Source organism: Sciurus vulgaris, assembly GCF_902686455.1.
Source record: "Sciurus vulgaris genome assembly, chromosome: 15".
Classification (NCBI taxonomy): Eukaryota; Metazoa; Chordata; class Mammalia; order Rodentia; family Sciuridae; genus Sciurus; species Sciurus vulgaris.
Window position 1 is genome coordinate 18,081,585 of NC_136476.1, and position 72,089 is coordinate 18,153,673.

Below are 72,089 nucleotides of genomic sequence, written 5' to 3' on the forward strand. Positions count from 1 at the left end.
AGCCATTTGGCTCTCGCGGAGAATTTTGGGGACCCTGCCTCAATGGCCTAAGGTAACTTTGCAAACCAATCTGCACAGTTTGCTCCAAGGTTTAGAAACTCGGTTACTCAAGCCGAGGTAAACCCATATACCTATCTCCAGGGGCCGCCACACCAGCGGGCACCACGCCCCGGCCTCCGGCTGGCTGACCCGGAAGTACTCGGCGGCGGCGACGCGCCCAAACTGGCGCGCGCGCGCCCGCGCGCGCAGCCCGCGGAACTCTCGCCGGCGGCTCTACTCTCCCGGAGGCGCGCTCGAGCCGCCGCGGCCGCAGCCAACATGGCCGAGACGAGCGAGGAGGTGGCGGTGCTGGTGCAGCGGGTGGTGAAGGACATCACCAACGCCTTCAGGAGGAACCCGCATATGTGAGTCGCGCCCCTCTGCGTCGTCTGGGCCGGTGGGCGGGAGCGGGACCACGCCTCGAGCCGACCTCGGGCGGCGGGCGGACGGCGGGTTCTGGCCCACGCGCCCTTCCGAGGAGGCTGAGCGAGGTCGGGCGGACTGGGGTGGTCCTGTCTACCTCGCGGGGCCGGCTTTCTGTTTATCCGGACGCGCTGAGGGACAAGTCTCTAGAAGTGACCTCGGAAAATCAAAAAGGAACGACTCTGTTTCACTCTCCCTCCCCATCCATTCCCAGGAGTTCTCGGGACTCGAATGACTTCACCTTTAGGTTCTTAGCCTACAGGCGTTTAAGGTACACACAGCAGTGTGGGTGTCTGTGTTTTGTAGACAACTCTTTTTCGGCTACATCTCGGCTGTTTTTAAGAGGGGTTATCGATCCCCTTAACGGGCCCAAACCCCCTCAGTTTTCTAAGTATAGGTAGTTCGAGGCTGCTTTTGACTTCGGCCTTGCTTGTCACAAGATCATAAAGTGATTCCAGTGAAACATTGTGTTTTGAAGGTTAACAGCTTTTTCAAGAGTGAGCCTGTAGGCATAATGTGGTCTGGGATAAAGCTATCAGACCTCGACACTTTTTAGCATAAGCAGATTCATAGTTGCAAGGGAGCATAATAACTAGTATTTATCCCAGCACTGCTGCCCTTTTAACAGGACACTATAGGACTGACAAGTTATCTCTTCCTGCTTCCTTTCCATTTTGCTTCCAGCACTCTGAAGATACCACAAGATTGTACTCTTTCTGACACTTTATTTACCTAGTGAAGAGGAAGCTATTAAAAGAGTTGTCTACATCTCTTATACAAGAGTGAGAGAGAAACGAGTGTAGTTCCTTTCCCTTTCCTCCTCATCCCCAGGGAAAGAAACAAGGAATGCAGTTTTGCATTATTTTCACTTTAATTGTTCATGGAGTTTATTTTAAATATTTTATCCTTTAAACTGGGGCACATGAATTCTTCTTTTTAAGCATTCCAGCCCCTTCAGCTTTTCTGCCTAAAAGAAGTACCAAACCTATATTTTAACAAAGTGTTCTTTTCCTCCAAGGTAATGCTTTGAAAAGAATTAGAAGCCCTCAGATGTCTTGCTCTCTTGTGGCACACAATTGGAGACCTGCAACTGTGCCTCATTAAAAACAAAACACTGCTGGCCTCAAAACACACCTGCCACCTCTGACAGGATTCCCTTCCTTTCCCTTATGACTGTTGCCTTTTTCAAAATCAGTGTTTGGAATGACTTCCTGGCAGTAACCATAGTGGTTGCTGGGCTTTCTAAAGAATGCTTTGATGCCTTGTTGCATGTTAGCCTTTCAATCCTTATTTGAAACTGGGAGCTTCAGTACAAATAAGAGACATCCTCAAAAACAAGTTGGACAAATGAAGATCCGATTTTTTCATCACTGGTGTTATTTTTCTAGAAGAAATTGTAACAGAGGTTAGAAGTTTAACAAAATACAGTAATCACCTTAGTTTCTCTTTGAGGTAGACTAAATGTATCATTTTATATTTGAAGAAACTGAGAGTTTCTGATTGAGTGTTAATGGGTTTGGCAGGTTGACACAATGCAGTTTGGAACCTGTCCCAGTTCTTCTGGATCATATTTATCAGAACTCATAAAGGACTTAAGCCCTTTAAGTCCTAAAAATATGAACCTTCCCTTCATATTTTTTTGTTAAACGCCATTAACATATCCTGTATCAATGTGTAACTTAAAATTAATAAGCATTGAGGTCATTCAAGATTTAAGTTAGAGATAGGTTGGGTGTTTGAAATAATTTGAAATAATGATATATAATAGATTCAAGACATATAAATAGTTTCATTAGCTTAATATTAGCAGCTGTATTTTAGTACATATTTCTTACAGTAAAAATAACTTCAATAATATGCATCTTTTAAAATGTCTTATAATTTGGGCTTTTTAAAATTACAGGCTCCTGTTTCTGTAATTTAGCCATTTTACTCCCACAATAAAAGAGTTGTATATCTAGTTTTAAAAGGAACATTGTTTACCTTTAACATTAGTATCTGATTTACAATATTACAATATTATAAAAGTTTTATTCTTTTTGTTTTCCTTTTTTCTCCAAACACAGTGTACATTATAATTTTATTTGCCAACATCTACTCCTTTGAATATATTGACTTTTGCTTACATAGAAATAGCTAACTGGAAACCGTTGAAGATACAGTGAGATGTGGAGTTGTTACCCTCTCACCCTCAGTTTCCTCTTGATCTTGTAGGACTAATGAAAACACAAGAAAATCATCTCATACATTCGTATTTGGTTACCATTAGGTAGATACTAGACTTAACCTGAATCTCTGTGCTCTTTGCTGAAAATATAGTGACCAAATGAACAATGACTTTATAAACTGGAAAATACCTTGCAAATTTTGTTTATATTCATGGGTTGACTTAGAGAATTCTAGTGTATTTTCTATAACTGAAGACTTGATCCAGGGATAGCTATTATTCCAACATAAAGACCCTATGTTAATGTGGAAAACAACTACTTACAGTGTAATTAGGGTCACATTAAAGTTATGAATAATGTATTTTTACTTTTTTTTGACTATTTTGAGGTGCTGTAGGTACCATCTTCACTGTATGGAACAGGAAGAAGTATAAAATACAGTTCTTGTACTGAAGGCACTCAGAAATTTCTGATGATGGAAACGTTCTGTATTTGTGCCATACTAGCTGTACGTAACTTGTCAAACACTTGAAATATGCTTAATGTGAATGAGTAATCAAATTTTAAATTTTATTTACTTTTAGTTGATTTATGTATAATGGCCTCATAAGCCCAGTGACTACTGTATTGCATTGTACAGATCCAGATGAAGGCCTAAGATCTACATGCTTGAACAATAAAGTAACCCTGCAAAACAGTTAATGGTAAAGGCTATATTAACAAAACTGTGAGCACATACTATGAGTCTTTCAGAAGTAGAGGGGAGACTGGGTACCTCTGGGCTCTTAGGGGAGGTGGGTTTTAAGTTGAACTTTGAAATCTGTTTAGGATTTAAAGTCTTAAGAGGCAAAGATATCCCCTGGGAGCAGGGAAATAACCAACAGTAGCAAAATGTGTTAAGAAGCTACTGTAGGCACAGATCATGGAAGTCTTGACTAAATCTGGCCAAATTTATTTCATTCCATTCATATGTTCTCCAAAGGAGCACCTGTTTGACAGACAAAATGCTAGTTTCTGGATATAGCAGATTAGGAGTTGGGTGTACATGGTCAGCAGACCCTTGGATCCCTGTCTTCCAATTGAACTTAAAACAAATTAGTACACAGATTTCTGAAAAGAGGCAGAAAGGGTAATTATGAAGTGTATTTTGAAATAATAACAGGGAGGCTTTATTTAGATTAGAAGGTCAAGATTGTGCTTTCTGAGGAAATAGCATTTAATTGAGATGTGAGGGATAAAGGATAGTTGGTTTAGGGAAAATATAACTTCCTAAGCAGGTTCCAGAGAAAATTTGTGAGTAAGGAAATAGAGCAGGTACTTTTAAATTGTCTGCCAGTTAAGTTGGAGAATAGGAAACCAAAGGATCTAAAATCTTGTTTTGAATTTTATATAATTGTTTAAGCAGTAACAGCACTGTAAATGTTTGGGCTTAGGGTTTGAGAGTCATTTACTGAATGAATAAACTTAAACAAGACTGTTTTCTTATCTGTAAACATTTAAACATGGGAATAAATTTTTTGCTGTATAAAATTATTGCACAGAATAAATGAAATCGTGTAAATATATAAACTTCGTGTATAATAAACAATACACAATAGTCATTTGTGTAGCTTTTTTCTAGGACTGTAATGTAATTTCAGTGATATGCAAAGTTGGTAGTCTTTAAAATTAATGAGAAAGCCTATGAGGTCTCTCAAGTATCTTAATCACTAGTAAAGTTTCAGTTATCAATTGGCAAGACTCAATTAGATATTTTACTATGATTTCAGTCTTTCTGGAAAGAACTCCACTTTAATAAAAAAAAATAAATGAAACCAAAGTAATTACTAGATTAAAAAGATATGTGCCATTTCCTGAGTACTTGATGTGTTTTCTGTTTAATTTGCAACATTACAGGGTTCAGTTTTAGTATTTGGACACTGTCCATCCTTTCTAAGAGGGAAGCTGGTCAGTCAATACTATAGAGAATACTATGTGAATTTATTCTAGTTGACTGATGCATCTGAAAAGTATAGACAAGAGAAGCAAAGTGTGGAACAAAGTCAGTATGTGAATCTTGAGCTTCATCAGGAAGCCAGTGGATTCCTTACAAGCTCTTTTGTGAGAAAATAACCAGAAATGTATTTGATATTTATAGCATGTTCATTACAGCCATTAAAAATATAACTCAAATATGTAGGAAAATTTTTAATGTGAATTGCTAAATTTTATTTTAAAAGAATTATATTCAGTATTCCCCTTTTTGTAAAATCCTTAGGGGAAAAACAAAGAAAAGGAAGAATACCCCAAATTAATAGTGGTAGAGAGATGACAGATTGCTTTTATTTTTTTTGTTGTTGTTGTTTACCCTGAGTTTTCCACCTTTTCCTTGAATATGAAATTAGAAGTTAAGCTTCCAGAACTGTAGAAGGAATTAGTCTAAATACTGTTACGCTTTTCACTCTGTTACCAAGAGTGTTGATGAAGTATTGGGAGGCCCAGATTCTTAACTTAGCAGCTAGCCTTAGGTAATCCCTTTAACCCCACTGAACTTCAGTTTCCTCATCTGATAAAATGAGACTAGAGGAATGAGGTCCTTTGCAATTTTAAAATGATTCTGGAATCCTGTTCTAAATTGTCTGAAAAAAAGTGGACTATGACCTAAGGGACTAGGTACAGAAGTCTGCAATCAAACTGTTATTTGGAAACTTACTGACCTGCCTTGATAAAGTAAAAGTGTTTTTTTAGGAAACATCAAAATCACTGTATCTAAGCGTCAGATAATTTGACAAAGGCTTAATATTCTTTTTCTCAACTTCCTATTATCTGTTAACCAAGGAACTTCACTAGCTAACCTCAGGCTCTTAAATGAATTAATAAATTTCATTTTTGCCTAAAACTTTGTAGTTTACCACATTCTTCACATTTCATTACTTTGTTCTCATAATAGGGAAGGTATTATTTTCCCTGTTTTTCAGATGAGGATCCTAATGGGAAATGACAGCAAAATCACACTGGCTGTCAGTGGTAGAGTGGAGACCAGTTACCGTCCTGGACTTTCCATCAAGTGCTTTTGTTCTGTACACCTTACTACCTCTCTTTTCATGTGTTTGTGTTGTTTTTCCCCTAAAACTTTACATTTGTTATGACCGTTTTCAGTCCCACATACAAATTGCTGCTGAGTTTGTCATAAAATTTGGAAGCTGAATGAGAGCTAACTCATTTCCTTTACTAGAGGTATAATGCAGTTTTACCTTTTTACAAATGAAGAAACTGAGGTCTGAGAGGCAAAAGTAACATTTGACTTGTGCTGTTTTCATTACACTATGTTAGAAGACAATCATGGGTAATATTCCTTTGGAGAGTCAAGAAGTAATAACATTTGTGAATTATTTATGTGAATATTATCACTGAAGTGCAGTGATAATCAACCTTTCATTAAGCAATTATTGAGCACCTGCTATCTCCAAGGCATTTTTGTGTTTTGAAAGTATTTCTTGAAAGAACAGTAGCCAAAGCAATGTGTTTTTTAATTGTGCAGATGGCTTTGTCCTATTAATTTAGGTAGTTGGGCAATTTAATTTTGGTTCAACTAGTGAGCAAGACAGGTTTTTACATTGTGAATTTAAGTTAAAAACCAAAATCCTCTCCCCAAACAGACTATCCCAGAAGCCAGGATTCTTTTATTGTTACTATATCATAGTTTTGGCTCCTGCAGTTTTTTGAAGTGTTTTAAGTAGTTATTAGATATCAGAGAACAGAATTTTCTGAATAGTTAAGATTGGGAGATTATTTTTTCTTTTATTAATTTTAGCTTGTTTTTTAATATTTTACTTTATATGGTAAATCCTAAATACCATCAATTGTCATATATTACTTCAGTATACAAGATGTGGCTCGTTGTTCTAATAATGAATTAGATACATTTCAGTTTAATATCAAGTATAAATGCAAAAATATATTTTGAAATGCTGGACATTAACCCCAGATACCTTCTCAATGTTGCTCCTGTTCTTCCTACATAACTTTATTTATGACAGAGTGGTAACATTTTATTACAGATACAGACACAACTTTTCCAAAAACTTATCTCTTCAAGTCTGGGACCACTTTTTTTTAATTCATTTTTGCATTTTCAGAACCTAATAAGTACCCAGTACGCTGTAGGTACTCGGAAAACATACATGATAGTATTGACATGGCATATCAGAACATCTTTGAATCTCCTGAACTTGTAAGTCAGTATAAAAATTCTTAGGCCCCAGAAACTTCTCAAGAGTTAAATTAGTTAGAATTATAGTGACTTGCATCCCCTAGGGTACTCTTGTTTATTGATATATCCCTGTGTCACTAATAAAGTGATCAGTAGAAAGTAGGTTACCTCTGAGCTCTCCAGTTTAGAGTTTCCAGGAGGGATTTTTTTTTTTTTTTTTTTTTTTAGATCCACAGTCTTTTACCAATTTGTGATGATGACCTAAAAAAACAGGATTTTTCTTTAAACCTGCAGTTTTGAATGGGTTTGCCCCCTATTGTAGTCTGTCAAACAGCTGTGTTCTTGACAAGGGAATGCCAGGGACATAGGCCATATACAAACTCTGAAAACCAGTTTTTCATTCTATTTTTCAAAGACACATTTAAAAAATATAGAGACACAAAATATTATATATTTCAACTATTGTTACAAGAGTTCTCATTATTCATTAAAGGACATTCTATCTGAGAAAGGATGCTTCCTATAGGCAAAAAAATGTTTAGCAAAACATTTTTTGTTTTTTGATTTACTATGTTGTTAAGTTAAATGCCCTACATATTGCTTCTTAAATCTCTGCCTGCAATGTAACTTTTCACTTAAGTTGTGAATGGAGGGATATTGATGCTACCACAAATCAAAATGATCCAATTCTGAAATGTATTTTGTGTTTTGACTTTTACCACAGTATTTTTGTTTTGTTTTCAGAAGAGTATTAAGAGGGGAAAAAAATGGCCAAATAGCTTACTTACAACATTAACTTTGATCATCTGTGTTTGTTTCATATACATTTATTAGCAGGCAGGCTAAAACCTTTTTTACATTTTTAAAACAGGAGTATTACAAGTAACTAGATAACTTAAACTATAAAAATAAAATCCTTCCTCAATACCTTTCTTTCTCCAAAAATTTCTTGATACCCTTCCAAGAAAAATTTTAGCATCTATATATTTTTAAAGAAATTATACAAAAGCCTTTGTGCTGTACATTATGTTCAGCATTTAAAAAATTTTTCATTTAGTATACCTTGGCAAACTTTTCACATCAGTATATGCAGATTTACCTTATTATTTCTTTAACAACTTTCTTACGTGGATGAGCTGTTCTTACTTCACCAGTCTTATTTTTATAAACATTTAGATTGTTTACTGTTTTGCTTACAATGTTTCAGTGAAAATCCTATCTGTATATTTTGGAACAGGGTAACTTTTGAGCAGTCGGGTCAAAGGGAATGGGATAATTTTGAAAAACATTTTCAAATTGCCATCTAAAAGTATCAGTTTTTGCTCCTGTCAACAGAATAGTGGAGTGTACTGATTTTTCCATACTCTTGCCATTGTCTACAAACTGGGTTTTTGTTTTGTTTTGTTTTGTTTTGTTTTGCTTTTGGTAATGTTTTGTTTTGCTTTTTATTTCTACTAGTCCAGTAGGTAAGCTAAATAATATTTTTAAAGAAAGGGAAATATTTAAGTACTCTGTAGAATCAGAAAATTTTTGAAAACACCAAAACCATCTTTATTTCTTTTTTGTTTTACATATTAAGAGATGAAATTGGCCTGATCCCATGCCCTGAAGCAAGGTATAACCGGAGTCCCATAGTCCTGGTTGAAAACAAACTTGGTGTGGAGAGCTGGTGCGTCAAGTTCCTTTTACCATACGTCCACAATAAGCTTCTTTTGTACAGAACAAGAAAGCAGTGGTTGAACAAAGATGGTGAGTATCAATCATATGTCTTCCTCTGGTTTTGAGAAGCAGCTTCGAACATAGTGGAAGAAGTCCTCATTTGATTGTTGATGTTCCTGGATTCCAGTTTCGTTTCTTCCCTTCACTGCCTGGGCAGGTGTGCAGCCTCTCTGTGAAGTGAGGAATTTGGACTAGATCATGTTTTCAGATTTTGCAACCACAGTGATTATACGGCAATGCCTCAAGCAGAATTCCAGACCACCTGCTGCAACCAGAGCAATTTTTATTTATCTGTTAATATATTGAGGTCATTTTAAAGATTTTATTTGAAGATAGCATCTTACGCCTTTTAAATAAAAATTTAACTGTTACTGAAGAGGACTGTTACCCTATTTCTGTTACCTTTGATTTCTGATCCTTTAGCATTTTATGGGCAATAGAAATTGGTTTTGTAGCACTACAAATGAGATAACAGAGGTATGATGGTCATAGTTACACTCTGAACCACCCCAGTGATTTATGAATGTACTGTTGCACTGTGAATCCCAATTGAGCTGTGGCCTTCTGAGTCCTGCTTTTGTGCTGAAATGGAGGGGTGGGGGAGAGCATCCAATCTCTGAAACAGTTCTTTACTGTAATAGATAATTCCTAATTACTCTCCTTTTTTTTCTTAGTGTTTCCCCAAATTATCCTCTGTGTGCACAAATTCTGTTTATCTCTTTAGGCTCACCTTAGGTCTTACTTTGGGGCAGAGTAGTCACCCAAGACCAAGTCCTGAACTGTTTTGTAAAGCTTCTTTCTCTTCCTACATATAGCAGTATGTTCAGAAGTGCTTAGTGTGTCTGTGGGCTGATTTTGAATGAGAACTTTGTTTCCTTGAGAATTTTAATTACCAGTTTGGTAGCCATTACCAAAGGCCTACTCATACCAGAAGCTGTTCTAAGTACTGTAGAGGATAAAAGATGAATAATACATGGTCCCTTTATTTCAGAAGTTTACAGTTGAGTGACAGTCTTTTTGGGGGTGTGAGTTGGAGAAGAATGTTGTCAAAGGTATCACGTACTGATTTTTCTGAATTCATCTCAGCACTGGCCTTAACATAGTGTCATAATCAGTTAGCTCTTTTCCTGGTTTAGACCATAAAAAGAGTCTGCTTTGAAGGTTTAGTAAGAACTAGTTTCTATTTTCTGTTTGATTGTTTCACTTGATGTTTTAGTCAGCTTTTTTGTTGCCACCAAAAGAACTGATGAGAACAATATTAGAGGAGGAAGAGTTTATTTGGTGCTCACAGGTTCAGAGGTCTCAGCCCATAGATGGCAGACTCCATTGCTCTGTGCCTGAGGTGAGACAAAACATCATGGTGGAAGGTGTGCATGGAGGAAAGCAGCTCAGGACATGACAGTCAGAAAGCAAAGAGAGAGCTGTTTTCATTCACCGTGGACAAAATATAAATGCCAAAAGCATGCCCCCGCTGGCCCACCTCTGCCACTTCCTACCTGACTACAGTTACCACCAGTTAATTCTTATCAGTGGATTAATGTCCTGATTACAATAAGTCTCTCATTACCCAATTATTTCACCTCTAAATTTTCTTACATTGTCTAACATATGAGCTTTTCTGGGACACTTCCTATCTAAACCATTAGTCCTTTGATAACATATTTCTTAATTAGGAGACTGTGCCTGAACTTAGGCATAAAGTTTGAGGTATAAGTTTAGACATAAATATGAGAGTATCTTTTGATAGACCCTCTGTAGTTCTGTTTCATCACCCTGTCATAGGTTTCAGTAACATTGAGGTAGAAGCTATCATATGAATCCTTCATGTTATTTTTGCCAAACAAAACTGCATTGTTTGTATTCTGGTATACAGAAATATACAATTGAGCCAGTACATAATTGACTTTGCAGGTGGGGGATGCTGATGGGGTAGAGTAGAGGGATTCTTCTGTAGAGAAGAAACAACAAGAGTTTTAAAAAGCCAAAGGCTATGTTCATTTCAGAGCATTAGCTTTTGCCCATTTAAGTATGCTAGCTACATAAAAACCTACCTCCTTCCTGTGGCCATCCACATCCTTCATTTCTGTTTCTTGTCCTTCTGGACTCAGTATTGCAGGCTTTATCTCCTTATCACATGCTTTTCATATTGGTAGACCCAGGAGGACCTTGAAGATTAGATGGTCAAGCTCACTCACTCAAATATCTGGTGTCTTAACTTTAAGTTCTGTTGTGACTGTATATGCATGGAAATAGGTTGTGAGTTTATCCCTATTCTGTATCTTCATGGAAGCAGTTTTCAATTTCACTCTTTTGGAGGGAGGTGATTTAATGTGGTATCACATATAACTCAGTTTGTATATTGTATTATTAGTAAAAATAAGTAAATTTCTGATTCGACAAAAAGATATCTGAAAACATTAATATGAATATTTCTACTATTCTTATGAACTGAAGCAATTAGAGCATTGAGGTAAATCTTGCTAAGAAATAAAATGTCAAAATTGTTAAGAAAAGTTATTTCATGAAAACGGCATTCCTTTAAAACCATTTTTTAAGAAAGTACTATACGTGTAAGAAGAGTGAAGTAAAGAAAACTAACAACTTATGGAAGAGTTTCAGAATATCAGTGTCTGTATGATTGGCCAGGCCAGAATCCTAGGCATCCTTATAAGAATGTATTCTATAACTCAAGGTGACCTTTACTCCCAAGATAGATTTTTTTCCTTCTTGGCCAAACTGAATTCATGTTCTTCTTAATATATCAAAGTTCCTTAGGTATTTGGAAAACATCCTTTGCAGTAAGTTTGAGATTGATAGTTTTTTAAAGTCTATAATAGTAATAGCCTTATTTGCTTTGGGAGAGCAATGATACTATAAATCAGATTTTTTAGAAATCCATGACAAATACAAATCTAGAAAGATGACCACAACATTAGGAGCCCTGACTGGGCAGAGCTTTCTTCTGCACTCTTTCTCTGTTCTAGTGTGCCCTCATGTCATCTTTTTTCACTCTTCCATTTCTCACACCACCCCCCATCTCAGTTCAAAACTGAGCTTTCTCTTTAAAAGCCATTTTCTGCTTCTCATTTCTTTTGCTAAGTAGATTATTTCTGGACAAATGTTTTACCTCATAACTGGTCTACCCCATTTTTAGGCTCTTCTATAATCCATGCCCTTCATGCTACTAACTAATCACTTAAAATAACACTCCCAATAACATTTCTTAAAAACCATTTGAGAGATTCTTTTTTGAACTGTATTTCTGCTCATCTTATTTCATGATGCCTTCAGAGTCATTGTAGACTTTAAACTCTTCAGTGTGGTATTCAAGGCTTTTCACAGTCCATTCCTAGGCTACCTCAACAGACTTGATATTCAACATCAAAGGTGGTAAATTCTGAGCCCCTAGGCTAAATCTTGTCTACAGATAGGTTACACTTTGGCTTGTGTAAAGTTTTAAAATGGTTCTTAATTAGTACATAAATGTGTAAAATCAGGATGGAAATTGGGATTTCTGTCTTCACTTGTGAAATCAGAAAGCTTGACTGTACAAGTTTCTGCACAGCAACAATTGGTCAGGACCTCTCTTTTTCTTAACTGAGCAAGTCTTCTGGTTTAGCATAGCCTTTTCACACCCCTCAGGCACTGAATTTTGCTTTGCTGCTGTTTTGATATTCATTCAAACCCTTCAGGCGTTTACCTTTGTAGCCGTTTGATATACGTGCCAGCCACAGCCTACAGTTCTTGATTCTCTGATGCAGTTATGTAGTACTACCTTTTCTGCCTTTGTGGAGGCCAGCTTCATGTTTTAATGGTGTGGGTGTGGTTCCCAGCATATACACAGAATTAACCATGTGAAGCCTTTTTTTTTTTATAGTTTCAGGAAGCAGTAATTCTTTGCACTCTTATGGGAGTACTTTATTCAGATACTTGAATAATAGGAACACTTGGTATGCTATATTCTAGTTGATTATTTGAGCAATATTTTTCCCTGCTGGATAGTAAATTTGTTAGGAACAGAGAATATGGCTTCTCTTTGTTTACTTAGCACCTTTACTTGTCAAATGAATAATAAGAGTTTGATAAGCAAGAGTTCTAAACTGAGTCTGGCTGTCAGTTCATTGACTGTGCACTCTCATAAACATAGTTTTATTTACCTTAAATCTCTCTTCCTGAGTAAACTGAATATACTTGACGAAGAGATTTAACCAATCCAAGTTGACTTTGGACTTATTTCTAGATACATATAAACCTTTCTCTATTAGAGAGAGTTTTCAAACCTAGTGATCATTATGATGTGCTCCTGGCCTTGAACCATTTCTAGAATTGCAATGCAACAAATAAATCATATGAATTTTCCCTGACTTCTGTAGTATCCTTATGTCCTTCCCCTGTGACAGCTGGAATTTAGGTACTTTTTTATGTATAATATGTCGTGACTCATTTTTTTCCCCATGATATGATCATGAGTTGGTCATATATTGGAGTGTGTGTAAGGAACATGTATTTGCTCGTATATGTTCTGGCATTTGGAGAGAGGCCTCTTTAATTTCAAGAGATGATAGTACTTTTCAGTACTTCTTACCTTTGGATAAACCTATACAGGAAACAGTATATAATTGGTGAAATTTAGAAAGTGAATTAACTGTTGGTTACACATGGGTGTCTTTAAATCTTTGGTTCATCCTTTGTACAGAGGGCAAAATATTTGCTAATAGTTTGCTAACCTGGAAAGAGCATCTGTATGTAGGAAGACAGACAGACCTGGATTAAAATTCAGTTCATCAAACTAATTAAAATTGAAAACCAGAAATAAATCAAAATTGCAGACAATAAGAATCATTTCTCAAAAATAACATTGAATGCAAATGGCCTAAACTCATCAATCAAAAGACACAGACTGGCAGAATGGATTAAAAAATAAGGCCCAATAGTATGCTGTCTCCAGGAGATTCACCTCATAGGTAAAGACATCCACTGAGTGAAGGTAAAAGGATGGGGGGAAAAATGCATTAAAATGGATCTCATAAACAAGCAGGGATTTCTATCCTCATATCAAGCCAAAGTTAGTCAGAAGGGACAAAAATAGGTCATTTCATACTGCTTAAGGAAATTACATATCAGCAAGATGTCACAGTCGTAAATATTTATGTCCCAAACAGTGGAGCATCCACCTACATCAGACAAACCCTTCTCAATCTCAAGAATTAAATAGACCCCAACACAATAATACTGGGTGACTTTGACACACAACTCTCACCACTGGATAGATCCTCCAAATAAAAACTAAATAAAGAAACTATAGAACTGAAAAATATAATTAATAATTTAGACTTAATAGATATATATAGAATATTTCATCCATCAATGACTGAGTACTCTTTTTCTTAGCAGTGCACAAGTCCTTCCCTAAAATAGACCATATAATAGATCCCAAATCAATTCTTAGCAAATACAAAAAAAAAAGATACCTTGCATTCTGTCCAATCATAGTGGAATAAAATTAGAAATCAATGATAAAGTAAGAAACAGAAGCTACTTAAATAATATGCTAACTAATAGACTAAATAATATGCTATCGAATGATCAGTGGATAGCAGAAGAAATTAGGGATGAAGTAAAAAAAATATTTAGAGGTAAAAGAGAATAGTGATAACATATCAAAATCTCTGGGACACTCTGCAGGCAGTTCTGAGAGGCAAATTCATTGCAGTGAGCTCGTTCATTAAAAGGACAGGAAGGCAGCAAATAGATAACCTAACATTACATCTCAAAGCCCTAGAAAAGGAAAAACAATCCAGCCCCAAAAGCAGTAGACAACAGGAAATAATTAAAAACAGAGCCAAATAAAATGATATTGAAACAAACAAACAAACAAAAAATTCAAAAAATCAACAAAAGGTTGGGTCTTTGAAAAAATAAATAAAATTTATAAACTCCTAGCCAAGCTAACAAAGAGAAAGAGAAAACTCAATTTATGAAAATTCATGATGAGAAAGTAAATATCATGATGGCATTACAATAATCAGAAACTATTTTGAAAATTTATACTCTAGTAGAAAATCTTGAAGACATCAACAAATTTCTAGAGACATATGACCTACCCAAATTAAATCAGAAGGACATGGAAATTTTAAATAGGTAAATTCTAAGCACTGAAATAGAAGACTCCATCAAAAGCCTACCAAGAAAGAAATGCCCAGGACCAGATGGATTCTCAGCTGAGTTCTACCAGACCTTCAAAGAAGAACTAACACCAGTACTCCTCATTTTATTCCATGAAATGGAAAAGGAGAGAACCCTTCCAAACTCATTCTGGGAAACTAGTATCACCTGATAGCAAAACTAGACAAAGACACATCAAGGAAAGCAAACTTCAGACCATATCCCTCATGAACATAGATGGAGAAATTTTTAATAAAATACTGGCAAATTACATACAAAAGCATATTAAAAAGAGTGCACCATGATCAGTGGGGTTTATCCCAGAGATGCAAGGTTAGTTCAACATGTGGAAATTAATAAACATAATACATCACATCAGTAGACTTAAAGACAAGAATAACATGATCATCTCAAAAGACGCAGAAAAAGCATTTGACAAAATACAGCATCCATTCATGCTCAAAACATGAAAAACTACGGATAGTAGGAACATACTTCAACATTATAGAAGCTTCATATGTTAAACCCAAGGCCAACATCATTGGAGAAAAATTGAAAGCATTCCCTCTAAAAACTGGAACAAGACAAGGATGTCCTCTTTCACCACTTCTCTTCAACATAGTCCTGGAAACTCTAGCCAGAGTAGTTAAGCAGAAGAAAGAAATTAAAGGAATGTGAATAGGAAAAGAACTCAAACTATCCCTATTTGCTGATGACATGATTTTATATTTAGAAGCCCCCAAAACTACCAGAAAACTTTTAGAACTCATAAATGTATTCAGCAAAGTAGCAGGATAAAAAATTAACACCCATTAATCAATTGCATTCCTATATACCAATAATGATTCAGCTGAAATAGAAATTAGAAAAACTATCCCATTCACAAAACTTCAAAGAAAAAAAAAGTATTCGGGAATTAGTCTAATAGGAGGTGAAAGACCTCTACAGTGAAAATGATAGAACATTAAAGAAATTGAAGAGGACCTTAGAAGATAGAATTATCGCCTACGTTGTTTGATAGGCAGAATCAATATTGTCAAAATGGCCATACTACCAAAAATGCCATACAGATTTAATCCAGTTCCTGTTAAGGTTCCGATGACATTCTTCATAGAAATAGAAAAAGCAGTCATGAAATTCATTTGGAAAATAAGAGACCTAGAATAGCTGAAGCAATCCTCAACAAGAAAAGTGAAGCAGGACACATCACAATACTAGACCTTAAATTATACTGCAGAGCTATAGAAACACAAACGGCATGGTATCAGCACCAAAACAGACATGAAGACCAGTGGTTCAGAATAGAAGATACAGATAAACCCACATAAATACAGTTATTTTATGCTAAACAAAGACACCATCAGCCATACATTGGAGAAAAGATAGCCCCTTCCAACAAATGGTGCTGGGAAAACTGGAAATCCATAGGGTAGCAAAATGAAATTAAACCCTTATCTCTCACCCTGCACACAACTCAACTCTTAAGTGGATCAAGGACGTAGGGATTAGACCAGAGACCTTGCACCTACTAGAAGAAAAAGTAGTCCTAAATCTGCATCTTGTTGACTTAGGAACCGAATTCCTTACGTGACCCCTAAAGTAAAGAAGTAAAATCAAGAATCAATAAATGGGATAGTGTCAAACTAAAAACTTCTTCATAGTAAAGGAAACAAGAACATGAAGAGAGAGCATACAGAATGGGAGAACATCTTCACCACCTGCACCTCAGATTGTTAATCTCCAGGATATATAAAGAACTATAAAAAATTAACACCAGAAAAAAAAACCCAATCATTAAATGGACAAAGGAACTAAACAGCCACTTCACAGAAGAAATATAAATGGTCAACAAATATATGAAAAAATGTTCAACATCTCTAGCAAGTAGAGAAATGCAAATTAAAACCACACTGAGATTTCATTTTACTTCAGTCAGAATGGCAATTATCAAGAATCCAAGTAATAAATGTTGGTGAGGATATCGGGGTAGCAGGGAAGGGTACACTCATACATTGTTGGTGTGACTGTGGATTTGTTCATCCACTCTGGAAAGCAGTGTGGAGATTTCTCAGAAAACTTGGAATGGACCCACCATGTGACCCAGTCATTCCACTCCTGGATTTATAACCAAAGGACTTAAAATCAGCGTACTACAGTGACAGCCACATCAATGTTTATAGAAGCTCAGTTCACAGTAGCTAGGCTATGGAACCAACCTAGGTGTCCTTCAGCAGATGAATGGATAAAAAAAAATATGGTGTACATACCGAATGGAATATTACTTGACAATTATGAAGAATGAAATGGATTTGCCAGTAAATGAATGGAACTGGAGAATATCATGCTAAGTGAAATAAGCCAGTCCCCGCAAACCAAAGGCTGAATGTTCTCTCTGATATGTGGTTGCTAATGCAAAATGGTGATGGGCTGGGGGAATACAAATCCATTGGATTAGACAAAGGGGAATGAAGGGAAGGGAGTGGGGATGGCAAAACAGTAGATTGAATTGGACATGACTTTCCTATGTTCATTTATGATACATGACCAGTGAAACTCCCCATCATGTACAGCCACATAGTGGGATCCCAATTAGAATAAGTTGTACTCCATGTATATATGATATGTCAAATACACTCTGTCAGGTTTATCTAAAAAGAACAAATAAACATAAAGAATAAAAGTTCAATTTATCAGCACCCTGAAGTCCTCAGGCAAGTGACTTAAACTTCCTATTTCCGCACCAAAAGCAGGGAATACTAATCAAGACCTCAGAGGGTTTCTGTGAGGATCTGTCTCTAATGATACCCAATATTTCTAAACTAGTTACTTTTCTTTGATTAGCCCTTTCCTGCTTCTGACATTCTACTTCACCCCCACTGCTTGCATTTCAGCTTGAGTCATGAATCAGGAAGAGTTGGCAGTATGTCAAAGAGGAAGGCCCCATGGTTCCATGTGTTACTGAGCCCACTAATGGTTGGTCAGGGCTGTTGAATGTTATAAGTCCTGAGATTCTTCGAAGTTGGAAAGAATTCCTCTACTCCATGGTCATTACTCATCCCACTTAAGAAATTCTTTTCCTTCCTCTGAAGATATCCAGGCCCAGTATGACCTGTGGAACTGGGCTAGAAGATACACCTTTGTAACAGGATTTTTCATTCTGTGTGCTTAGTATGTGTCACATACTGTCCTGACACTCCATGGTTTTAATCATTTAATACCCCTCTGAGGTATTACTGTTACTAACTTCAGTTTATAAATCTGAACAGTAAGGCAGAGTAAGTGACATGCCCAGGATTTCCCAGTAAGTGATAGAGCTAGGCTGTGAACTCAAAACTTGCTCTTGCTCTCCTAAGGAGAAGGAAACCTTCTAGTAAACAAAATGTTACTTTGATCAACCACAAATTGAAAAGTGGAGGCTTGAGTATTTACTGTATTTATTTGTTGGTTTTTGCCTTGTACTACTGTAACAGAGATCTCTTTCTAATGAAGGATGAACTTGTCTTCACTTGTAGCAGTTGGGGGAAGAGAGTTGTTAGAAGTACAGATAGCAACTACCATTAGTCAGACATTTTCTTAAGGAAGAAAGTACAAGGGATGAAGTACCAGTGTACCTAACTAGTATAATGGCTTTTTAAAGAACTGTAGCCATCAAAGAAATTCTAGAGACTCCCATTGTGCACAAACCTTTCACTCAATTACTAAGTATTACCTAACTACTCAATTACTAAGTATTTGTTTTTGTTGTTATTATTGTCACTTATTTTACAAGTTTAGAAATTTACAGATTCGCTATAGGAACAACTGACTCATCTGATTTCTTTGGTTAATGTCAAAAATATTTATTTCTTGGTTGGTAAGTAACAGTGGTATTTAGTTGAACAAATACTTATTGAGCAGTCATTTCTCCAAACTGGAGAAATGGAATAAGTCACATTTTATTAAATGCTGTGCAGTATTTAGTATCCCCATTTCATAGGTAAGGAAACTGAGGTTTTAAAAGGAATTTTGTAGGTAGTAAGCAGAGCGACTTGGATGTAAACCCAGGTGTTTGTCCCTTTTTTTTTTTTTTTTTTTTTTTTTGGTTCTGGGGATTGAACCCAGGGGCCCTTAACCAGTAAGCATCCCCAGCACCACCACCCCCCTTTTTTAAATTTAAATTTAGAGATGGTCTCACTGAGTTGCTTAAGGCCTCCCTAAGTTGCTAGGCTGCCTTTGAACTCATAATCCTCCTGCCTCAGCCTTTGGAACCACTGGGATTACAGGTATGCACCCCTGCACCCCACAGGTGTTGTCTTTAAGTCCTGTGCTCTTTCCACTCCTCAATTCTGTGGACAAACATGGAATTTCTTTCAGGCAGAGGCTATATCTTAATCTTCTTGACCCAGCTCAGTATCTAGCTTGTTGTATATGCTTCCAGAATTTTTGAGTAAATGAGTAATTTGAAGAATTAATTACTGAATTGAAGTTTGATTAAGAGAATAATATTTATATAAGTAACAAAGTAAGATTCATACAAAACAGATGAAAGATTTCTTTCTAGCTTGGTAGGACAGGAAAGCCTTTATGGGAAAGATACACTTATGTGCTCTGGAGATATAAAAGATTTATTATTCTAAATATTTGAACATAGGAGGCCATTTCTGGTGGAATGAATAGCAAGCAGGTAAATCTGAGTTATGTCCAGAGAATAGAAGGTCAGGTGATTAGAGGTATGGTCTGAGAATGATGGGGTTTGGTTTCAGGTGGAGCATAGCATGTTGAAGGGAGGTTGTGGAAGGCCAGGCAGAAAAGAAATTGGGACCAGTTTACAGAGGCTTCATTTTTCTAGCACATATCTCCAGCACCCTGTGGCATAGTCATGCTCTGCTACCTATAGTCTCTTTGAGAGCCGACTGTACGTAAAGTTCCTGCTTCTTCATGCATGCCATACATTTCCATGGTCTGCCGTGCCTTTGCAACCATATCCATTTAGTCTCCCATAGGTCCTCCACTAAGTATTAATTTTATCTTTTGGTATGCTTGGTATGGTAAATGCTTCTACTTCACAATTATTTCATTTTGCCTTATAATTATTTATATGTTCTCTCCAACTAGAGGGTAACTTTATCAGGGGTAAAATGAGATTTTATTTACAATTATATTCATTCTTTCAGTTATAAGGGCCCAATTTAATCTTTGCCTTTTGTCAGTACTTGTAGTATTTGTGCAATTAAATGACTGGTGGCATAGAGCAGTAAATTAAAAGTGTATTTTCCTTGGTAAATATTAAAATAATGCCTAAAACTAAAAGAATGAAGAACTTAACTTAGATATTCTTTATAAGCATACATGTTTGTGCATGTAATAACTTGTAGTGGGAATAACACAGGTCAAAAATAAATGTGTTAATCCTCCTGTCTGTTGCTTATTTATTAAACATTACAGTATGTTCGATAGTGATGAAATCACAAATTCAAAATAAATGTTTTTTTATTAAGATGGTATGAAAATACATTAATTGATTTTGTTAACTAAAATATATTTAATTGATGGTAGGATGCATTTATATGTTTGTTCTTAGATTTAAAAAATTTCTTTTACTTAAACTCTGAAAATATCCCAGTTACTTAATGTAGACAGACATTTCAATTGCAATGTAATTAATTTGTTAAAAGCAATCAGTTATTAATCTTGTCACATACTAATTGAATGTCTGTGGGCAAATTGCTTAAACTTTGAATATCTTATTTTCCCTGTCTATAGAGCTGAATAAGTATATTTTGTACCATGATTATGAGAATTCAGTGAAAGAATGTGAATAATTGTTGGGGGCTGTGCCATGTGGTCTGTGCGGGGATGGCGCCTGGTGGCCAGCCGGAGGTTGCTTTGATCACTTTGGCGGTGAGGAGGTTGATTAACATAAGCACGCCCAGGTGATTTGTCATTGGCCGTATTCAATTAAGTCCATGCACACAACACGTGCACAGATGTTCCCGAGTGCTCCTGCTCGTGCCTGCTCGCTTTAACCTTTGCCATGATAGGGCAGCTGGCTCCTCGCCTGATCTCAACTGGCGTGATCCCGCCCTCCACCTCCTGGAGGGAATATAAGCAGGCAGTAGGCGGAAGGCAAAAAGCAGCAGCAAGCAGAAAAGCAGCAGTAAGCAGCAGCAGCTAGCAGAAAGAAGCAGAAGCGGCAGTCAGCAGCAGCAGCAAGCAGTAGAAAGCGGCAGACAGGCAGAAGGCAGATCGCAGAGCGGAGAACTGAGAACACACCTTTAGGTTGCAGATCACAGATCACAGTACGCAGGACACATCACTAAAGCACCTTAGGTAGACAGCACCTTTAGTTCACAGGATGCAGGATGTACCTTTTAGAAAGAAGCAGAAAAACTAAGAAGAAGTAGCATCTCTGAAAGTGTAGACTCTCTCTTGGGCAAAGCCTCTCTCTCTCTCCTCTCACAGATCTTTCTCTCTTATGCAAAGCCTTTCTCTCTCCTCTCAAAGCCTCTCTTCTCTATAAGCTAGGGAACAAACAAGCAAGAAAGCAGCCCACTAAAAGAAAGAAATAGAAGTAGCTCAGTTTCCAGTCCACCACTGATAAATACCCACGCAATTGTTGCTGCGGGCGGCAACAAATAATATGTCAGGTACACAGTAATGGTAAATAAATTATAACAATTATTTTTATTATTTAGTTTTATTTAGTTTGGTAGTGTTACCTGATTTAGAGTTTTTTCTCTACATTGATAATCTGAATTCTAGAATTCATTTTTGTATAAATTTTACTCATTTTGTTTTATTTTAAAAATAGGCTTATGGAGCTTATTAGAATATGTTGAAATTTTGTCAAGACCATGATTGGTAAATAGGTTATGCATATGAGTAGGCTATTCTTGGTGAACTATAAGTAACAAACAAATGAAAAAAATGTTCATATGAATAAATGTAAAAGTGTAAAATTAAAAACAAAAGTCCAGTTTTTAAAATTTATCACACTGACTTTTAAAAACAATTATATAGGTCAGAATTGGAGGAACATAAATACATTTATGTTATTGTTGGCAGTATATATAGATACAGGCTATTTGGAGGATAATTTGGAAATACATAGTAGGACCCATACTTGTTTTTTATATTTTGACATGGTGGTTCTACTTCAGGAAACACATCATAAGAAAAGAATCTATAAGATACAAAGTCTGTTTAAAAATGTTTATAGTAATTTTATCATTGCTATAGCTATGTAAAAATAAGCATGAGAAGGGAAAATTTTCTCAGATTTTAAATGAATTATGTTAAATGGGTTGTATTATGAGTGTTTCATTTCCTTTTGAAAAGTTGCACATAGATATTTGATATTTATGGAATTAAATGAAAGTGATATAGAACTGTTTCTTTTCCTTGGTAACCATTAAATTAGTGCCAAAACTACTGAAAGACTGAAGAGGTAAATTATTCTTTATTGGCATATTGTAAAATTGTTCACAGTCAACTTTTAGAAAAGTTTTACTCAAGTTGAAAAAAGTCTTGAGGATAATCTTCAGTTTAGAGTGAGGTGTCTGTCTTTAAAATTAATACTACCTGAGATATATGCTATTATATGACAGAAAGGGAGAGAACCTTAAAATAAAGAAGCCAAAATGTAAAGGGTGAGACTATTTGTTTTTAACATGACTTCTTTTTATTTTAGAATTGATAGACGTCACGTGTACTCTGCTGCTTTTAAACCCAGACTTTACCACAGCGTGGAATGTGAGGTATGTGATTTTCATGAGTGATAAGATAAAATTTGTTCATATTTCTGAAGTCTTAGAAGCCCTGTGAATTGTTAGTTGTTTGAAAAATGGCATGTAAACCATATGTCCAGGGCATCCTATATATTTCTTCTACCCCTTCTCATAATATCTTGACAGCAATTCTAACACAAACTGTGCCCCTTACTGCATTTGTGTCTGTTTTCTGTAAACTTTTGTATGAAATATAAATGGCCATGTTGGGTTACAGTATGTTGTTTGATTTGATATGTGCTTTTACTTTCCTTACTTTCTAGGGGTTATAGGCAACTAGCATAATTGATCTTGTGTATAAGAAGCTCTGCAGTACAGTAGAAAGTACATAGAATGAGGATTCAAAGTCTTTCAGTTTTGGTTTTATCACTGACATTGAGGGGCAAATCATTCAAAATCTCTGACACTCAATAGTTTGATGTCACATTTTATTTACCTATTATGTTCTTGGATTCAGATTATTGCAGCTTTCAAACACAAAATACTTGATAGAAATATCACAATTCAGATCAAGATATATTTCAAATTTTCCCATAGAAAACAGCCAGAGATTATAATTCTTTATCTTTAAGGATGATGTCTTAAACTTTAATTTTCTGTATTTTAAGGAATCACAATTTGAGTTAGTGTTTTATAATACCTACTGAATTTTATATGTGTAATGGATTTCTAGGAAGTTATATGTCTTCTTATAGTGTCCTTTGAATAATTAATAATTAGGTATTTAAAAAGTACAAAAACATAGAATAAGAAATGACTGTACATTTTTATGATTTTAGACATCTGATTCTCTTTTCAAAAGCAGTATAGTGGTAAAGGAATAGACTAATGTTTATTGAGAAGCTACTCTATGCTAGGGACTGTCCTGTGACTTTATATGGTATGTTTCAAACAATACTTTACAACATTTGTTCATTCATCAGATATTTATAATTAACTGTTATGTACTAGGTTTTAGATCCTGGGAATAGAACCATGAATAAAACAAACAAAAATTCCTATTCTTGTGGAATTTTTAATAGGGGAAGAAAAGCAATAATGACATTCATAGGTGAAATACATAGCAGATCATGTGGTAGTAATTCCTATGGAGAAAAAGTAGGTAGGAAAAGAATATAGGGAAGGCCAGAAACAACAGGAGGAGTTGCATTGCAGTTTTAAATAGGTAATATTCGAGTAGTCCCTTGATTAATGGGGTAAAAAGCCTTTCAAGAAGAAAGAACAGCAAGTGGAAAAGCCTCAGTATTGCCTGCAATGTTTGTGGTTTTGCTGGGATAGCAAGGATGCCAGTGTACCTAGAGGAGCATGAGTGAGAGTCAGAGTAAGATATGTGCTCAGAGAAATGGGCCAGCTCCCACACGGTTTAGCTGTTGTAAGGACTTTGACTTTGGGTTAAAAAGAAAGTCATTCAACTTCTACAAGCTAAGGAGGGACAGTAACTTAGGTTTTAAAATTCTAGTTCCTGTGTGGAAAGTAGACTATAAAGAGTATAGGTAAAAGATCTCTACAATGAAAACTACAAAACATTGAAGAAAGAAATTGAGGAAGACCTTAGAAGATGGAAAGATCTCCCATGTTCTTGGATAGGCAGAATTAATATTGTCAAAATGGTCATACTATCAAAAGTGCTATACAGATTCAATGCAATTCCAATTAAAATCCCAATAATGTACCTTACAGAAATAGAGCAAGCAGTCGTGAAATTCATCTGGAAGAATAAGAAACCCAGAATAGCTAAAGCAATCCTTAGCAGGAAGAGTGAAACGGGGCATCGCAATACCCATTACTTCAACTATACTACAAAGCAATAAGTAACAAAAACAGCACGGTATTGGCACCAAAATATACAGGTAGATCAATGATATAGAATAGAGGACACGGACACAAACCCAAATAAATACAATTTTTCATACTAGACAAGGGTGCCAAAAATATGCAATGGAGAGAAGATAGCATCTTCAACAAATGGTGCTGGGAAAACTGGAAATTCATATGCAACAGAATGAAACTAAACCCCTATCTCTCACCCTGCACAAAACTCAACTCAAAGTGGATCAAGGACAGTGAAATCAGACCAGAGACCCTGCATCTTATAGAAGAAAAAGTAGGTCCAAACCTTCAACTTGTTGGCTTAGGATCAGACTTCCTTAACAGGACTCCCATAGCACAAGAAATATAAGCAAGAATCAATAACTGGGATGGATTCAAACTAAATAGCTTGCTCTCTGCAAAGGAAGCTATCAGCAATGAGAAGAAAGAGCCTACAGAGTGGGGGAAAATCTTTGCCAATCATACTTCAGATAGAGCACTAATCTCCAAAATCTATGAAGAACTCAAAAGACTCTACATGAAGAATACAAATTACCCAATCAACAAATGGGCTAAGGATATGAACAGACACTTCACAGAAGATGATCTACTAGCAGTCAACAAACATGGAAAAATGTTCACCATCTTTAGTAATAAGAGAAATGCAAATCAAAACTACACTAAGATTCCATCTCACCCCAATTAGAATGGCGATTATCAAGAATACAAGCAACAATAGGTGTTGGAGAGGATGTGGGGGAAAAGGTACACTCATACATTGCTGGTGGTGATGCAAATGAGTGCAGCCACTCTGGAAAACAGTGTGGAGGTTCCTTACAAAACTTGGAATGGACCCAGCATTTGACCCAGTTATCCCACTCCTCGGCCTATACCCAAAGGACTTAAAATCAGCATACTACAGAGATACAGCCAGATCACTGTTCATAGCTGCTCAATTCACAGTAGCCAGATTGTGGAACCAACCTAGATGCCCTTCAATTGATGAATGGATAAAGAAACTGTGGTATATATATATAATGGAATATTACTCAGGTATAAAGAATAATAAGATTATGGCATTTGCAGGCTAATGGATGAAATTGGAGAATATCATGCTAAGTGAGATAAGCCAATCTCAAAAATCCAAAAGTCGAATAATCTCACTGATAAGCGGATGATGACACATAATGGGGAGTGGGAGGGGGGCCAGAATGGAGGAAGGAGGGACTGTATAGAGGGAAAAGAGGGGTGGCAGGGGTCGGGGGGGAGGAAAAAATAACAGAATGAATCAAACCTCATTACCCTATGTGAATGTATGATTACACAAATGGTATGGTGTTACTCCATGTACAAACAGAAACAACATGTATCCCATTTGTTTACAATAAAAATAAATTAAAAAAACAACATGGTGAGGGTGTGCTAAAGGAATACAAAACCAGCTGAAAGAGCTTTCAATAACAAGCTGAAATGATTTGAACAACAAAATAAATTCATATCCTCTCCTTATCTTGGGAAGATATGTCCCAAGACTCCTAGTGGGTGCCTCAAACTGAGGAGAATATATTTTTTTCCACTAAGTGATTAATGGGCATGGATAAAGGAATGATTCACATCCTGAGCCAAACAGCATGACATTTCATCATACTACTAAGAACAACATGCACTTTAAAACCTGTGGATTATTTCTGGAATTTTCCATTTAAAAATTTCAAACTACAGTTGATTGTGGGTGACTTAAATTTCAAATAAAGGGAAACTATTGTAATATAGTATTGGCTTACACCCCATATCAGTAAGTCTGTACTGATATAAATGAATCATTTAGTAAGTAGGAGAATAGACAGATATCTTGTTAGTTATCTTGTTTTTCTTAATTTATTTATCTGGATAGTTCCCTCAAGGACATGGAGCTTAATTCCCTACTCCTTAAGTGTGCATCGTGCACAAAAATCTTAGTGACTTCCTTAGCAAAAGTAGTAAAGAAACCTGACATACATTACCTCAGCGAGGTAATCCAAATCAACATCAACAGGAATAAGTTTCCTGATAGTATGTGTCCCTATTGTGATGAAGTGAGAATGACCCTTTAGCTGTGTAGTCTTCCTCCACTAAACCTATAACCCTAGTCTAATCATGAGAAACCCATCATACACAATACCCGACCAATGCTTTTTCAAAACTATCAAGGCTATTAAAAGCAATGTAAATTTGAAGGACCTAAGAAGACATAACAACTGAATAGAATGTGGAATCCTGGATGGAACTTTGAAATAGAAAAAAGGACGTTTGGAAAAAACTAAGGATTCTGAATAAAGTATGGACTTCCAGTAACAATATGTCATTATTGATGATCAATTTTGATAAATTTACCACAGTAATATGAGATATTGATGAGGGAAATTGGGTAGAAAATCTCCATATTATCCTTATAACCTTCTATAGAAATCTGGAAGTTGTAAAGAAATTATTTTTTAGAAAAGTTAAATGTTAGCAATTTCTTGTAGTTGAACAAATATTACTTATAAGGTTGTTGTGATAATAATTAGGTAATGTATGTAAATCACTTAACACAGTACCTGACTCAGGAAATGTTCTGTAGATAATTTTTATAAGGATAACTGTTACTATTTTTGTTGTTTCAGACAAAATAATTGAGATTGAGGGGAACAAAGATGACATTTACTTATTCAATATTTACTCTGTGTCAATTACTGAACTAACCAGTGGAGATCATAATCAATATACTTATGACCACTGCCCTTCCAAAAAATCTTTGAGTGAGAGCAGAAAAGAAGCCATAACTAATACTGTGAGATCAAAAATAGAAAAACCTAAAAAGTAAAATAAACTTTGTGGAAGTGTAAAAGCATTATCTCCTAGAGAAAGAAAGCATGTTGCTTACCTTAGTAACCCCTGAAGGTTCCTATGGGCCTATTTAGCTAGCTAGCTAATTTTCATATGATGAACAGGAGGACTGTTTTTTGTTTTTTTTGTTTTTTTCATATACTGTCTTCAGTTGCTAAGTGAAATATGCAGCATAGATATTAATGTAGTAAGTTATTTGAAAAATCTGCTTTGTGGAAGACCGCATTCCTTTTATAATTCTTTTGTTGTTTTTTAGCAGTCCCTCACTCTTTTTCCTTTTCACCTTTTTTAGAAGGCAGCCCTCATAATTTCTTTCCACAAAGGCTGTGCCTGTACCTTGGTACATTCCTCACTAACTTTGTTCTCTTATCCCCAGCGCCTTGCCTTTTCCCTTTCTAGTTAGTTTTCTCCATGATTATTTGATGATCCTGGTTTTATTTCTTTTTCTGTGAACAGTCATTTAAGAACTTTAGCATGAAAATAAAAGCTAAACATATTCATTGTGACTGAAAAATAAAAGCTCTCTAAGTAAAGCCACCTCAAGTTTTAGGCAGAACCTTATTTCCCTAATGAGACAAGTTTTATTTTATATACACACACATATACTCTTTTTCTTAGGCTAATGCACTATGTAAGTTTTAGGGGATGTACCATGAAATGAGTAAAGACCTTCTTAAAATATTTATTTCAGTGTCATTACACACTTGTAGGAATGACACATTAAGTGAAATACATATATATATATATATACACACACACTAGTTTATGTTTTTCACTTTCCTACTCACATTTCATTAACTGGTTTTATTGAAGTTTTATTTATATCAGTGACTATCATCACAAAAGCCTTTTTTTAAGTTATCTAGTAGTTTTCCAGAGCTTATCATACTATATCTAACTTGATTGAATTACAGTGCTTTCTGAATCCATGAGTGACTGGAAATTTTATCTCCAACCATATTCTTATTTGAATCTGTGAATTCATTAGAGCAATTAATGTTTTTTAATTACATCTGTAGGATATGCAATTACCATAACTTAACCACTTAGCATATTTGTTTTTTTGTTTTGTTTTGTTTTGTTTTTTTACCTTGAAATTGTTGTGGTATTTCTATACTTTTTACATTTTATCTATTTTTTTAAATTTATTTTTATTGTAAACAAATGGGATACATGTTGTTTCAGTTTGTACATGGAGTAACAGCATACCATTTGCATATTCATATATTTACATAGAGTAATGATGTTTGATTCATTCCGTTATTTTTTTCCTTCCCCCCCACCCTCCCACCTCTCTTTTCCCTCTATACAGTCCCTCCTTCCTCCATTCTTGTCCCCCTCCCACCCCCCATTAAGTGTCATCATCCGCTTATCAGTGAGATCATTCCTCTTTTGGATTTTTGAGATTGGCTTATCTCACTTAGTATGATATTCTCCAATTTCATCCATTTGCCTGCAAATGCCATAATTTTATTATTCTTTATAGCTGAGTAATATTCCATTGTATATATATACCACAGTTTCTTTATCCATTCATCAATTGAAGCATATTTGTTTTTAATGTGATCTTTAAAAAACTTGTTTATAGCAATATCCATCACTTACAGGTGTTCAGTCCTGCCTCCAGGAATGTTCATTAAATTGATATTTAAATTTTGCTTTCTTTTTAATGGTTCTGTTGTGTGATCTTTTTAAGCATTCATATATACCATTAATTGAGGTTGTTTTAGACTGAGGTATCTTCCTCAAATGCTACTTCATTGTTCAAAATAAATTCAGTGCCCATTATTTTTTTAATTTGTTTTTATTGTAAACAAATGCGATACATAGTTTCTCTGTACATGAAGTAAAGGCATACCGTTTGTGTAATCATACGTTTACATAGGGTAATAGTGTTTGATTCATCAGTGCCCCTTATTAAAGAAACTTAATAGTTATTAGCTGACTCCCTCTTTTCTGGAGAAAAAAATTTATCTTCTCTCTTATATATGGGAATAAAGGAAAGCAGTTGCAAATAAGGACAGGGCTTAAATTTAGTGAATGGAAATTAAGCTTAATACAATAAATTGTGTAATAGTGTATTTTGAACTTTAACGTTCCTCAACTGAAGGGCTTGTTAAAACACAAATTACTTGCCCACTGTTTCCAGTTCAGTGTGTCCAGGTGAGGTCTGAGAATCTGCATTTATCCTAAGTTCCTAATGACTGATGTTGGAATCACGTTGAGAAGCACTGCTCTGTACAGGTGATCAACAAATATATGAAAAAGTGCTCATCATCTCCAGTAATTAGAGAAATGCAAATCAAAACAACCCTAGGATTTCATCTAACTCCAATTAGAATGACTGTTCTCAAGAACACAAGCAATAATAAGTGTTGGCATGGATGTGGGGAAAAAGGCACAAGCATACATTACTGGTGGAGTTGCAAATTGGTGCAGCCACTCTGGAAAGCGGTATGAAGATTACTCAGAAAACTTGGAATGAACCCACCGTTTGATCCAGCTATCCCACTCCTTGGTTTATTCCCAAAAGACTTAAAATCAGCATACTACAGTAAAGCAGCGACATCAATATACATAGCTGCTCAATTCACAATAGCTAGAATGTGGAACCAACCTCAATGCCCTTCAGTTGATGAATGGATGAAGAAACTGTGGTACATATACACAATGAAATATTACTATCATGCTAAGTGAAATAAGCAAAGCCCAAAAAACAAAGGCCAAATGTTTTCTCTGATAAGTGGATGATTATGCATAACAGGGGATGGGGGCAGTAAGAGAAGAGTGGAGGAACTTTGGATAGTTTATAGGGGAAAGGAAAGATGGTGTACTGGGACAGGCATTATTACCCTCAGTACATGTATGATTACACAAATGGTGTGAATCTACCTTGTGTACAACCATAGAAATGAAAAGTCGTACCCCCCCCAAAAAAGAATATAGCATCGCTTTATAGTACTACAAGGAGGAACTGAAAAATCTAACTTTTTCATGGAAGAATTTAATATAAATCTCATATCATTCATCAGTTGAGCAGGAAAAAATATCATTAGCCTTATAGAAGATTTTAAAAATTCTATTAACAAGCTGTAATGTAGTAAACATATATAGAATACTGAAAAAGAAACAAAGTAGTTAAAATCACAGAGTGATGTTTTACCTCCTTTTACTTCATAAGTATTCCTGTTTACTGTATACAGAAAATATTAGTGATGTGAGAACAGTAATTTTCTAAGGCTGCAAAAGCACTTGACTTGCATTACATTTCTTCTTAAATGATAAATAGGTTTCCTGTTCATTGAAAAGAAAATAGTCCATAAATCCATTCATTAAAACGACTAAACCTTCTGGGTGTCACTTCACATTATAAAATTACTAACCTTAAAGCAATTATAAAATGCAAGTATTCATTACCACTATTTAGTATTTTCATTAAAAAGGAAGTTATTTTCCTTATCAAATAAAAATTTAGAAATAGTTCATTGCTGCTGAAAAGAATTTTTTGTGGTGTTTAGGAACCAAACCCATCTCATCAAGTTAAGTATAAGAGATTGGCTCTGGTTTTGTTGGGGATAAACTTCTCTAAAATAAATTAATAATCAGCTCTACCACAAAAAGGACGTTTTGGGATTAATAAGTAAAAGCAAATGATCTGATTTTATTATAAAATAATGGATACATTGAGAATTAATTGGGACATATAATCAGAAATACCAGCACCTATTATCCAAGAAATTAAATGTCAAATTTTATTTAGTGAGAAATAGGTATCGAATACTTCTATGATGTTCTTTATAACCGCACTGAAGCTTCGATTGGGCTTGACCAGCTTTAAACAGCAAAAACCTTACATATCTGTTACTTTTGTTTATATTTCAGAAAAGAGTGGCCTTATGTACCCGGGGCCATGCAACTCTTTCACCTGGTAATACCTCTTTTGGAAATTTACCCCAAGAAATAATACAAAAGAAATGTTATGAGCACAGGGTTTTATTTTGTTTTGTTTTTTCCCACAATTCTTTTAGAATAGCAAAAGGTTAGAAGCAACCTAAATGTGTAACAATGGGAGAAAGGACATTATAATTACATCACAGCTACTAGATGAAAACTATGATCGTTCATAGTGTTCATTATAAAAATTATATTAAACTATAGGGAAATTCTTGTGATGAGAGCACAGTATAAAATATATATGCACACAGGGAAAGAAGGAACTATTCAAAAATAAAAATAATTTTATTTGTTAGGATGATGATTCAACAAATTGTTTTTTCCTTACATCTCAATCATTTTTTTTTAAATATCAATATTCTTTCAATGTTGTTTGGGGGATAATTTATTTTTTGTTACTGAACTCGACCATATTAAGTCCTATTGAAGAAGCTAGAACAATTCTTGACTACTGTTGGATATGCCCTGTGATCGTTCTCAGGTCATGTAACTTTTAGAAATGACATAAGCTAGAAAACTCCTTTACTCCCAAATGGTTAACTAAAGTTCTGTTGTTTCTGCCTATTGGTTATTTTGAGATTATGAGAATACATTCCTGACAACTGTGTGTGACATATTTATGATAGTTTTATATGCCACAGTGGTTTGGGCTTTTGATATTCTCTCTCCAATTCTTGGAAATTCACTTCACAGTGAAGTTATATTAAAAGTCATTCAGAACGTTTGAACAGAATAAATTAATGTTTTTTAAAATGTTTTTCTTTTACAGGAAAGAGCTGATCCTCTCTGGCACTTTAAATCCAATTAAGGACTTACATCTAGGAAAACTGGCCTTAACTAAGTTTCCAAAGAGTCCAGAAACATGGATTCACAGGTGTGATTAATTTACAGCATAGTATTCCTATTTAGATTTAAGAATGGCTGCAGGAAGAAACAGCGTTGCACATTGATTCAGAGCATGAATTCTAAAGTCATGTTACTTACATTTTAAATTTAGGGGCTATCACTGGCTACCTGAGAAATGATTTAACATCTCCAAATCTCAGTTTTTACACTGGTAAAATGACAGTAGTTTTTAATTATAGGGTTAATCATTCAATGTACATGGAAACACTTCCACATGTGAACACTACTAAAGTGTCTGTCATGTATTAAATACTCAGTAAATGTTAGCTACTACTAACTGTCTGTAGCAGAGTGAAGACTGCATTTAGAGACTCAACTATTATGAGCATCTTGCTTTTAAATACATTAGGTTGCATTCCTGGTAAAGATGTTGGTGGTGATGGTTAACAGTTATTACAATTAACTTTTCAAGTAAACTGAGGGCAATTGAGGTGAAGGGTGCATAGACTGAGCTAAAATTACTAAGATCATAAATGCAAAGAGTAATTTTAAAGACCTGATTTAGCCAGAATGCAAATAAGGACCCTCAAAATCATGACCAACTGAAAGCCTATTCCTCTTATTTGTAACTGCTTTTATTTGACTAAAATGAAATGTTATGGGCTTGCTGCCTGGCAGTAGTGGAGAAGTTACTCTGTAGTCTATTCTCATTAAGCCATTCTAACTTATTTTTAATCCTGGGCATATCTGTGATGTTGTCAGTACAAGGTGTCTTAGCTATAATTGTTCCTCTGGCTAGCGTTGCATGGCACTCCTCTCAAACTGTAGTTGTATTTTCTTCTTTACTAGAAATTGGAATAGGCTTCAGAGAGTTATAGGATTGTGTTATATGGGGCTTAAAAGGGGGTGGGGCAGGGCACGGAAAATATTACAAAATGCATCCAACAATTGTCTGTAATTTTTTTAATAAATAATAATTTTGTTAAACAAAACCTTCCATTATTTAAACATAACAAAATGAGTTTTCTTACTCAGTTTTCTACCTCTGAGTTGGAAATTTTTAGTCTAAAAGAATGCTTTCATAAGAGGAAAATATTTGTACAAACAAAAGAATTAAGTAATTAAAAATTCTTTTTTCTGCTTTTGGTTTGAATATATACTAATGCAGATCTTAAATAGACACAGGGAAAAATCTATGGATAAAGACATTTTAAAACTTCTGATGGTTTAAATTATATTGTATTTATTTTCTTCTAGATTTTATGCTATAATATAGAAATTTTGCCTAATGTAAGCTTTCCAAGTACAGCTGCTTGTTTGCAAACAAATATACATGGGGTGAGGCATGCACATGTAATTGAAGATGTGAACCGTGACTCAGCTGCTAATATTTAACAGCCATTAATTAATAGTCCATAACCATCACCACTACACACAAATATACAGACTAGTTCCCTTTACATTTCCTGATCAAATGGAGTTTGGGAGTTGTAATTAAGAACTGATGACGTTCTTTTTTTGGACAGATTTTAAAGTTTTAGAAAGATTTTTCTTTTCTTTTTGTCCTGTTTTATCCGTGCTCCTAAATTTGTCTTCAAAACAACAACCCCTTCTTACCTCTCCCAAAATTGGACTTAGGGATAGGACTATTTTGCATTGTCTGTAAATGCAGAGTACACTGAACAAAGAAGACTATTTTCCTCTCTGGTTTATGTTCTTTCCTCCTCCTTTTCCCCACATGCTTCCTTAACAGGCGATGGGTGCTACAGCACCTAATTCAGGAAACTTCCTTGCCTTCCTTTGTGACCAAAGGAAACTTGGGAACAATTCCTGCAGAGAGGACACAGCGACTAATACAAGAAGAGATGGAAGTCTGTGGTGAAGCAGCAGGGAGATATCCAAGCAATTATAATGCCTGGTCTCATCGCATCTGGGTTTTACAACACTTGGCCAAGCTAGATGTCAAGGTAGGTTTATTATTCAGTCCTAGGGGGCAGACTGAGTCTGCTCTTTAAATTTTCTGGAAGTAGTTCTTCCTCAAAAGAACTTCAAAGCTAGCTCTAAAGAAGTAGAGGAAGTAATGGTTCAGCAGCCTGAGCAGATCGTGTCTGCTGATACCTCTAGAGAACACCTGGCAATTACAAAGTGTGGGTTTGTTTTTGTTTTTTGTTTTTTGTTTTTGTGGTGCTGGGGATCAAACCCAGGTACAGAAGTGTTTACTTTATTCACTAGTGTGATTTTGGGGCACCAGTAAGGCTAGTGTATTGGTAGACCAAAGGAAGGTTAAAACATTCAGGGAAGGGGCTGGGGAGATAGCTCAGTTGGTAGAGTGCTTGCCTTGCATGCACAAGGCCCTGGGTTCGATCCCCGGCACCACAAAAACAAAAAACAAAAAACAAAAACATTTAGGGAAGGTTGCATAGTCACTTTCTCCTGAACTGGAAAAGATTATTCAGTGTTTTAGAATTGGAACTATTTTCTGGTAGTCTCTGGTTATGTGACTTACTGTGCTGAATCACTTGGCTATCTCTTCCCAATTTCCTCTCCTAGAAGTTGGGGGGAGAACTGTAGGTACCACCCAGGTGTTTCCAAACTTGACAGAGCCTATAAATTACCTGAGGCCTAAGTTCTATTCCAGGCCTCCAAATCAGAGTGAGGGTGGTATCTACAAGTTCAGGGAATTATTTGGTTGCAGTGTCATGTTGGAACCTCTTATAACCTAATTTCGTTTAAAAATTAGGAGATGGAGGTTTCCAGAAAATTTTAATGGTTTAGACTTAGCCACAGTTGCACCATTTATTATTCATCACTGAAAGCCAGGTATCCCTTGTTCTTTTTTTTATATATTATATCATCCCAATTTTTTTTTTTTCTTTTTTTCTTATGGTATTACAATGCCATAAGAATCTAAGGTACTTTCCTAGAAAGTTTCCCATGCTTGGGATGTTTAAAAGAGGTTGAAATGGAGGTTTTAGTATCCTGAGTGATGTTTTCAAATTCATGGGGAAACTTTCTGTAGTTTTATACTCTTTCTGTAGTTTTATACTCTCCTTTCCCAGGTTCTCATTCCCTATTTTGTTTCCTAGCCAGAGATTGTTCCAGGACAAATGAGAGATTTTTTTACTTTTAGAAGGTTTTAAGCTAACAATTTTGGAAGAGTATCCCTTTCTCTTCCAGTTTACATGGCTATGAGTTTTAGGAGAGGAGTCCACCTGCTAGAGTAGAAAAAAGATCAAAGCTTAGACTCCCATCATCCTGACTTCAGATTCTGCCCTTACCAGCTATATATGGAGAATAAGACTTTAATGTTTTCATTTTTTAAATGAGGACTCTACTGTCTATCTCTGAATTATTGTGAGAATTATTGCCTGAATTAATGTGTGGTACTAGGCATCTTATAGAGGCTCACTAAATTTTAGTTCTTTTATTTCTTCTCCCATGGATAAAAAATTTAGGTAAAATTGGCTGCCAGTTTGCTCGATCAATTCAGTGTAATTTATTCATGAAAAAGTGCCAAATCCCCATCATTCCCAGTCACTCTCCTGTGTACTGATTATGGTAGTAAAGACAAGAGCTTGCTCTCAATAAGTTGAAACTAGTTGGTGAAGCAAATCAACACTTATAAAGCAGTATGATACTTGAAGGGACTGAAGGAATCTCAGGATACATGGGAGAACAGAAAAATAGCTCTTCCTCTAGCCATTGGAAACAGCTGAAGCGCGCATACATGTTATCTGATGTGTTGTCAGTGTTATGAAGTACTTTAAAGCACTCCGCAATTTGATAATGGGAAGTGATGTGGGTTAAAAGGAAGGCAGATTCCAGGTGAGCTGAGAGGTCTTTGGAAAGACTCCTGCCATGTTGTAGACCTTTTCAAGTGGCATTCCATAAAACCGGGAATAAGGGACCAAGGTGCCATTTTTGTTATTTGAGGCCATCTTATGTTAAAGACGACAGCTCATTAGTGGACTCTTGGCTGAGCTGTCTTGATCTACTCATAGGCTCACATGTTGTCAACCTTCCTTGACCTCCCTTGGGGGATGTGGAGGCCTGCTATTCTTCCTGTCACCATTGCCACTCAGCATCTTTTGCTCTCATTGTGTTCAGGAAAGAGTGCTGACTTTTCAAAATCCCCTTGCTGTTGTTACAAACCATTGGATCCAGCTAGGATAACATGTTCTGCTGCTATGCTTTGACTACTAGAGGAAGTAATATTAGAAGTACCAGTAATCTAGAGCAACTTAAAAATATATGAAAAATAAACTGGCTTTTTTTTAACTTAGGAAATTGAAAATGACTTTTTAAAGTGCTAGTATCCAGCATGATATGAGTATGAAAATAAACATTGTAAAAATTGTTATCTTACTGAAGGGCAACATGTCAGCATTTAATAGACTTTAAAAGATGGGGCAGGGTGTTATCTTTAACAATTCTACATACAGGAATTCATCCTAAAGAAATAACAGGGATGCAGTATTGTATAATGACTTAAGTCTCCATTCTATGTTCATGCAGACCTAATTTGCATCCTGACTGTACCTCCAATTTGCTCTGTAACCTTGAAGGAGATAGCGTCTCTTAACTTTTGGCTTCCTTTGAATGGACAGATTCACATAAAGAGGCTACCACAGTGCTTTTACTAAGAAGCCAATAAACATTGGCCATTATATTAAATATGAAGGTCTGATATATAAAAGTCGCATTTAAAATAGAGAAAAACTTAAAGACTAATTGTCTAGTATTGAGGGATTAGTTGCATTACAGTTTATCACAGATTAGAATATTTTGTTGCTCCTAAACATAGTACTTAGAAAATTATCTTAAGATAGAAATTCATAATAGGTTAAGATCATAAGCTAAATATGTGGGATGCTTCATATAATTTTAATCTTTTAAGCATTAAATGAGATAATAAAACACTTATAAGTGTTTGGAACATTGCCTAGTATATAGTAAATGCTCCAGATATGTACACATACATGTATAATTAATGGATATTTTTTCTTAATTTTATAATATGGATATATTAGTTTTTTAGTCAAAAAAGGGTTAGAGACTAAAAAATGGTTAATAGTGCTATTTTATGTTTCTCTATGATGTCTGTGTTTAAGTGAACATGTATTTTTAGACAATTTTAAAATCTTATTTTTGAGGGTAGGGTAGGAGGGAAGACTCAATGTCACACAGAAGTACTAATCAATTTTTTAAAATTGATATGGTATGTCATCTGAAAAAAACACATGGTAGCTTCTTCAGAAAAGATATACAGCTCTGCATGGTGGTACATGCCTGTAATCACATCAATTTGGGAGGCTGAGGCAGGAAGATTGCAAGTTTGAGACCAACCTGAGCAACTTAATGAGGCCCTATCTCAAAAGACTTAGTTCGACCCTGCCTCAAAATAAAACAGGAAAAAAGGGACTGGGGTCTGGGCAGAGTGGCCCACACCTGTAATCCCAGGAGCTCAGGAGGTTGAGGCAGGACGATCAAGAGTTCAAAGCCAGCCTCAGTAAAAACGAGGCACTAAGCAACTTGGTGAGACCCTGTCTCTAAATAAAATACGAAACAGGGCTGGGGATGTGGCTCAGTGGTGGAGTGACCCTGAGTTCAATACCCAATAAATGGTGGTGGTAAGGGCTGGGAATGTGTTATGGTCAGTAAGGACATAAAAAGCGTTCAGCATTATTAACCTTAAAGGAATGCAAATCAAAGCCACAGTGAATGAGATACTGTTTCAAACCAACTAAAATGACTAAAAGAAAAACAGATAACTAGTGTTTATAAAGATATAGAGACATTAGAGGACTTGTTGCTGGTAAGAATGTAAAATGGTACAGTTCCTATGGCATTTCCTCACATTATACGTGGAATTAGTATATATGCAAAAACATAGTTAAAACCAATATATTGTATTCTTGAGGGAAAAAAATAGTGACCATGGAGAACCCTGAAGTTCTACTCGTAGGTATATACCCAAGAGAATTGAAAGCTTGTTCATACCAAAACAGCCACATTATTCATAGTAGCTGAAGAGTGTTAGCAACCCAAAATGTGTATCATCTGTGAAAAGGAAAATAATTATGTGGTATGTGCATGGAATGGAATATTGGTCATAATAAAGGAACGAAATACTGGTACATCCTATAATATGAATGAGCCTGGAAACATTTTACTGATTGAAAGCAGCTGTATAATACATAATTCCATTTATATGATATGTTCAATATATACAAATCAGATTATTGAGTGCCAGACACTAGGGAGGAGAGACTGGGGAATGACTCATAAATGAGAATGGGTTTTTTTGGTTTATTTTGGTCTGGTTTGGGGTTTTGTTTTTGTTTTTATTTTTGGGGTGTGATGAAAATGTTTTACATTAGATAGTGACGGTTCTACAACTCTTGAGTATACTAAAAACTACTGATTTATTTTTTAACTTCAAAAATTGACTTCACAGAGTTGATTAGAAACAATATCTTAAAGAATAGTTAAGAAATTGTTGAATAAAAGGAAATGAACACTATAGCATTAGATAGTTAAATGTTTATTAAGAGAATAATTAAAACTATGGTACTGTTTCAAAAATAAGTGGATAGAATACAAAACCCAGAAACAAATCCCATTACATACTATGTACAGATTTCATTAATGATGACTATGACATTTCATATAATTAGAGAAAAGAGTCTTTGTTCAATTTATGGTGTTGATAAAAACTTACTTTTTAAAAAGAATATTTTTAAAATATATATATATATTTTACCTCATATTACATAAAAAGAATGATAGTTGTAGGAGTTGGGAGTGGGTTGAAGCATTGAGAGTTGCTGGTACAAAGTTTCAGTTAGGATAAATAAGTTTTGGAGATCTGTTTTATTTATAACATATTTGGAAATTGCAAAGAGTAGATCTTAAATGTTCTAACCCTGACAACTATGAGGTGATCAGTTAATTAGCTTGATTGTGATATTCATTTCACAGTACACACATAAAACATTACATTGTACACCATAAATATACACAATTTTTATTTGTCATTTGTATCACAGTAAACCTGGAGGTGGGGGAAAGGATTTAAAAATCAATTGCAATTATATATTGAGAAAAAATATTTACAGTATGTGTGACAAATTGAAACTTTATCTCTTTAATTTATAAATATTTTAAAAACTAAAAAATGACTTACAAATACAAAATTAGGTAACTCATAAATGAAGAGAATTAGGCACTTCATAAGGAAGAAACAAAGGAAAAGTAAGTATACAAAAATATTTAGGCTTTATGATAACTAAAGAAATGTAAGTTAAATGAAACATGGTGTTTTTACTTACTAAATTAGTGAAGATTAAGGTATTGATGAAAAATCTAGGATATAGGCATTAATGTACTTCCAATAGAAATATAAATTATACAGCATTTCTAGAGGGTACTTTGACAGTATATATCAAAAGCTTACACAATTGTTCTCTGTTCCAGCAAGTATACTTATAGAAATTTCTCCCAAAGAATTAGATATGCACATGAATTTATATATAAGAATATTACTTATATGAGTAGAAATAACTAGGGGAATAGTTAAAATTGTACTATCTGTAGGATAAAAAAATTTTTCAAGACTTAAAAGTATGTCATAGAATAATATTTAATGCTATGAGAATGTGCTTATAATTTAAGTGGAATAGAATGGGTACAAAAGAATATCCTGAATTTGTGTTAAAAATAAACTCTTTGAGGGACAATGAACTGAAATCAATTTCCGTGCATGTATGAGATTGTCAGGATGAACCCAAATACTATGTATAACCATTAAACTCTAATTAAAAAAAAAAAAAAAAAACCTCTTTGTAAAGGCATGAGTAGGAAAAAAAGCTGAAAGATTGGATATATGTCAGAGTGTTAAGAGTAGTAATCTATGGCCCATAGGATAATAGGTTATTTTTGCTTTTTTAAAAATATTTTTATTTACATTTTTTATAATATCACTTTTATAATTAGAATGAAAACTAGAAGTTGTTAAAAAATGTACAAAACTGATGGCATGTGTATTTTCTGTAGTCTTTCATTTTAAAACTGTTATTATTCTAATTCATAGCCCTGCTTCTTTAGTTCTCTTTTAGGTTATTTACTTATATTTTAATATGGAAGTTAGAAAAGACTAAGTTCATTCAGGTGTATCACATAAAGGCATTCATTTTGTCAGTATCTTAGATTTAATCCCTATCTTTATATGTCTTCAAGATTATTTTAAAGTAATTGATTTGTTTTTGGTTATTGCCTTTATCTGTATACCTTTTCCTTCTGGTGACAAAATGCCCTAAAATTCTTGTTAAAGTTTTTACTTTGGATTAATAATGCATCCTTATATAAGGAAAAGAATATGGTAATTTTTTTCTTAAACAGTGTAAGATTGTTTTTTAAGAAATTAATCTTGTTGAAAATCTTTTACCTATGTTCTTTTTTCCTCAAAATTAATTTTATTTAAAAAAATTTTTTTTAGTTGTAGATGGACTCAGTATCTTTTTATTTTATTTTTATGTGGTGCTGAGGATCAAACCCAGAGCCTCATATGTGGGAGACAAGCACTTTACCACTGAACTCCAGCCCCAGACCTTAATTTCATTTTTAACATAGAAATATTCTGTAAGAAATAATCCAAAAATTTTTCATGGCATATAGGTTCATTTTAAATAAGTGGAGTATTCTTTTTCAATCCATATTAAGATACCAGGCTCAAAGTAAAAAGCTGCTGTATTTTAGCCTCATGTCCTGCAGGTTGATTCTTCAAAAAAAATGTAATGACCTTAAGATTAATTTTTTTTCCAGGTAGAAAGTCATCTGGTACTATTTTTGCTCCCCTTTTAAAATCAAAAATATCATCTCATTTTCCATTTCTCAGACTCTTGAGCTATTGCCTCTTTAATAAATTTAGATGGATTAATAAACTGATTAGGGCTTTCAGGAGATGTTTAAAACACATCATTGATAAACCCTGAATATCCTACTCGGAAGTGGGCTTACTCCTTTGTACTTGTCACGTCTTTCATTAAATTTTTCATTCAGTCATTCCTTCATAAAATATGTATCCACTTTGATGACAGTGGGCATGGGGTAATGGACACATGAGTTAGAAATGAATAAGCATCTTGCAGAGTTTAAAAACAAATTAAAGCACCTTCAGAATTTAGTGTGAATGAAGACATGCAAAAAATTTTTCAGTGTATATGGTGGATCATAAAAGTACTATGGAGGTTCAGAAGAGAGAAAGATTTGTAGGAAAGAAAGTGGTGTGTGAGGAGTGGAGAGGATATCATATTACAGAAGGTATTTTCTTGGAACCTGTGACAGACAGGTTAAGGCATCATTTGACCTCATGCTGTCTATTATTCACTGTTGACAAGTGTATGTCTGTTTTTCTTTAGTTGGTCTAAAAATCCCCAGATGGATTGTGGTGGACCCTTGATAATTCTGTTCATTGTTCAAAGTTCTTGGACTTTCTCTTCAAGATAGTGCCAAAACTTTCTTTTCTTTCTCCTCTCTGCCCCCAACAAATGCTGCTTTTGTTTCTGTCATTCCATTTGAAATTCTTTTATTCACGGGATTGGTAATACAAAGATTTGAACAGTTTACTGCTGAATTTTATTTCATCTACTTTAAAGGTCATTTATCATTGATGGCGAATTTGAGACAAAATAGTCATGAGCCCTTACAAAATCCTATATTCACACATCATGGTTTTGTACTAAGCTCTTAGAATTAAGTAGTGAACAAAACAGGTGTGGTTTCTGACTTCATGGCACTTACAGGTAATAGAAGAACAGATAATTACATTTAGTCTATTGTTGAACATATAGTGTATATTCATGTATATTAGATATAATACATATAAAATACAATGAAGTTTATATCAGATTAACCTCTGCGTTTATATTTTCCTTCTATATTAACATTACTTGTAAGTAAACTTCTTAATGTTTGATGTTATTTTAAAATTTGACTTTTCTCTGGGTGCCTATCAGAATGTCAATAGTCAAGGTCAAGAGAAAGAATGACCAGTCCTTTGATTCTGTAGTTTTAAAAGAAATTCCTATAACTTTATGAGGGAAAAGAGATACCAGCATGCATTAAACTTCTAAATGACAGCACTGTGCTAGATAAGGTGTACAAAATATTGGTGGGAATGGTATTGTTTTAAAAAAAAAAAGGAGAGAAATTAGAGGTGCTAATAGAAAAGAAAAACCTTTGGAAATTCTTCTCATTTTCCTTTTTTCTTCCCTCAAGATTCTTCTTGACGAACTATCTTCTACTAAACATTGGGCATCCATGCATGTTTCAGACCACAGTGGATTTCACTACCGCCAGTTTTTGTTAAAATCTTTGATTAATCAAACTGTGATAGACAGTTCTGTATTGGAGCAAAACCCTTTGAGAAATGAACCAGCCCTAGTTCTTCCAAAAGATGAAGAAGCAGCTGCTTCAACAGAGGAACTAAGGGTAAATCTTCCCCATCTCCTTGAAGAAGAAGTGGAATTCAGCACAGATCTTATTGATTCTTACCCAGGACATGAAACCCTTTGGTGTCATAGGTAAGAGAAGAGAAAAACCCATTTCCTGCATGAAACTGGCAAGTCCTGATGAGAGCTGCAGAAGGTGTTACATCTGGCTTCTGCCTGTTTGGGTGTTCATGGGCATCTGATTTTGGAGCTTTGCCTATATGAATAAGAAAGGGTTTGTGTTCCCATATCATCATTATCATTAACATGAAGTTAATGCAGATCTTTGCCTGTGGCTTAGGACAGTGGTCGTCAGCTTTTACTTTGCAACAGAATAACCTGTGTTACTTCCAAAATAAAAGGAAAACAAGACTAATAAAAGTTTGTGGACTCCCTCTTTGGAGACCCTAATATTTAGCATATCTGAGGTGGAATGTTTTCATTTGTTTTATTGTTGTTTAAAAAGAAAAAACAACCAAAAATTCTGGACTGATAATTTTGATGCATAGTCAGAATTGAGACTATTAATTAAACCCTGAAAAAAAGTAAGTTTTATTATTTTTTTACTCTAATGATCTGCAAATTAAGTATAATCTCTTGACACTTTTTGTTTATTTAAATGTTAAAAATTGAAAAATTTCTCTTGGGAAGCAGAGAAGGACTAGTAGAAAGGTGCGAAAGAGAGTTAACAATTATTAAGCTGAGTTTTGAATATATTCGATGTTGAGTAAATTTCATGTTGGAGTGAGGCCCAGATACGTGAATGCCTTGCTTCATTTACTTTGGATTTTCCTCTCTGTAGGCATCCCCAACTTCATAAAAACAGATTCTACTTCAGTCTGTAGAATTCATTTTATAAATATAAGGCTTGTGTTAGTCAGGAAATAGGCATTTTAAAAGTCTGTATATTAATAAAGTTACTGAAATCTACCCTTGTCCAATCTAATATTTGTTGTAGGCTATTTGAGGAGATCTGTTCAGCTGCTAGTACACCCTCAACATATTCAGAAGATTAATGACAATCTCTCCTTTTTAGCATCTTCATGAATAGAGAATTCACTTTTGTGTATGTGTGTGTGTGTGTGTGTGTGTGTGTTTGATACTAGGAATAGAACCCTTTATCTCTGAGCCACATCCCCAGCACTTTTTTTCTTTTCTTTTCTTTTTTTTTTTTTTTCTCATTTGAGACAAAGTCTCACTAAGTTGTTAAGGTTGGTCTTGAGCTTGTGATTCTCTTAAAGACCTCAGCCTCCCAAGTCAGTGCAATTAGAGGCATCTACCATCAAGCCCAGCTAAAAATTCTCTTTTAAAATCAAGACATCCTTATTCCACATTTTCAAGAGAGAAGATAGTGACTTGAGGTTGTTTTGATATTGAAGATTTTTCTTCTCTTTTGTATTTATTTAGGCATATCAGTGGCAAGGCTTGGGACTTAAAAAGTATTCACATCAAGATGAATATTGGAGTTAGAGAGTGAGGAGAAGGGAGGAAAAAAGTTGGAGGACCTATGTATTATATAGGCCAGTTTTCTGCTGATTCATTACATTATCCATTGTTTTACCCTCTATAAAATGGATATATTATATGTTCCTTATCAACTTCAGAATATCAGGGGAAATAAACAGAATTATCTTTTAAGGGGTTAGAGTTGCTAATATGGATGATAAGATATAACAACTTAGAAGCTATGTAGTTCATCATATTGTCTATAGGTAAGATGCCTCCTCCCCCAAATCAGTATTTCATTTGTAATAAACAGTTCCAGGTGATTTTTAAGGACAGGAGAACTGCCTTCTTAGAGGAAGAACAGAAAGTGTATCTTTTAAAGTGTTTTGCTCAGAGCTCAACACAGATCCACTACATATGGATGTTTTAAAACTACTGATGGATTTATATACAAGATAGGTCAGTTGATTTGTAGATAATAAGACCAACTGCAACAGATGTATAATTTTAATTAAAAGAATTGGATAAAGGCTATGGAGTAAGCAGCTAGATGAACCCTTTAATTCCCCTCATTTCTAGACTCGCTTGTCTTCTAAGATGTCCTTGAGATTAGTTTTTTATTTTTTTTATATAATAGCTTATGGCAGATATTCATTGGACTAAGACCTATTTCTACTTTCATGCTAAAGTTACCAGAAAGTAATAACTCTAAGTTATTGTCATCATCTCAGTAAATGCTTATTGAAAAAAACCTTTTAGAATAGTGTTCTTTCTCACAATTCAGTAAGCTCCAGTATTAGTCCAAATACCCAGACTTCATGTCAACCGTTTTCCCTACTTGCCCCTGTTATCCTTGGGTTATGAAGTGGGTAGCAAACTCAGTACTTTGTATTTGTTGATATGATCAACTTTTTTTTCCCCCTGAAAAGCTTGACTTTGCAATGAGATTTTTTTAATTCTCTTCCTCCCCCCTCTTTCATCACAGGCGTCATGTTTTCTACCTTCAACATCACTTAAACGGTAGGTTTCCTCACAGCATGACCCAGCTGTCACCTGCAGACAGCCCTGGCAAGACTTTGAGTGACTTACACCTCATCCCAGCAGACCCTCGGCTGTCTCAGGCAATGGAAATAGATGGACTGAATGACTCAAGCAAGCAAGGCTATTCCCAGGAAACCAAACGCTTGAAACGGACCCCAGCTTCAGATTCTTTGGGCCTAGAAATGGAGCACAGGTTCATTGATCAAGTATTGTCCACTTGCCGGAACATAGAGCAAGCCAGGTATGCCAAAGCATACAGGAAATGGCTAGTCACTTTGAGTCAGTGAAAGTGGATTAATCCTATAAGGGTCCCCTTTTAGTGCAATATTGCTTTCCTTTCTTATTGACATAGTTGCATGGACTGTTTGTTATCACTGGCTAACTATGTGTTCCTCATCTTTAGGTTAAAAGTCCATAGGAAACCTTTCACATTTTATTTATTTTATTAAGAACTGGCATTCCTTTGGGGATCAATAATTGTATAGCTCCTTCCTACAAAAAAGTGAGTCTTAAATTTTTTCTTTTAACTCCTCATCTTTTGTATTTCTATATATGGGGCTTCTCACTCCGTTCTTATAATTGGTTCACATATGCATCCACCCACCTCACTTTGATTGCTATATAGGCAGATTTTTTAAATTAAAAATTTATGTTGTAGTTCAGCTTATAAACATTAATACAGATGCAGAAGAACTTAATTTATTTTCAGAATCAAATGGCTAGATATTTGGATATATGAAAATATATATCAGTTATGTTTTTCTAGCACATTCTACTCAAGTTAAAAACTAATTATAACCAAAGTCAGAAGTATTAAAAATTTATATGAAAAAATGCTTCCAATGTAACCCATTTTTAAATGGTTATTTAAAAACGAAATCTAATTTAAGAGTTTATGTAGGTGTAGTACTGGAAAATTATTTTTATTACTAGCTTTGATAGATTGTTTTTTTACCTCATATTTGGTATATGCCAAAACAGTCATATCAACCCTGATAAAATAAATTTTTTTTTAAAAACCCAGAATGCCATATTTAGTTATTACTACTTTTTTTCTTCTCAAAATCATTCATGGAAAATGGGAGAAATATACATAGAAATGTATTCATAGAAACTCCTTTTTAAAAATTTAAGTTATTGAGATTACACTGGATAAACTACAAAATTTTTGTGGACTATGAAAAGTTCACTGGCAAAAGCCAGGGGAAAGAATAGTTTAGGAGATTAATTCTTCAGTTTTTATTCTGAAAATAAAACAGAACACTTTGATACTGGATTTTATCAGGGATGAGGTACCAAAGTATCTACATTAATGCTGTATCTTACATTTTCAATAACAAGGGCTGAGTTTTTCAGGTTGGTGAAGTGGGGATGGGGAAAGGGTCAGTTAATGTTTACTTTCTTATTATATTTTCCCCTTTGTAAGTTGTCTGTGTTTCTTCTTTCCATATACCATTCTCTTTATTTTACCACTCCATTCCATATTTTTTGGTCATTTTGACTTGTCTATAATTCTCTTCTGTCTTATTTTAGGAATGCCTACTGAAGATATTATCTTCTCTATTTCAGTAAATTTCATGCCCATCTATAAATACACAAACACACGCACACATACAGGAAATGCCAATAGAAACTGCCCCTCTAAAAGTTTCTCTAATGGTAGAAGCTGTTTCTTGTCCTACATGTATACAAATGTGAGTAATAGTTGTAGAAATAAGTATGACCACCATGCTTTGCCTCTTCTCCTTTTTACTTGCTTAGTAATCTGTAGGGTGGGGAGAAGGCTATAGGGAAAGGCAGATCTCTCCTCTCTCAGTCTTGTGACTAGCCTGGACTTGAGTTAGAAGTATTATTTTAAGGGAAGAGGAATAAATCCTTTATTTGAGTATCATGACTTTGTTAAGTGGTAGACTGTCAAACTGAATGATATACTTATAAGAACAACAGGAAAATTATCTAGCCTGGCCTCAGTAGACAGATGTTGCTCTTATCTCTTGGGGCAAAAATTACCATTTTTATAGTTCATATAATATTTGAGAAAATAATTGCCATAATGAACTTAATTCCACAAACTTTTGTGCACAGAACTTATTTCGAATCAGATACCTCAAGGTCTATGTAAATTTCTATGGATAAAACCCATTAGATTTATGATTTTCAACTCCAGTTGGGGTTGGGTAGAAACTACACAGAGACAACATGGGAGGTTCCACACATTCCAGTAATAACATGTTGCCAAATTCTGGAAGCTGTCTTCCCAAGCATCATTTTTAGTATCCTAAGTAATAGGGCTTCTTTAATGTGAGTGCAACTACTTTGATGTGAATACACGTCAGGACATGAGTAGTCAGGACATGAGTATAGATAATATCCTATGAACATGAGTTAAAATTTTATAGTGCACCATGCCTTTTTATACCTTTCGCCCAGTATCTTGGTCACCTTTGTTGTTAACTGCTCAACCCACCTCTTTCGGAAGCCATGCTGTCCTTTAATATACCTTGGTCTTATTTTCTTAATACAGTTTTCAATAGAGAATGAGAATGCAAACATCAAAAGGATACTGACTTTTGTATGCTACTTTATTTCTAAAAGTTGCATTTTCAAGTGTTCGTTGGTAGGCAAACTTAGAATTGCCCAAGTGATTTTTTTTTTTTCCCCAAGTGATTGACATTTAAACTGACTAGCATGATAATGTCTTTGCCTAAATGAGCTCATACAGTAGAAAGAATATGTCTCTTTTCAGGGACTTGTTAGCCTTATTTTTCTGCAAATATGTAGTTGTTAAAAGGGAAAGATGGTTTAGATTTGACCCATTTCATCACACTTTCACTGGAAGAATAACAGGTCATCATCCTGTGGATCCAGAATACTAAACAAGCAAAAAGCAGTAGGTAACTAACACCTTCATAACACTCTTCACCCTGCCTTTTTTATGTATGCCTATTTTGGTAATGTAGTATTTCCAGACTCCACTGTGTGCCTTGCTTATTGTGAGGACTCATTGACCATTTATTAAATGAATGAATAACTGAAGAAAGGAAGGGATTGGTCATGAGTGATGGATAGAGTGATGATTGAGAAATTAATGGATTTGAATAATACTTAGGGAGAGCTATTGCATATAGAGTAAGTTAATTTAAATTTGTTTTCTTCATTACTTTGTTTAAAGTCATTAAATCCCAGCCAAGAAATGCAGCTCTAGAATTATCAGTTAGCTGTACTTTAAACTACATTTAAAAATCACAGAAACCCACTTGCATTAAGAATATTAATTTTTGTTTACTTATATAAGGACACATCTTATATACAAAACTTGAGCCCTTTGATGGCAACTGAAGAAATTCTTTGATTTCAATGACTTGTTTATTATATCTTCGTGAATAGTTATTTTATGCTTCTTTTATCCCCACTAATTTGAACTGTGAACCTTTTAATTATTTTCTAAACCTGTATTAGTTGTTTTTTAAACTTAAGGATCTGATAAATATTAATATCCACTATCACATCTTTAGAAACTCTAGGCCCAGACCTTCAATCATACTTCTTATTCTTCTAATACAGTTCTGATTTAAATTAAGAGCATCATTAATTTCTTTCCTTTTTTTTTTTTTTTTTTTTTTTTTTTTTAAGCAGTGCTAGGGATCATACTTAGATTCATTAATAATTAGTGGGTTAGGTGTATACAGGTTGTCACTAAAAAGCACTTAGGTCTTCAAATAAGGACTTAGGTGATATGTGGAAACGTAAGTTTTTGAATTTTTATGCAGCATCTGTAGGAAAGCATATATATCTATGTCATTTTGATGTGTTCAGTTCATACTAGTTTGCATTTGGTGAATGTGTGTGTGTGTGTGTGTGTGTGTGCGCGCGCGCGTGTGCATGTGCACGCACTGCATGTATAGAGGATCTGTAATATTGCTACAAAAATTGTCAGTCTTACAATTTTCTCTCATAGTACCAGATGGCATATGACATGGGCTAAATGCAATTTAAGAGTGGAACTACACTTGCTATACAACAATCTCTACTTGAGCTCCCCTGAATTATAGAAGATGCTGAAGATTTAGTTGCAAGAGAAAGTAGCACATGGTGGGGGGGTGCAAAAAGCTGTTTACTGTTATTTTCTTACTAGAAAATTATGGTTTAAAGCTAAGATATTTAAAATATGCTAAAATGTTTGAACAACATTATAACACCTAAACTTTTGTCTTTTCAATGAATTTCTCAAATAGAACTGCAAACTCTAGCATTCTGTGTGCTGCTGCCTCCTTATGCTCTGTAATGAGCTCCTATTTGAGGTGTGTGTTGAGGCACTGGAAAGTTTAGGCAAATAAATAAAGACAGAGTAAGAAAAATCAACCCCAAGAATTCTACTTTCTGTCACACAGTGTCTTTTTAAAAACAACTGTACATACTGTGTTAATATGAGTGCCTTTCTTTCTTGGGGGCGGGGCATTAAACTCTAATGTTTAGGTAGAAAACAGCTGACTATGACTCATCTTTTTATTTATTCCCTTTGCTAGTCGTAGACCCATCTCATCCTTCAATGAAATACTGATACAAAAAAGTAGAGTCCTTTATTTGTATTTTGTTAGTTCTCATTTTTAAGTACCCTATAAAGAATGAGTTCTTTATGTCTAGCAACTAGCATTTTGGGGATTGTAGGCATTGCATTTAGAGGTTTATGTGTGCATAATTTGAGACTGCCTAAAACCTGTGCAGACAGAGTTCAAAGGGATACTGGAACCCCTCCCTAAAATAAATGCCAGATGGTTGTCCTAAATGAATACTCTGCCTTACTTTAAGGACCTTCCTTCCTTCCCTCCCACATTCAGGCCTAATGTAGGACAGTTGAAAGGGGAAAAAAATTTTTTTTTCTTTATGGGTGGGGGGTCACATGTCAGAAGAAAAGACATAAATTCTGAGGTGAAATTTTAAAATGTATCGTTTTACATATTTGTTTACGGGGTAGGAATTTCACATTTCATGATAGCAAATAATTACCCTTTATTATTTCAGAAAAATATATAATTAAGCTTCCAAAGTGCTTTACAGAGAATTCTCAAATAATATATTCTATAGGCAGCAATATGCTTTATTCAGAGTGGAGACAGAAAACCAGTGTATCCATTGTGGATCTGGGATCAGAGGGAAATCTCAGGCTCCCAACTACACTTCTCTACTCTCACCAGGCCATGTTAACACTGTAAAACCAAACTCTTTGCTTAAAAAACAAAACAAAACAAAACAAAACAAAAAAAAAAAAAAAAATATATATATATATATATATGTATACACACACACACACACACACACATATATATATATATAATCAGTAGCTTAGTCTGCTGGTAAAATGTGCTTCCAAGAATATTAGCTGTATGTAGTTTGGGCTTTCTGGATAATAATATCCACAAAGCTAACTCTGATTTTTCTTGTATTAGTCTATTGTTGTTCCTCAGGGCATAGGAGATTTAGTTCAATTTAGGAAAAAATTTTATATTCAGTGGCAAAAAAAAAAAAGGCAAAATATGCTAAATATATTACTAGCTCTTAAAAGTTTAGTATATATAGTATTTTTTATAAACCACTACCAATGCAATAGCTAGTAGATGCTCTGTAACTGCCTCATCTCACTGCTTTAGTTCCTGTGGCTGTGTTATGAACGTTCTCTTATATGTGTCTTCCATAGAAATGGTTTCCGTATTATATTTTCATGTTTGGGGAGATGTGGGAGACTATTTGTTTTAATTGACATTCTCAATTTTCAGAAATTCTGTTGAGGAAAATGATTACTGTTGGCTTTCAAAACCATGACTACTTTGCTCTCTAAGACTTCTGTTTCCCTGAGAATGTTTTATGTGCAGAATCTCTACGTGTTCAATACATTGCATAATACTTTAGATGTGGGAATTCAATGTCAGAATTGGTGAAGGCTGGAGAGCAAAACTAGCTCATGGCAGTCTTATTGTCCACATTCTTAGCTTTGGGAACCAGTTTGCATGAAATACATAATCAGATTCAAATACACAAGGCAAGTTTGGACACTTGAGATAACTGTGTGTATACACATATACACATGTATAAGGGATCTGGAGCTTGGATTTATATGATGGCTTTTACAAAGAATTTTATCCAAAGAATATTTATTTTTGTATTTGCTTAAATGCTACTATTTCAGGCACTTTTTTAAATAAGATCAACTCCCTTCAGCAAAGCTGGAAATCTAACAAAACAAGTGCCCATTTTCCCGAATTAACCAGATATTTGTTAATGTAAACTATTTATATTAAGTCTTTGATGGTCTACAAATCATGACATTCTGGTTTTTCTCTCATGCTTTTAGGGAATCGGCCTTAATTTTATGTCTGGTAATCACTTTCCTCAAAATGCTATGCAGCACACATTAGATTACTTATCTATCTATATAAAGTGGTAATACATGAGATTTTTTGTTTTGTCTTTTGGTCATAGGAATGTACAATTGTACATGAGCAAATGTTGACTCAAGCAACATTCTACCAGAAATGCTCATATATTGTCCTCCCTCTTCAAATGTCATGCTTTTGGAGCAGGTGTTTTTTCATATTAGTTAAAGAATGGGTGTAGACTGAGTTTAATCATAGTAAGTGCTCAATAAATACCTAGCTGATTATTGATCTAACATTATACTAACAATGAGCTTTCAGCAAGGAGACCAATGTCTCTTTTCATTGAGAAGTATATATTTAAAGTAATATATGTGTATGAAACTGAAAAATTATATCATTTCACATGAATTTTTAAACTTATTTAGGCTGGAGTTAGTGACATAATGAAAATATTGTTTATATAGAACATGGTGTGAAGATAGGAGATGTGAAAAGATTAGGTAATATCTTCTGTCTGAGGCACATTAGTAATTGATTAAATATCTTTAAAAATAGGCAGCTCAACTCTAAGAAGAACTATTGTAGTCTTCTGCAGTCATTTTATATATTGATATATCTACTGCTATCTGGGTTAGTTTTATTTCTCCCTAAATTTTCGTTTCTTTCTGGTGTCTTAAGAGTGATAATGGTAAAATGCAAAGTTATACTAAATAACTTCTATTTAAACATCTTTGACATGAGGAGGGAATTTTTATGAATAATACAGTAGTTTTAGTATATTGCGGCTTTCAGAGCATTTTTGTCAGAGTTCACCTAATGTAAGAAAATCAAACATTTTTGAAACAAACATTCCTACCTAAACTGTGAGGAACCAAGTGTATAGTACAAGTGTAGTTAGGCATTGCCTTTTGGTGAGATTCTAGATGCATGACTATGATGCTGGCTTCTGATTGAAGTGACTGCTGGCAGTATTGTATTTCGGTATATCTTGTTCTAAGAGAAAAATGGAATGTATATGAGATTGACTTAATGTTTTTAAGTTGGAAAATAATATGAAGTATGCCAAATATTTATACACTCTACTCTCAAAACCGAAAAAAAAAAAGAGAGGAAGGAAAAAGATGTTTAAAACAGTATTTTTTTAATAGCTTCTAAGTCTTTCTTTTAACCCAAGTTCCTTATACACTAGTCACTTGCCTGGTTTAACACTGAGGGACTTTAAGGGAAAGGGCTTAGATACTGTATTCTGCAATTAGGATTCATCGTGCATGTTAATGTTACATTACTTGTAGATTTTCCAAGAAGAGTATTTCCATAAATTTTTCAAAAAGAGTATTTTTATTACAGTCAATCTTAGTTTTTTTTTTTGTTTGTTTGCCTTTTTTTTTTTTTTAGTTTATGTTCAAATGGACAAGTTACATACATATATGATCTGTGGTACAAAGTTAAGAGATCCTGGACATTAAAGATTAGTTTGGCTAACTTTACTGAAGATACTAATTGTCTTCACTGATTGCACTGCTGTGTTTTTTAATCTGTTTTCCCTAGTATAGCAGTCTGTATTGAAGTTCCTTTTGCTCCTATTATATAGTAATTGTCATTTTTTTAAAGCTTAAATATTTTGTGAATTCTTTTTACACTTAAATTGTATCCTTGACAGAGGAATAAGAATAAATTTTGCAATAAGGTATGTGCGTAGTGTGCTTACAGTGTTGTGGGAGTTAGTACCAGAGAATACTTGAGGCTAGTATAATGATCAGAGATTATGTATAGTTGCACTCTTCAACAGAAATATAATGTGAGCCACAAAGTAATTTTTAATTTCCTAGTAGTCATGTTAAAAAAGAGGTGAAATAAACTTTAATAATATATTTTATTTAACCCAGCTATTAAAAATATTACCATTTCAACATGTAATCAGTGTAAAACTTTTTAATGAAATATCTTTTTTTTTTTTCCATATTAAGTCTTCAAAATTCAGTGTGTAGTTTGCAGTCACTTCATCTTAATTCTGACTAGCCATGTTTCCAGTTTACAAGCCACTTGTGGATAAAGGGTACTATATTGGACAATTCAGGGGTACATGGTGCAAAATACGACAATTTTAAATTCAGAGATGATGAGGCAGACATGAAATTATGGTACTTCATAATAATTTAGAAAAGTGTCTGATAGAATTATCCACTTGTTTCCCTCCGTCTTCATTTTATATTTGCTCTCAAAATATGATCAATTAATTCCAGTTTGCCAAGCATTATTTGAGGAGGAAGAAATTCTATTCCATGTAAGATGCAGTGATGTACTGATTATAACAACATATTTTTCAGTTGTGTTCACTAAATTCTGTCCTGTTTCTTCAAAATAATAGCTTAAATTGCATGTTAATTGTGTATCTGTACCTATTTTGTTTTTGTATTATTCTTATTGTATAATGATGTATATTAACAAGCAGCCCTAGAATTATTTCTATGCAGTGGTCTTCCAGCGTCTTAAACTGGTACACTAATTTATGGTAAATGGCAGAGAAGTAGAATGAACCATTCTTTTTTCTTTTAGATTTATTTTTAACATGTGACCATGTTCCAAGCCAGCTACAAATTATTGTATTTCTGTAGAATATAGAAAATAGTGTTTGTCTTATCTTTGTTAAATATCTGCAGTTTCTAAGTAAACTTTTCATCTCCTAAAATGTGTGTTAGATGTGATTTTATTTTTACTTGTGGTTGGTACTTTACACTTAACTCTAGTCTGCTGTACTTCCCAGTTGAATTGCTGATGTTGGTTAAGAAGGTGGTGGAATGAACTATTATCTAAGTGAAGCCAGTGATTTGATTACCAGTGATTTGATTAGAAAGACTTAAAAATGTTACCATGTCTAGGACATGAATGAAATGCCAGAAACAAATTAGAGAAATTGCAATAGTTGTCTTTAAATTACATTAACAATGACTAATTGTCACGAGGGTATGCTTTCCCCTGTGCATTTCAAATGAAGGTACAGAGTACAGAACTAATTTAGTTTAGTGTTACATCCTTTGTTTTTCCAACCCTGAGTTTCAGGTCTGTATGCTTGAGCCAGAAATAGTAGAGTAACTTACATAGTACATAAATAGACACTAAAAAGTATTTAGTGGATATTTTACTCAGATTTGAAGTATTTCAGAAGTGTTTTATGAGGAAGGACTTTATTACTTTGTCCCTTGACTATTGGATTGTACTTTTTAAAAGATATTTAAGTTATAGATGGACACAATACCTTTATTTTATTTATCTAATTACTTTTATTTGGTGCTAAGGATCGAACCCAGTGCCTCACATATGCTAGGCAAGTGCTTCACCCTGCCCTGAATTGTACTTTAAACAATGCAGTTACCATTGTATAGTTTTAGTAGGAAAAGGTATGATATGGAACATACTTTGTATCATGTTAAAGTACCAGAAACAAAGTTTAAAATTGCCGTAGTGTTTTTTGCACTAATACCTTAGAGAAGGAAACTGGCTTACTAAAGACAATTAGTATGGTAACCTTTTTGTCATTGGTCTGCATTTACCACATAACACCATATTCCCCACGTTGGAAACCCAGTTTTACTTTTCACACTATATTATTAAGAAGGAAGGGTATGTTTTTTAAAATGTAAATGTCATTGTTCCTGTCTACTAGCAACTCATTCCAAATGACCAGATTGGGCATCAATTTCAAGTTACAATGCACCCTTAGGAATAAGTAATGTCTTTGTGTCCTGTGATGATGGTGATAGAAGTGGAAGGACTGCATGCCTCTCCACCTTGAGCTTTAGAAAGAAGCAGCAATAACTGGCAGAGTACCTTTTCTTTCACAGATTCTTGGAGTAATTTTGGCAGCCACAATTTTGATTCCTATACCTCCTCTTAAATGATATGAACAACAGAGTAGTAATTCTAAATTTATACATTTAGTATTGGAATATTCTGGTATATAAGTATTTTGGGTCAGATTCCTCATTCTGAGGTATCTCAGAGTAATTATAGCGTAATCAGTGAAAGTTCTTCTGTGAAGTGGGTGGCTAGCTGGGATGTAGTGGCCTCCATCATTTTACTCTTATATTTTCACACTTCTTAAATTGCTAGTGATTTCCCCAAACACTGTTGAGAGTAGTAGAGTACTAGAAGATGGGTGAACAAATGGGATTGGCACAGCACCAGTCACTCCATTTGTTTTATTTCCAAGTAAATTTTGTAATCTTAACCATCGACAAAGGTTGCCTGAGGGAAAAGTAATAACCAGTTCTCTCGAGACTATAAGTTGGGACACTTCTAATTTGTGGCATTAATTTCATATAAGTCTTAATGTTAGTTACTTCATATGGGGAAAAATTAAAGCATATTGTGTTACACTTATTGTAATAGAAAATCATAAATGTGCAACAGTAGAGTGTATAAATTTTTACTTCCTACAGTGCTTTACCATGTACCCATAAAAACAGAAGAACATGTAATTACATAGAAGAAAATGTCAAAATAATTTTGTAGAATAGGTTATAAAGTAGAATATAAAGTAAAATCCTAATTTTATTAAAACAAATTTTTTAATCTCATTTTCAGTCAGCAAGACTAACCTTTCTACTGAACACAATTAAAAATGTTGGGAAAACATTGAAAAGTTTTGAGGTTTTTTGTTTGTTTGTTTTCAAAGAAGGATAAGTAGAAAATCTACATCATACTGAAACTCTAGAATACAGTGGCGGGGGGAGTCTTTAAAGTAGCTTAAGACAAAAGATTAAACAATTTCTTGACAGTAACATTGTAATTTCAGCATATTGTTAAGTAAGATTGCATTGAATTTACCAGTGTGCTAGAATAATGGAACTGCTAATCTAGAATAATAAATACAAAAAATTCTTTTAAGAAACAAGGGCGATAGACATATGCACTGTATATGTTCTGTTTTATGTAAAACTTTATTAGTAGGTGGTAATATTTATGAAGAAAGCAAGTAAAGGTGAGGATAGTAGAACCATAACCAAAGACAGGAACAAAATGGGAAACTTAGGGGTTGTTGAAGAATTCTGGTTTTTGACTGTGCACGTGTTTATATACACACACGCACTCATTTTTATACAAACACAGGTATAGTATTTTTCTAATTGTTAGTCAGAAAAAAATTTTTTTAATTAGGGCACCATACTTATGACCAAACAACATATAAGCATTTCTTCTCAAGTTGATCTAGAGATTCAAACACTATATCAAAAATTCTAAGGTTTTTTTTTTTTAATCAAAGAAACTGATAAGCTGCTTTAAAATTTATAGGGAAATAAAAAGGAATTAAAGTCAGAGGAAAATATGAGAACTACAAAGATATTTTTAAAAGAATAAAATTTTAGAAACCTATACTTAATAATTTTTATAATTACATTGAAGAATGCACTGAAGGGGCTCAAGATATTAAGAAGAGAGAATGAATCAATAATGAAAGTTCAGTCAGCTATAACTAAAGAAGAGGAACACAGAAAAGGAAAAGAAAAGGCCTAAGGCACCTGTGGGACATCATTCTGACCAACATACAGTATGATAGTCACAGGGAAAAAAGAGAGGGCCAAGAGTATATTTGAGGATATAATGGCTGTAATCCCAAATTTGATGCTAAACACACTTACTTAAGGGTGTTTTGTTTTGTTTTGTTTGTTTTGTTTTGTTTTGTTTTGGTAGATGTCATAGAATTTTATGTTTATCAGTGTTATCCGGCTTTCCATCACTGAAACAAAACACCTGAGAATAACTTAGGAAAAGTTTATGTTGGTAGATCACATCTTAGTCCACAAAGCAACTCTTAGCAAATACCAAAAGAAAAAAATAGAGATAGAGATAATACCTTGCATTCTATAAGATCATAATGGAATGAAATTAGAAGTCATAGAAAATAGAAGCTACTCTAATACCTGGAGACTATTACATTATTGACTGACCAATGGATAGCTGAAGAAATTGAGAATGAAATTTAAAAATACCCAGATAAATGAGAAGAACGAAACACATCATAATCTGGGACACTGTGAAGGCAGTTCTAAGAGGAAAGTTCATTGCATTGAACTCATTCATTAAAACAACAGAAAACCACCAAATAAATAACCTAGCTTTGCATCTCAAAGCCCTAGAAAAAGAACAGCACCTAAAGCAGTATAAGACAGGAGAAATAAAAATCAGAGTCAAAATGAATGAATTGAATTTTAAAAAATTCAAAAAATCAAAACAAAAGTTGGTTCTTTGAAAAAATAAAATCGATAAACCTTAGCAAAGCTAACAAAAAGAAAACCCAAATTACTAAAGTTTATGATGAAAAAGAAAATAACCACCACAGATACCACTGAAACAGACAAGAACCAGAAACTACTTTGAAAATCTATACTCCAATAAAATAGAAAATCTTGAGACATCAACAAATTTCTAGAGACATCTACCCAAATTGAATCAAGGGGACATAGGAAATTTAAACAGGTCAGTTTCAAGCAACGAAATTGAAGACACCATTAGAAGCCTACCAACAAAGAAAAGCCCAGGACTAGATAGAGTCTCAGCTGAGTTCTGCAAGATCTTCAAAGAAGAGCTTCAACCAACACTCCTCAAATTATTCTATGAAATCGAAAAGGAGAGAACCCTTTCAAACTCATTCAATGAAGCTATATCACTCTGATACCAAAAGCGGACAAAGACATACCAAGGAAAGAAAACTTCAGACCAATAAATATCCCTGATGAACATTGACACAAAAATTCTCAATAAAACACTGGCAAGTCACATACAAAAACATTAAAAAGAGTGCGCCACGACCAAATGGGGTTCATCCCAGGAATGCAAGGTTGGTTCAACATGTGGAAATCAATGAATGTAATTCATCATATTAATAAACTTAAAAACAAGAATCATGATTATCTCAATAGGTTGCAGAAAAAGCATTTGACAAAATATAGCACTCCTTCATGCTCCAAGTACTAGAAAAACTAGGGATACTAGGAACATACCTCAACATTGTAAGTACTAAGCCCAAGGTCAACTTCATTCTAAATGGAAAAGAACTGAAAGCATTCCCTCTAAAAACTGGCACCAGGCAGGGATGTCCTCTTTCACCACTTTTATTCAACATAGTCCTTGAAACCCTGGCCAGAGCAATCAGACAAAATGAAGAAATTAAAGGGACACAAATAGGAAAAGAACTATCCCTATTTACCAACATGATTCTGTATTTAGACGACAAAATATCCTACTAGAAAGCTTCTAGAACTCAAATGAATTCAGCAAAGTAGCAGGGTTTAAAATCAATACCAATAAATAAATTGCATTTTTGTATACCAAGGGTATATCAGCTGAAGAAGAAATCAGAAAAACTATCCCCTTTACAATAGTCTCAAAAAAAAAAAAAAGATATTTGGGAATCCACCTAACAAAAGAGGTATAGAGCAATGAAAATTACAGAACACTAAAGAAAGAAATTGAAGACTTCAGAAAATGGAAAAGATCGCCCATGTGCCTGAATAGGCAGAATTAATATTATCAAAATGGCCATACTACCAAAAGCGCTATTCCGATTCAATGTGATCCCAATAAAGATCCCAATGACCTTCTGCATAGAAAAAGCAATCATGAAATTCATTTGGAAAATAAGAGGCCCAGAATAGACAAAGGAGTCCTTGGCATGAAAAGTGACGCAGGAGGCATCACGATACCAGACCTTAAATTATACTACCTTAAATTAAATTATACTAGGTAACATAAACAGCATGGTATCAGCAACAAAACAGACATGAAGACCAAGAGAATAGAATAGAAGACACTGAGACAACCCCACAAATACAGTTATTCTAGACAAAGTCACCATAAACATACATTGGAGAAAAGATAGCCTCTTTGACAAATGGTGCTGGGAAAACTGGCAATCCATATGCAATAGAATGAAATCGAACCCTTATATCTTACCCTGCACAAATCTCAACTCTAAGTGGATTAAGGACCTATAGGCATTAGACCAAAGACCCTGCACATAGTAGAAGAAAAAGTAGGGCCAACTCTCTAACATGGCTTAGGAACTGACTTCCTCAATAAGATTCCTAAAGCACAAGAAGTAAATTCAAGAGTCAACATATAGGATGGTATCAAACTAAAAAGCTTCTTCACAGCAAAGGAAACAAGAATATGAACAGAAATCCTACAAGAACTCAAAAAACTTAACACCAGAAAAATAAATAATTCAACTAATAAGTGGGCAAAGGAACTGAACAAATACTTGACAGCAGTGGAAATATGAATGATCAAAAAATATGAAAAAATGTTCAACATCTCTAGCAATTAGAGAAATGTGAATTGAAACTACACTGACATTCTATCTCACTCCTGTCAGAATGACAATTATCAGGAATACAAGTAACAATAATTGCTGGCAAGGATGTGGGAAAAGGTACTCTCATATTTGTTGGTGGGACTGCAAATTGGAGCAATGACTCTAGAAAGCAGTCTGGAGATTCCTTAAAAAACTTGGAATGGAACCACCATTTGACCCAGTTATCCCACTCCTTAGTCTATACCCAAAGGACTTAAAAACAGCATAGTACAGTGACGCAGCTACATCAATGTTTATAGCAGCTCAGCTCACAATAGCCAAGCTATAGAAACAACCTAGTGCCCTTCAGTGGATGAATGGAAAAAGAAAATATAATATATATACACACACACACACACACATATATACAATGGAATATTACGGAGCCATAAAGAATAATGAAATTATGGCATTTGCCAGTAAATGGATGGAACGGGAGAATATTGTGCTGAGTGAAATAAGCCAGTCCCCCCAAATCAAAGGCTGAATGTTCTTTCTGATTTGTGAATGCTAACCCAAAAAAAGGGCAGTCAGGGAGGGGAATAATAGAAATCCGTTGAATTATACAAAAGGAAATGAAGGGAAGTGGGAGAGGGGAATAGGAAAGAGTAGAATTAATCAGACGTGACTTTCCTATCCTTGTATTTGAATACATGACCAGGGTAATACCACATCATGTAAAAGAGTGAGATCCTAAATAGAATAAGTTATACTCTATGTACAATTTGCCAAAATACATTCTACTGTCATGTATAACTAAAAAAGAACAAATAATTTTTAAAAAGGTTTATTTTGGTTTACAATTCTAGAGATTACAGTCCATGATTGACACTGCCTGTAGGTGTCTGATTGGAGTGGCAGTGGTGGGGAGCACATGGTGAAGCAAATGTCTCACCTCATGGTCAGAAAGCAAAAGGGAGGAAGGGACAGAGATCTCACAGTCCCCTTTGAGTGCATACCCCCCACCAATGACCCAAGGACCTCCCACTAAGCCCCACCTCCTAAAAGTTCAATCACCTCCCAGTAATGCCACCTGGGTCTAAGCCTTACCACATGTACCTTTGGGGGACACTTAAGACTAATGCATAGCGGATATGAAGCTGTGTATTAAGAAGCTCAACAAGTGGCAAGTAGGATAAACTCAGAAACACATGAAGACACATAATGAAATTTTCAAAACTAAGAACAAGGAAAATCTTGAAAGCAGGAAGAGAAGTAACTTCTCATATATAGGAGCACCTCAATAAGATTTATTTGATTTCTCATTAGAAACAATGGAAGCCAGTCAGGTGCAATAGCACATGCCTGTAATCCCAGCAGCTCTGGAGGCTGAAGCAGGAGGATAGTGAGTTCAAAGCCAACCTCAGCAACAGTGAGGTGCTGAGCAACTCAGTGAGACCCTGTTTCTAAATAAAATACAAAATAGGGCTGGGGATGTGGCTCAGTGGTCGAGTGCCCCTGAGTTCAATCCCCATTACCCCTTCCCCCCGCCAAAAGAAAAGAAATTCTGGAAACCAGAAGAGAGTGATAGACATGTGCAATGTGCAAGAACAAAAGAAAGAAAAAACAACTGTCAACTAAGAATTATATCTCTTCCAAAAATTATCTTCCAAAAATGAAAGAAAGGCATTCCCAAGGAAACAAAAACTAGCATTCTTGCCCTATAAAAAATATTAAAGTAAGCCAAGCTGAAATGACACTATACAATAACTCAAAGCCACAAGAAATGAATGTCAGTAAAAACTACCTGAGTTAATAAAACAATGTCTGAATTTTTTATTTGTGATTCCTTTTTTCCTAATTCAAAATACAACTACATTTTGCAATGATTCTAAATCCGTATTAATAGGTACACTGTCTAAAGATGTAGGTTATGACAAAAGGAACATAAATGGGATGGAGATTAGTAACTTACAGAAACAAAGTTTTACATACTATTAAAACCAAACTTGTATTACTCAAAAGGAGGTTGTTATAAGATGCTAATGGTATCACCTGGAGCAACTACTATGAAAACAACTTAAAAATACACGTCAAAAGAAATGAAAAGACAACCAAAATGTACACAAGAAAGTAACAAAAAAAAAAAAAATCTGTTATGAACTAATTGAGGTAGAAGAGACAGACCTAAACAACAAAATGACAGGAATCCTGTCTTTTCAGAAGTCATATTAAATAACAATGGATTGGACTCCCCATGTAAAAACCAGAGATTGGAAGAAATGATTTTTTCTAACCCCATGACATAGTCTAATTTCTGCCATCTTTAAAGGAGTCACACTTTAGATGCCAAGACAGATACAGAGGTATTGAAAGTAAGCAATGGAAACAGATGTGTTGTGCAAACCAAAAGAACTACATTGGCTATAATATCAGACAAAACAGACTACAAGACAAGCTGATCACAAAGACACAGGGCAGAAGACACGTTTGGGTAACCCTAAGATGGCGGCTGGCGTTGAGCCAAGAGGTGGCGCATAACTAGTGTTAACACGGCGTGATCTACTTTTGCCTGATTAGTTAATGTCTCCTTTGTGCTAGTGGTCAACAGATATTCCTCATTCTTTCTTGATTGGTACCAAGGGGCATGCCTCAATTGTGCTAATCCTAAGCTGATTGGCTGCCTTAGGTTTATAAGACACACTTATAGGAAGCACCAGGGATAACCGGATAAGCAGCTAGCAGAAAGGATAAGCTACACCTCTAGATCACTGGGCGAAGGATAAGCAGCACCTCTGATAGATAGCAGAACAGAGAAGTAAAGCCATGCCTCTAGATAGCAGAGTGAAGGACGCAGGATGCACCTTTAAGAAGAAGCAGCAGAATTAAGAAGATACAGATCTCTGAAAGTGTAGTCTCTCTCTCTTAAGCAAAGCCTCTCTCTCTCTCTCCTCTCAAAGCCTTTCTTCCTCTATAGGCTGGAGAACAGGTGAACAAGCAAGAAAGCAGCGCACTAAAGAGAAAGATAATAGAAGTAGCTCAGTTTCCAGTCCACCTCCAATAAATACCCGTGCAATTGTTGCTGCAGGCGATAACAAATTGCCGCGGGCGGTGATAACACAGCACTCAATAAACACATATTATCTAACAGCTATCCAATGCATGCAGCAAAACTGACAATTGAAGTGAGAGATACACAATTCTACAATATAGTTGGAGACCTTAGTAATCCACTTTCAGCAGTAGAACAACCAGACAAAATACCAGGAAGGAAATAGGAGTCTTTAGCAATATTTTAAACCAACCACCCCCAACATCTATAGAACGATTTTCCTCAGAAGCAGCAGTTTACACATTTTCTCAAGTGCCCATGGAACATACTCCAGATCAGACCATCTGTTAAGCTATAAAACAAATCTCAGTAAGTTTAAGATCATTCAGTTAATACAGTGTATGTTCTCAACAATGAAATGAATTACGAAATCCTAGAAAGAAATTTGATAAACTCCAAAATGTGTGGAAATTAAACAGTATATGCATACATAACTAATGAACCAAAGACAAAATCATAAGGAAAAATAGAAAATACATCGAGGTGAATGAGAACAGCACATACTAAAACCAGACACGAGATGATTTTTAAAAAAAAGTCATTCTTAGTGGGAAAATTTTCGTCTACAAATACCGTCACTAAAAAGGAAGGAAGATCTCAAATCAATACCTTAATTTTCCTAAATTAGGAAACATTACTGAACTAGAAAGGGGAATTAAACCCAGAGCAAGCAAGAGAAAGAATATAAAGGTGACAATTCAAATAGAGAGCATAAAAATATAATAGAGAAAAAATCATTGCAACCTTTAGAAGATGAACAAAATTGAAAAATATTTAGATGAAGAAAAAGCCCTCAAATTACTAATTGTTATTATTAGCCCTCAAATTTATGGAATAAAGGAATATTACTACTAACCTTATAGAAATAAAAAGGAATTTAAAGAATACTGTGAAGGGCAAATTAGGTAACCTACACAAAATGTATAAATTCCTTAAAAACACAAACTACTTGAAACTTGCTCAAGAAGAAATAGATTTATTTAGATTAATAAATCTATAGCTATCTGAGTAGGCAAAACATTTCCCTCAAAAGCCAAGCATCAGATGACTTTACTGATGAATTCTACCAAGTGTTTAAGGAATTAAAACCAATCATTCAAAAATACACATCCTGACTCATTCAGAGGTTCTTATTACCCTGATAATATCCTGATTAAATCAGGCAAACATATCTCAAGAAAACTAAACCAATACCCTTTTGTGAATATAGACAAAAAAAAAAAAAAAATTCCAGCAGCAAAATATAAGCAAGGTGATTCCATCCACATATAAGAAAGTTTGTATACCAGGACCTGTGAATGCAAGTTTGGTCAACATACAAAAATAATCTATTGATATCATATACCACATCAATATAAGGAAGGGGGAAATTATATGATCATTTTAATAGATAAAGAAAAACAACTTGACTAAATCCAAAACCTTTACCTGATAAGAATAATCAATAGCGAGGACAAGAACAGGACTTCCTCAAGCTAATGAAAGGTGTATGGAAAGCCCACTACTACATAGTGAAAGCCTGAAATCTTTTCCCGTAAGATTGTAAATAGAATATGTTTACTGTTGCCACTTCTTTGACATTGTACCAAAGGTTTTAGTTTAGGGCAACTAGCAAGAAAAAGAAATAAAAGCCATCCAGATAGGAAAGGAACATGTAAAACTGTATTCACAGATGACATAATCTTTATAGAAAATCTAAGGAATTAACTAAAACACTACTACTAAAAAGTGAATTAAATGGGCTACAGAATGCAAATTAACTGTATTTTTAAATATTTGCAATGAACAATCCAAAAGCGGATTTAGAGAAAATTTTTAATAAAAACATCAAAAAGGATGAAACACTTAGGAATTAATTTAATAAAATAAGTGCAAAACTTATTTTATACTCTAAAAGAACTCAAAAAACTTTCTTTACAGTAAGAATACAAATAACCCAGTCAACAAATGGGCTAAGTAAATGAACAGACACTTCACAGAAGAAGATCTACAAGCAATCAACAGGTACATGAAAAAATTCAATATCTCTAGTAATAAGAGAAATGCAAATCAAAACTACCCTAAGTTTCCATCTCGCCCCAATTAGAATGGCAAATATCAAGAATACAAGCAACAGTAGGTGTTGGCGAGGATGTGGGGTAAAAGGTACACTCATACATTGCTGGTGGGGATGCAAATTAGTGCAGCCACTCTGAAAAGCAGTGTGGAGATTACTTAGAAAGCTTGGAATGGAACCACCATTTGACCCAGCTATCCCACTCCTTGGTCTATACCCCAAAATCAGCATACTACAGAGATGCAGCCACATCAATGTTCATAACTGCTCAATTCATAATAGCCAGATTGTGGAACCAACCTAGATGCCCTTCAATTGATGAATGGATAAAGAAACTGTGGTATATATATACAATGGAATATTACTCAGCCATAAAGAAGAATAAAATTATGGCATTTGCAGGCTAATGGATGAAATTGGAGAATATCATGCTAAGTGAGATAAGCCAATCTCAAAAAACCAAAGGACAAATGATCTCGCTGATAAGTGGATGATGATACATAATGGGGGGTGGGAGTGAGGCAAAAATGGAGGAAGGAGGGACTGTATAGAGGGAAAAGAGGGGTGGCGGGGGAAGGGAAAATAACAGAATGAATAACAGAATAAATCAAACACCATTATCCTATGTAAATGTATGATTACACAAATGGTATGCTTCTACTGCATGTAAAACCAGAGAAGTTGTACCCCATTTGTTTACAATAAAAATAAAATAAATTGAAAAAAAAACTACAAAACATCACTGTAAGACATTATAGAAGTTCTCAATAAATGGAAAACCTTGCCATATTCATGGATCAGAAGACTTAACATTGTCAAAATAGCAATACATCTGCTATGGTGTGAAGATGGTTTGCCCCCTTTAACTCATGTGGGAGTTTAATCCCCCAAAATACGCTAATGGTGGCGGAAATCAGATTATATAGTGTTTAGAGGTGGGACCTTTGGGAGGTGATTAGGATGATGTAAAATCATTAGGGGGAGTTCTCATGATTGTATCCTGGGGGTGTAAGAAGAAAGACAGAAACCACACATATGTTGCTCCCTGTTTCTTGCCATGTGATTCTCTGCATGAACTCAGGATTCTGCCTGTAACAAGGGATATCACCCAACGAAGCTCCTAGAATGTCCCTCCAGAACCAAGAGCCCAAATAAACCTCTTTTCTTTCGAAAGTAATATATCTCAGATATTTCATCAGAGAAATTAAAAGTGAACTAATATACCAGGCACAGTAGTACACCCCTGTAATCCCAGTAGTTCAGGAGTCTGAGCGGGAGGATTGGGAGTTCAAAGCCAGCCTCAGTCACTTAGCACGGTCGTAAGCAACTCAGCAAGACCCTGTCTTTAAATAAAATATTTATAGGTCTGGGGATGTGGCTCAGTAGTTAAGTACCCCTGCATTCAATCCCCGGTACCAAAAAAAAAAATTAGGCAGCTCCTTAAACTGATCTACAGATTCAGTATAGTCCCTCTAAGAATCTCAGGTGAACTTTTTTAGGAATCAACAAGCTGATTATACAATTTATGTGGAATTGCATAGGATCAAGAATAGCCAAAACAATTCTAAAACAGATCACAGTAGGAAAATTCACATTTCTCGATTCTGACACCTCCTACAAAACTATAGGAGTCAAGATGGTATGGTACTGGCAAAAGGGTGGACATACAGACCAGTGGAGTAGAATCTAGCCTAGGAACAAGCTCACATATATATGATCAAGTGATTTTTGACAACAATTAATTCAAAGAGAAAGAGTTAAAACTGTAAACCTCTTCCAAGAAAACAGATACAAATCTTTAAGCTTTTACATTAGGCAATGATTTCTTAACTATGACAATAAAACTCAATTAAAAGAAAAAATTTGTAATCATCAATATTTGAAAAATTTTATACTTCAAAGGACACTATCGAGAAAATGGAAATACAACGTACAGAATGGTAGAAAATATTTGCAAATCATGTATCTACTAAAGAACCGATCTCTAGAAAATGCAAAGGACTCTTACAACTCAACACTAAAAAGCAAATGACCCAGTATAAAAATGGGCAAATGATTTGAACAGATGTTTCTCCAGAAAATATATAATTATCTATTAATGATATCATCAGTCGTTAAGGCAATGCAAATGAAAACCACACTGGGATATACTTCATATCTCCTACAATAGCTATATTTTTTAAATTTATTTTTATTGTAAACAAATGGGATACATGTTGTTTCTGTCTGTACATGGAGTAACAGCACACCATTTGCATATTCATACATTTACATAGAGTAATGATGTTTGATTCATTCCGTTATTTTTTTCTCCCCCCCACCCCTCCCACATCTCTTTTCCCTCTATACAGTCCCTCCTTCCTCCATTCTGGCCCCCCTCCCACCCCCCATTATGTGTCATCATCTGCTTATCAGTGAGATCATTCGCCTTTTGGATTTTTGAGATTGGTTTATCTCACTTAACATGATATTCTCCAATTTCATCCATTAGCCTGCAAATGCCATAATTTTATTCTTCTTTATAGCCGAGTAATATTCCATTGTGTGTGTATGTGTGTGTATATATATATACACACACATATATATATCACATTTTCTTTATCCATTCATCAATTGAAGGGCATCTAGGTTGGTTCCACAGTCTGGCTATTGTGAATTTAGCAGTTATGAACATTGATGTGGCTGTATCTCTGTAGTATGCTGATTTTAAGTCCTTTGGGTATAGGCCAAGGAGTGGGATAGCTGGGTCAAATGGTGTTTCCATTCCAAGTTTTCTAAGGAATCTCCACACTGCTTTCCAGAGTGGCTGCACTAATTTGCAGCCCAACCAGCAATGTATGAGTGTACCTTTTTCCCCACATCCTCTCCAACACCTATTGTTGCTTGTATTCACAATAGCTATATTTTAAAGTTTCATCAAGTCAGGGACAGTGGTGCATGCCTGTAAATCTCAGTAACTTGGAAGGCTGAAGCAGGAGGATTGCAAATTTCAGGCTAGTTTCATCAATTTAGTGAGGTCCTAAGTAACTTAGCAAGAACTTTTCTCAATCTAACAATGTCTGGGGAAGTAACTCAGTGCTAAAATGCCCCTGAGGTTCAATCCCCAGTACCAAAAAAAAAAAAAAAAGTTATCTGTCATCAGGTACATGGAAATGTGGACGTCTTTACATTCTATCTTTCCTGTGATATTCAAGCATTTTAATGAACATGTATTTAACCTATTTTTAAAATATTATCATTTTTGAGAATAGGACAAAATTTTATTACCACAAACCAATTAGAAGCTGATATGTCACTCAAAACATACAGGATTTTATTTCCAAAAAGACTATAAATGGTCATGATGTACCCAAGTTAGATATCAGGGAGAATGATGAATGTTATGGCTAGGCTGGAATTTTATTACAAGTTCAAAATATAAATAGGAATAAATATGCTTTGTGATTTTATTGAATTGTTTATGTCTGTACCAAAATAAGCAAAGGAACATAATTAAATATGTAACAAAAAAGACATAAAAGGCCTGAGGGAAAAAGCCTAAATCAAGGTACTGAGATCACTTTTCCTAATCTGGGGAAAGAGATTAATATTCAAGTACTATAAGATTCAGTCCAAATAAGACTACCAACACATATAACAGGACTGTCAAAAATGAATGCATCCAGGGAGAGGACATCAATGTGTCTGTTTCAAGCCACATGTCATTTTTGCAGTAATGCCTGTGAATAACTTGGCCCCTTGAATCAGATGGACTTTTTTAAGCAATGTTTTTCCTACCCTTACCTGGAAGAGTTTTGTATTCATTATAGTCCAGTCTGTTATTTGTATAAATTTGCTATTGGTTGTCATTAAAAATGTGTGTCCATCATGCCAAAGATAAAATGACAAAGAGAGAATCCTGAATGCAACAGAATAAACACATCACGTATAAGGGCATTTCAACAAGGCTAGTAGCGGATTTCGTAGCAAAAACCTTACAGACCAGGAAAAGTAGAATGAGATAGTCATTGTGCTAAAGAATTACCAAACAAGAAAAATGTGCCCAGCAAATAAAAGGAGATGAAGGCTTTCTCAAACAAACAAAAATAGAAGGAGTTCATCACCAATCCTCTCTCACAAGAAATATGGAAGTGTTTTTCATGTTGAAAGAAAAGGACACTAATTAGTAACAAATATTTATGAAAGTATAAAATTCACTAGCAAAAATAAGTACATAGTCAAATTCAGAATACTACTGTAATGCTATGTAAATAACATCTTTACCATGAAGGTTAAAAGACAAAACTATTACCATAATGACAATAATTTGTTAAGGGATACACAATAGAAAATATGTAAATCGTAACATCAAAAACATGAGATGTGGAGGGGGATGTGGAGCAAAACTGTTGAGGTTTTGTTTTGATGTGGTTAAAGTTAAGCTGTTCTCAGCTTAAAATAGCCCCAAAGTAAATACATGCTCTTATGGCCAATTGATTTTCAACAAAGGTGCCAAGGACTCACAACAGGGAAAAGACCATCTATTTAATGAATGGTGTTGGAAAACTAGAAATATACATGCAGAAGAATGAAATTAGACCTTCATTTCACACCATATGTAAAAAAATATTTAAGATAGATTAAAAATTTAAAGAAACACCTGCAACTGTAAAGGTACTAGAGGAAACAGGGTAAAAGCTCCATGATGTTGGTCTAGATGATGATTTTTTTTTGTATGATCTTGAAAGCCCAAACGACAAAAGTGAAAATGGACAAGTAGGATTAATCAAACTAAAGAGCTTCTTCACAGCAAAGGGAACAGAGTGGAGAGTCAGTTTGTGGAATGGGTGTGCTTTGGGCCTGAATGTGTCCCTCCAAAATTGGTATGTTGAAACCTCACCCTGATGGTGATGCTATTAAGAGGTAGGGCCTTTGAGAGATAATTAGATCATGAGGATTCCACAGTTCCACAGTCATAAATAGGATTACTGACCCCATAAAAAGGCTTTCAGGAACCTGTTTGCCTCTTCTGCCCTTATACCACGTGAGGACACAGCAACAAATGCCACCTTTAAAACAGAGTGAAACTTCACCAGACACTAAATCCGCTGGTGCTTTGGACTTCCCAGCCTCCAAAATTGTGAGCAATACATTTAAATTGTTTGTAAATTGCCTAATCTAAGATACTTTATGGCAACCTGAATGGACTAAGATAGGGAAACAATGTTTGCAAACTATGCATCTTACAAGGAGTTAATATCCATAATATATAAGGAACTAAAATGTTCAAAAACAAGAAATCAAATAACCCAATTGAATACTGGGCAAAGGACTTGAATAGACATTTCTCAAAGACATACAAATGCTCAACAGATGTATGACAAAATGTTCAACATCACAAATCATCAGTTTAACGCAAATTAAAACCACAATTTATCACCTTACACCTGTTAGCATGTTTATTTCCAGAAAGATAAAAGATAAATGTTGGCCAAAAAAATGGAGGAAAAGAACTCTTGTATACCTGCTGAAGAAATATAAATTATTACAGCCATTGTGGAAAACAGTGGAGACTCCCTAAAAAAATTAAACCTAGATCTACCTATGATCCAGCAACCTTACTTCTGGGCATACGTTCAAAGGATATGAAATCAGTATGTCACACTCCCATATTCATTATAGCATCATTCATAACAACCAAGATCTGGAACCAGCCAAAGCACCCATAAGCAGACGAGGGGATTTTTTAAAAAGTGTTATGTAGACACAATTGAATGCTCTTCAGCCTTAAAAAAGAAGGAAATCATTTGAGAAAACATGAATGAACCTGAAGGACTTTAAGTGAAATGCGCCAGACTGAAAGACAAATACTGCATGACCTAAAAGGATCTAAAAGCTCATGTAGGGTGTGTAGGATCTAAAAGCTCAGAGTAGATTGGTGGTTACCAGAAACTTGAGATCAAATGTACTACACATTGGCTATAGTTAACAGTAATGTATTGTAGTCCTGAAAAATAGAAGATTTTAAAAGTTCTGATTCCCCCAAAATGATCAGTATGTGTGATAAGACAAATCCCAATCAGTTCAATTTAGCCATTTCATAATGTAGATACATTGGCCCTCCCCATCTGTGAGTTCTACAGATTCAATCCACTGTGGATTTAAAAAATCAGGAAAAATTATTGCATCTATACTGAACATTACAGGTTCTTTTCCTTAACAATGCAGTACAAGCATTTACATGCCCTTTACATTGTATTAGGTATTATATGAAATCTAGATATGATATGGGAGGATGGGAACAGGTGTATGCAAATGCTCTGCCATTTTAGACTTAAGCATCCTCGAACTTTGGTGTCTATAGGAGGTCCTAGAACCATCCTTCATACAATCCAAAGATGACTGTGTATGTTTCAAACCATCATGTTGTACATGTTAAATATATAATTATATAAATATATATACACATGATGTGTGTATGTATTTTATATGTACATGACAACTATATAATTATATCTATATATAATATAGATATATATATATAATTCGAAATTTAATGTTTTGTTGCAGTGCTCAGAATAGAACTCAGGGTCTCATGCAGGCTAGCAAGTACTCAACCACTGAACTGCATCCCCAGTCCAAAAATAAATTAATTTTTAAGGAAGCATTGTGGTAAGGTAACAAATGAGCCAATGGCCTCCCTAACCACATAAAGACAACCTGTAGCTTTCAATTTTCAAAATTTGGTCAAGTGTATAGTAGATTCTTGGGAAGGCTAAACATACAGAGACCAGTTAACAAAGTTTGACATAATTTGACTTTGACAGACATTCACACACACAAGTAGGTGTGATTATGTAGTAAATTGGTATCATTATATCAAATTTATCTTTGCCTGTCATTGAAGCACACATCCCTGTAATCCCAGTGATCCACGAGGCTGAGGCCGGAGGATTGCAAATTCAAGGCAACTTCAGCAACTTAATGAGACCCAGTCTCAAAATAAAAAATAAAAATAAAAACAGGGTTGAAGACATAGCTCAGTGGCATAGCACCCCTGAGTTAAATTCCCAGTACCAAAAAAAAAAAGTAATAATGTAATAATTGACAACACTGATAAAGCCAAAAGTATTTCAATGTGATTTTTTGATTGGTTTATTTTGATCATATTGCAAAACAGTTACAATTACTATTTTTGTGCACTAACATTCTTTTAAACATGCATTTTAATAAATAAAATAATAAGAACAAAATGTTGTCCCCTGCTTTGTATCACTTGATATTACATCACATAATTTTTTCCTCATAATATAGTCTTCATAAATAGCAGGAAATATAATGCAAGGGTA

The 72,089-nt window shown here is 34.7% G+C and overlaps 1 protein-coding gene across 1 annotated transcript; it reads left to right on the forward strand.

Moving 5' to 3' along the window:
- Nucleotides 1-235: 235 nt before the first annotated feature.
- On the forward strand, nt 236-45,991 carry PTAR1 (protein prenyltransferase alpha subunit repeat containing 1). The gene is made up of 7 exons (XM_079112045.1): nt 236-404; nt 8,402-8,571; nt 22,376-22,442; nt 31,873-31,977; nt 33,703-33,916; nt 42,228-42,532; nt 44,871-45,991. The coding sequence occupies exons 1-7, from the start codon at nt 319-321 to the stop codon at nt 45,211-45,213; spliced, it is 1,290 nt and encodes a 429-aa protein (XP_078968171.1). The 5' UTR covers nt 236-318; the 3' UTR covers nt 45,214-45,991.
- Nucleotides 45,992-72,089: the final 26,098 nt, after the last annotated feature.

Bases quoted from the DNA above. Each gene is read 5' to 3' on its own strand.
- PTAR1 (XM_079112045.1), top strand. From the start codon at position 319: ATGGCCGAGACGAGCGAGGAGGTGGCGGTGCTGGTGCAGCGGGTGGTG. The intron at 8,572-22,375 runs GTGAGTATCAAT...TTTTTATTTTAG, and splicing joins GCAGTGGTTGAACAAAGATG to AATTGATAGACGTCACGTGT. The intron at 42,533-44,870 runs GTAAGAGAAGAG...CTTTCATCACAG, and splicing joins GAAACCCTTTGGTGTCATAG to GCGTCATGTTTTCTACCTTC.